Here is a 63072-nt window from a genome sequence, read left to right on the forward strand (position 1 = left end):
AATCTTAAACCTTGGCAAACCCAAAGCATTTGGTACCTGACAAGCAATTTGTTAACAAGTCAGCTCGACCTTGCTTCCATGGCCTTGATTTAAATTTTAAAGTAGTTGTTGGAGTGTTATGAGAGGTTAAACTTGAGCATAAAAAACATTGCACTAATTCATAACTCAAACTATTGGTGATCTAACAATAAAACAACCATTAAAACTGGTGGGGCATTTATAAATTAGAAAATTTCAGCTCAACTGAAACTTTGCAACAAAATAATGGATGCGGTAAATATTTTATATCAGATGATTAGAAACCTAGAGTTTCTGAAAATATTGAATATTAACATCTGCAACCGTTATAAGATGCCGTTGCAGATGGCATAACGTTTCATAAAACAGGAATTCTGGAGCATTTTCGTTATTACGTGCAACTCAAGTAGCCTGTGGTTGCCAAAATAACAGCCATAGAATTTTCCAATTGTGGATACCAAATATCCCAAGCCTTTTTGAACATGTGGTAGCGGAAATGACAAGCCGCCGGATATACCCATTGATGGACCGCTTTCTAAAAGCGGTGGTCGAAGCCACGAATGTGTTGCCGGAAAAAGGCCGCTGCTTCACGACATTTATTTGCTTCTGAAAAAATATAACTTCTATTAAACTACGTATGTCTATAGAAAGGTAAATAGTGCTGCAAACTGAATAACTTTCTTTGTGGTTCACAATTTTGAAGGTTTTATTTGAACAAACTACATGTCCGTGCCTGAGCTCTTGTATGGTATAAGTTTCTAATTTTGTTGGCTGCATTCATATGTGAACTGTTGTTGTACCAAAATAAATAAATAAATAAATAAAAGACCGCTTTCTAAAAGCGGTCATCGAGACAAACGAGGGAGTCATCGACTTAGGTGTTTGGTGGTCTCCTCCAAAAAGAAGATTCCCTAGGCTAGATGTTGAAATGTTCAAACTTTTGTGGATACATCATAAGCCCACTAGTTATTAGTGGGGTGGCCTCCGGGGTGATATGAGAAGATAATTCAAAGAACCAAGTAGAATGCATCATTTGACATAAAAAAAAAAAGGATGGATGGTCCATACGTGGCAATATAAAATGGAAAAGAAAAATGTAAGAGATCATTGGGTCTTGTCATCGCTGAATTCACTGGTCCTATATGCTACTCGGTCTGATCGAATGAATCATGACGAGCGTTGCAAATGTCACATGGAATCATTGAATAAAACGGCGGCAGCATTTGATGGAATATATATTATAGAGATCCAAATCAGGCATCTGAATCTATAATTTTGGTTGAAGAAGATTTTTATAATTACAACTTGGAGATCCAAGTGGTTTGAGGTCTTCAAACCCGCTATCCACATTAATATGGCTAGTCCAATACCTTATTTTTATTTAGCACAAAATCATGCCAAATTTAGTTCATTAGTCCATTGTACACAAAATTTCTTGGTCAAAAATACTGTCATATGGTAATCCATCAAATAAATAAACTCATCATAATACATGCACTTAAAAAAAATTCATAGAGAATAAATATATAGATACATCAATAACTACAATTAGCAGGTGGATATGCAAGAGGATTCTTACCGAAACCACTTGGATGCTTAGGCAATGCATAGATTGGGATTTTCACATTATAATTTTTATATTATAGGTAGTTAAAAGAGAGATCATATCTAATAGCTTAGATCATCAGTGCTCGTGGTTCCAGTTGTTCAGTTAGAATGAGCTTATTTCTACATGTATTTTCCGTTCCTGCATCGAACTTTTTGCGAGAAAATGAAATCACGTTTGAAATTCCTTGACCATTAGAGGTTTGGTATTGTCCTCCCTGGTCTTAGTCTACTCACGTGGGTAGCCATATAGTGGTAACAAAACCTCGTAAAATTATAAATAATCCCAATAGAAAATATATGTAATAGATAAATAAGATATTAATTTAAAGTAATAATTATTTTACTTATAAATTAATGTTATATTTATTTATTACATATCCACCGAACACGTGGCAGGCTATGATTGCATTAGCTAAGAAGTGCGCTGTTCCATTCCAACAGGAATCCCAGAATATCCCATATTTCACGTGTTTCAGATATGAGCGGGTGGCACTCCCGTTATTATTTGCAATGTTAGGGGTTATTTACTAAAGACGGCACCAGCGAGTCAAAGTATTTTATATAAGGCGCTCCCACCCTCGTCTTCAACCACTCCACATCCAGAGACGAGAATGGGCCACGGAAGCTCGCGACCGGACTCCGGCGAGCCCTCCCCGGACGCCGACACCGCCGAGGCTCCCGTGCCGTCCCGCTTCGCCCGGTTCCGCCGCCGGCTCCGGTTTCACCGCTCGGGCTCCGACCAGCTCCCGTTCAAGAACCTCGCTGCCGAGGATTTCGCCGGAATCGCGCGCATCGAGATTATCGGCGTAAGATTCCTCCTTCCCCCCTCCCCCGTTTCTATGTTTCATTTATTTTTTTGTTTTCATGTCCAAGAAACGGTGAAGGTGGTGAGAACTGGAACTTCGTTTCTTTGTAACTCCCTGGTTGTCGCAATGGCAGGCGGAGATGAAGTTTAAGGACCGGTGGCTCGCCTGCTTGTCTTTTGGGGAGCGGACGTATCGGACGGACAAATCGGATCAGTTGAGTATGGAATTTCGTCTTTCTTGCTTTCTTGAATTGGATGATTGAACATGGGAATTTGATTGTTCTTGGTTTCTTGATTTCGTTCTATGCTTCATCTGTGCTGTTCTTGAGTCATTGGAATGTGGAATTTGATCGCTTTTGCTTTATGTATGCCGTTCTTGGATCATTTGGACATAGAATTTTGTAATTCTTGCTTTATTGGTTTCTTTCAACTTCCTCATTTGTGCTGTTCTTGAATCATTTGAATTTGGAAACTTGATCGCTTTCACTTCCTTGATTTGGTTCACATTTTTTTTTCCTGTTAAGTCCTGTTTTTTTGTAATCTACTTCCTGCTGGACATCCGATGTTGTGTTCTTGATGACGAGATACTGAGATACTAGGAAGGAGGACATTAGCTGCGTTTTCTTTTATTATCTGTGTTCTTGACTGTAGATCGAACTCAATCTTGAAGTTTATGCTTGATATCTGGCCGATGATATTAGAACTTAAAATTACATTTAGATGCTATTAAATATCTGAGAATGCGTAATATTACTGTCCTCTAAATTTAGATGAATATATACTCACTGAAGGCAAGCTACCTGTGTAGGCATTGTTCTACATACAATGGTGCTAAAAGGGACTGCACATTGCCCTTATAAAGGGCCACGTGTAATATAATCTTCTTTCGATCTTTTGTGCTACATAAATCTGTCAGGTTCTGTCTTTGAACCTGAGAAATAGACTCATTAATCTCTACCTAAACAGCCTATTGGATGTCGCCCAATTTTTCTCATGGAAAACAATGCTTTCACTAAGATTTCATCTCTTATTATTTATATTTGGTTGTAAAAAGTTGAAGCAGAGATTTGATGCTCTGACTTTTTAAAAGATATTATAGGTCTGTCCTAAAGGTATGTTATACCGTACCGAATTGGGCAATTACATTGTAATCATTTCTCCATATGGTATACCAATTAATGCGCAAAACACTGCCATCTTTCCTACTAAGGCGACTTGCAGTACAGCTAAGATGAATTTATCTGTCAATCTTTATATAGCTATATGAATTTTCAAATTTATAATGATATATGGACTTCCTCTAATGTGTTCATTACAAGAATTCAAGACCTTATCCTACCTGATTTATCCCGGTTGTCTTCAATCGGACTAGAGAAAGATTGGGCCCTTGGACATATCCATGATGTTAGGTCTCTCCAAACCGGGCTGTCCAAATTTTTCCCAATTTGCCCTGACAGGGACGAATTCATGTTCGTTGCATCTCGATGTTTCCCTGAGCACAACTTTTTTAAAATTTATTTTTGTTTTTTCTTCTTTCTTCTTGTTTATAGTGATCATTTGAAACCGATTCAGGACCAGCTCCGATATTAGATGGACTTGGCCAAAGATGGAGATGGGTCCCGGTACCAGGGTTTAAACCCTTGAACTCCATTAGCTAGTTACCTCCATGAGAATGGTATTGAAAATAAAGCTTAAAAGTTTTTGTGGTATAAGGTTGACTAAAGCATCTAATAAAGTAGACAGAAATAACACCAAAGATAAAATTTAGATAAAACCTTCATGTTGAAAATTTGGTCAACTTATTTCATGATATATATTGAAGCAGAACAATAAGTAAATATGAAAATATCCTTACTTTTCCTTATTTTGCATTGGTAGTCCAACAAGCTCCTGAAAGTTTGTGAAGAAGGAAAAATGTCATTATCATGTTTATGTAAACTTTGTTCTAATAAATACTACTTATGAAGGCAATTTCTTCTTTGCGAAACTGATAAGATCTATGAAGATTTTCATCTCAAATGCCTCAATGCTTGATGAATGCATGATGGGCCTCTTTTTTTTTAGAGGAAATGAGCTGGAGCCCAAAAGTTCCATTAAGAGAATCAAGGATTACATCCTCACAAAGAGAAGAACAAGAAAAAAAGCAGAGAAAGGAAACGAAAGAGAAGAGAAAGGAGAGAGGAGAGTGACAAAATACAATCTCTCAAAGAGAAAAAGAAAAGAAAACTAGGGAGGTGCATAACCAAACATAGGCCCGAAAAGAAGACGTAGGCCAGCTTGTATGATGGGCCTTTAAATTGATTTACTTGTTTGGTATTGCAACATCATTTCTAGAGGGTCAATGGCTACTAGGTAATCCATTATAAAATCTGCTCTATTCTTTCATGGTGCCATCTTGGCTTCCACTCTTGAACCCAGGAAAATGAAAATGATGATGATCTGAGTAGTTTCCTCCAAATGTAATTTGGAAATGGAAGATATAGCCAAATAGTTACCCTCTATAACACCCCTCGACTTGAAATGAGTCTATGTAAAAAGGAAGGTGAGTTTTGGCAAAGGATCATCCAAGAGGCACGCAATACAATCCAAAAGCTAAATAATACATGATTGAAAATAGAATTAACTAAATTATATTTTTGGATAAAGCAATGCCTTCTTCTATAGAAGTGTGCAAGTCCGAGAGCACTAAAAAGAGAAATAACCCACATAGTTGAGTATATGTTCTAGCAAAATGCCATTTTTTATTCTTGTTCTAGACTTGTGGACATGGTTATGTTGTCTGAAGCTTAGGTAATACTTTTCAGTGTTTCTATATTTAAAGAAACGAATGTTTGTAATTATCACCGATTCTTGCTTAATTTTTTTTTTATTTTTTTTATGTAATATTATTTGTCTTATCATGAGGCTTTCTTCCTTGGCATCCTTATTGTTGACATTTGTTAGATATTTCACTACTACCACGTAAGGAATTTTCCTTCTCTACTTTCTTTTTTCTTTCTTTTAAGTTACTTCTAACAATTTCCTTTGATCCATATAATGTGATTGTACGTGAGCAATGCTGCAGTACTGAGAAGCCTGTTTGGAGATCAGTGAGTATACTGATGCATTATTGAATTACTAAATTTTCTTCATTCGTTTCTAGCATGAGTGTGATATTTCAATTTATATTTTCTAAATAAATGTCAAATACGGTTAACACACTTACATGCTGAAGTACCTTTTGACTTATTGATGAAATAATTTGTTGACTCTTAATTATGCTTTGTAATTTTCAATATTATCTTCTAAAACATGTCTTATGCTTTGAATACCTTGATTTTATGCCATGATGCATAGTTCTTGTTGGATAAATGTAAGAAGTTATAAGGCTCAAGCATGAGAACTTAGTTTTGCACGTGCAAAGTTGAAAGCTCATGAAAACACTCCATCATTTTTAGTCAAGACAACAGGACTATACCTTGAAAGACTTTGCAAAGCCAATTCATTTTCATCTAAATATTATGTCTTTGCATTGCATCAATCTTTTCAAGAATCAAGAACCTAACATATATATATATATATAAATACTCCTTTTGATCCCTCGGTAATAACTTATCAATCTTTTCAATTGATTTCCATACTAAATGATCCTGCTCCTTTTTCAGTAAGAAATGTCTCAGTAAGAATATACTTTGCCCTAGAGAGCTTTAAGGCTTGTAGCTTTTTCGAAATTTCGTAAAGATGTAGGTATTGAAGCAACTTTGCAAAATATTATTTTGCTAATATTTTTAAATTAGTTGCGAAGTTAGAATGAGAAACATATATTTTGAAAGATATTAACAAATGATTTCTTTTTATCATTTTCTTTTTAATATTTAAACAGTAAATATTTAAAGGTATACATATATAATTTAGTTAAATTTATATGTTATCCTATGTAACCCTATCTCTCTCTTTTTTGTTTTTGTCGAGTCAGATACTTGGATGCCTATTCTGATTCTTGTATCCATATCCAAGCAACACTAGCTCTAGAGACAAATGAAGAAAACACGTGTCTGATAACAAAGTGAACCTAATGATAAACCTTAGACCACCACTGATGACAGCCAATCTTAGCTGTTCTTGCTAAATCAAAGCGTTAATCTTGTAATATTGAGGTTACTGGTGTCTCTTCCAAGTCACTCAATTTTTGTCCAAACTATAGTAGGGATGACAATGGGTTAGGTAGGCAAATACCCGTACTTGCCTCGTTCTCACCTCGGGGCGGGGCAAGGCAGGGCGGGTTCGATGGATTAGGTTGGGTAAAGGCACAAAAAATATTTTTTTGGATACAAATCAAGCAAAAAAAGAATATAAAAATAAATATTGGTACTTCATATAATATTAAACAAAATAAGAATTGTAGACTAAGAAAAGAACTAAGCATCATAGCATGTAACCTTTCACATGTTCAATCTTTCTAACAAGTGGAGCAACTAGGGTAAAGGGTGGAGAGGGGATTTGTAAAGAGTTATATGTATCTGGACCGGGTTTGTTTTACCATTACCTACACCCACCCTGGATCCGCTGTGGGTTGGGTAAAACCCGCCCCGTTAGGGTTGGGTCGAATTGAGTACCCGATGGGGCGGAGTAAATTACCACCCAAATGACAAATGTTATCAGATCGGTCCTTATAAAATGAATCTGCATTTTTTCTTGTGTGGTGATTGATTTTGCTATGTGCTACATTTCATGAATTCTATTGGACATATACAAGATTTTGCTAAGCTTGGCAGTGAGGAATTAAAATGTCTTTGGTTTTGGAGATGTAATGGTATGAGAGCTCTTTTCAAGTGCTTACACCTGCAAGAAGATCAATGTCTTATTAACATGATGTAGGACAACCTAGAGGGCTTAGAATCTTTATGTTATCTTAAGATGTTACAACGCAAAACATGTAAATGAAAACAAACTGAAAGTAAATGATCTTATTTCAATCTAGTGCTCTGTGACTTAAAATTAATGAAGCTTAGATCAGATTTAGATTATTTAAGCAAATGAATCACTTTTCTACTGATAGAAAGCTGAAGTAGGCACATTATTCAAGAAACTATCTACAAAATGAGGTTGCTTGTCCCCTTATGGTCACCTTCAAGTATTGAGAGGCTCTTCAAGTTTAATTCCACTCAGCAATTTGGTTCAAAGATGTCTCTTGATCAGCTGCTAGGAAGCCTTTGGTAGTTTAGGGGATATGATCCAAAGGGTGTGCAAGAACTTAGAGTATAATATATCACAACTCTATGATTTAGGGTTAGGATCAGTTTTTCACTTTCAGAGGAATGAAAGCAAGGTTCGCCGTACTGTTATATATCGTCGTGTACTAGGTACACTGAACTGACCCCTATATCGAAAATACGACATTGTACCAGTAGGATATATGTATGAGGTCTAGTAACACAACGACGAACCTTGGATGAAAGGGTCTGTTTTGATGTTGAGGCAGAAGAAGAGGGTAAAGGAATGGATAAGGTTTACAGCAGATGGCTAACTATAAGGTTTTAAGCAAAGTCCGCCGAACCGGTATCTGGACCCATATCAGTTGGCAGGCAGGTTGGTACGGTACTGGTTCAGTACCGTATCGACACACGGTAAGCTTGGGCGTGCCAGTTCGGAACTAGCACGCTTTTTTTTGAGTTTTTTAAGTTTAATTAATTGACAATCAATCTTTTTCAATTTTTTCAATGATTTTAAGTCTAATTTGATATTTTTTTATGTTTTTTGATGCTTCTATAATCTCGGTTTAACCTATATAATGCATCTTGTTTTTTTAAAGTGATACAAAATATAAAATAATTAGTGAGATGTTGCATGCTACAAGAAGCAATATGAAATATCCTAAACTCAACTAGTGAGGTGAAAATTATAAAATAATACAATCAATTACATATATTTAAAGTATAACATATATACTGATATTTAAAATCTCGTCGAATGGCGATACTTCTCGTAGATTTCCGGATCAACAGTTAGGAGGCACATCGGCCCGCCCTTCTAATCAAACAATGCTATAGTCTTGTATGTTCATCCTATAAGGAACGCATTCTGGGTTATAAGCACTTTCGGATTTCTTGCTGAAGCTCTGGATCTAAGAGGTATCCTCTGACTGATAAAATGGCTCTGAAGGGGCCCATTCGAATAAGCCGGCAGCAAAATTCTGACTTGTAAGATGCCTCAGGCTGAGTAGGATAGTAGCCACTGAAAGATGGCTCGGACGCACCATATCCATATCCATATCCGTATAGGTCATAGGTTGCCTGTGGTTGCAGATAATAGAATCCAATATACGATTCGGAACCTGATACGTCTATGGATCCTATTCCACATGCGAGGTCATCTGCAGCTGTATCGTGTCCTCTTAAATAATATCGGAAAGCCCGTCTTCTATATGCAATCAGATCCTAGCGGGCTTTAGTAGATCGTATATCATGGTCCTTATGCTGTGTAGCATGCATAAACTGAGACTCACCGGTGAATCGAAGACCACCATACGACTGCTTCATAAATGGTGGTCTCATGTTCTCCACTCTCCCTCTGACCAGTAGATCCATGTCCACCAGAATTGTTGCTCCTGGTCTCTGAATCTGAGTGAACTAGCTCCTCCATACTCTCCATGGGGGCTGTAGAAGCCTTTTGTTTTTTTTTGGTATGCTGGGTAGATGTTTTCTTACGCATTGTGCCCCTCGCTGCCTGCTTATCCTTCGTGCCACTCTCTGTCTGCTTACTCTTTATGTCTCTCTGTTTGGCTATGTTGGAAGGACGGATGTCACCCTTCCAACCGAGTCGTTCGGATTGCGTAGTGGCCTCGTCTAAGCATCTTTCGATCATATCTCTTAAAAGATATCTCAGACAAGAAGTCATGTAGTGACCGACTCTTCTGTTCGAAATATATTATATGACATCCATCCTCCAACATAGCCAGGCAGAGAGGGGCACGAAGGGTAAGCAGACAGCTATTCAGCAAACCCAAAAAGAAAACAAAAGGCATCTGCAGCCTCCATGGAGAGTGCGGAGGAGGAACTAGTTCACTCAGATTTAGAGACTGGGAATAACAGTTCTGGTGGCCGTGGATTTGCTGGCTAGAGAAAAAAATGGAGGACATGAGACCATCATTTATGAGACAACCGTGGGATGGTCTTCAATTCATCGGTGAGTCTCAGTTTATGCATGCTACACAGAATAGGGACCACGGTGCATGATCTGGTAGAGCCCACAAGGATCCGATTGCATATAAGAGACGGGCTCCTCGAGGTCATTTAAGAGGAACGATGCAGTTGCAGATGATTTCGCACGTGGAGTAAGATTCATAGACGTATTAGATTCCAAGTTGTATACTAGATTCTATGACTCGCAACCACAAATAGCCTATGACCCATACGGATACGGATATAGATATGGTGTCTGAGGCAACTTTTAGTGGCTACTACTCTACGCAGCTCGGAGCATCTTACGGATCAGATTTTGCTGCCGACTTATTCGGATAGGCCCTTTTAGAACCGTTGTATCAGCCAGATGACATCTCTCAGAGCCAGAGCTTCAACAAGAGATTTGAGAGTGCTTATAACTCAGAGCGTATTCCTTATAGGATGAACATACAAGACTATAACGCCACTTGGTTAGAGAAGTGGGCTGATGTGCCTTCTGACTATGTTAATGATCTGGATATCTATGAGAGATATTGCCACTCGACAAAATTTTGCATATCGGTATGTATGTTGTACTTTAAATATATGTATTTGATTGTATTATTTTATAATTTTTACCTCACTAGTTGATTTTAGAATATTTCATGTTGCTTCTTATAGCATGCAACATCTTATTAATCATTTTATATTTTGTATCACATTAAAACAACAAGCTGTATCATTTAGGTTAAAACAGGATCATAGAAACATCAAAAGACATCAAAAAAAATCAAATTAGACTTAAAATTATTGAAAAAGTTGAGAAAGATTGATTACCAATTAATTAAACTTAAAAAACTCAAAAAAATTCGGTGTGCCGGTTACAAACTGGGACGCCCAAGCGTACTATGTGTTGGTGCGGTACTGGTTCGGTACCGTACCGACCCATCCGCCGATCGGTATGGATCTCGTTACCAGTTCAACGGATCTTGGTTGGAATATAATAATGAATAAATGTAAAGGGCAAATTGCTTGGTGGGTCCTATGAATTGAGAATCCCATTATTAATCCCAAGTAGGACATAATACATGTACCAAAATTCAAGAGGCTTAGACATTTATAAACCATATTATTTAGAACACTTCATCTTGCCACAAGAGATTCCATGTCATGGCTACTCAATGCATACGGAAAAGACCTTGTAATCTTATAAATTTTTTTTTTTAGCAATTTAATATTGTAGATCATGGTTAACATCGTGGCTGTGGTTGTGGCCGTGCACTAATAAAATTTAAACTCTAACCCTTCAATATTACTTGGACATTTTGGGTTTTTCTTAATGTGTCAACCACTTGGGACTAAGGTTTGCCGTATCGGTGTGTACCACCCCATACCAGGCGTATCATATAATATCACTATTGAATCGAGACTCGGTACAGAGGGAGCATATTGAGTCTTGGTACGTCGAATAGACCCCGTACCAGGTGTACCAACATGGTATCAGCACATTACTGGTACATAATCCATTACCATGATTGCAAACTTGGGACACTTTATACTATCCTAATGCCATCATCATCACCTATCTACTTTTGAAATTTCTATGTGAAAGCCATCAAGTGCAATATAAAAGTTAACAACCATTTTATCAAATTTTATAAACTTAAGGAGCATTGTTCTAGCTCATTATTCACTATGTGCACATGTACAAGATACAAGGATGTCCCCGTGTATGATTTTTAGAAAATTCTAACTAAACGCAAAACATGAAAACATTCACACATTAAGTCATTAGTTTTGTTATTTGAGAGACTTTCGCATCTAGTGTACATAGATATCTGAAAAAAATAAAGCTGCTAACCTTTTGTAACTTTTGTTGTAGGAAAAGAAAGTTATATTGGAAAGAAATGGACCTCATATTGCACGCATATCTGTATTTGAGGTATGCTATCATCTTGGAATGGTTAAGGATATTATTCGCTCTACTGCACCTTGACTATCGACAGGCATATTAATTTGGGAGTTTGTTTGGTACTCTGAAAGCAACTGTTGATTGGATTTTTAATGAATGCCTTTGCTGTTCTATACTTAATGCCACTCTAATACTTGTTTACAGCTAACCAATAAAAGTGTGTGAAATGTTTTCATTTGTAATTTTCAACCATCATCTATGCAGTTAGTAACATTTTGAGTCTTTCTTATGAGTGCATTTCTCATTTCCTCCTTTATTTTATAAATTTGTAACTTTTTTGGTTACATAATATATTTGATTAGTTCAGCTCATTTCTTGGTTCTAATAATTAAATAACTGATTTGGCTGCATATAAAAAGCTCATTTCATATTAAAATGTGTTGTTGAAAATAAAGAAACTTATATGTATGTTCACAACAGTAATGTGAAATTTTCAGAGTATTGTATACATGTCATGAATCTTTCCTGTTTTAATATTATCTTTATTTTGTAGACAAACAGATTATCTAGGAACAATCTGGTTGGATATTGTGAAATTGATCTCTGGAAAGTCCTCAGTGAGGTAATATCACTTGATTGTTTTATAATGCATTTTCTAATTCTCTTTTCCCATTGCTTCTTTATCTCTAGATATCATGTTTGCTTAAATGATTGTCTTTCTTTCTTCTTCTCTAATGCCTTCGTCTGCATTTCCTTGGTCCAACATATGAAGTGTCATGATACCTACTACTTTATCTTCCTTAGATTTCATTGCTTTCTTCTCAGTTTTATACTTGCAGTGAAAGTGGGTGGAATTTACCCATACGGAATGATTCACTTTTTGTAATGAATTTTTATTCCAATATTAGCTCTGTTATCTATGTAGGTTTGGTGAGTTCAAGGGAAATAATCATGTCATCTTGATCATTTGTCATGTCAAGACTTTCGACAATGGTAGTTGTAATGGCAAGCATTAAGCACCCTGTTTAGAAAATAAGGCAAAATAGAAAATAATAACAAATACTGTTCTTCATACTTCACTGCTAACAAGTGGCTTTGATTTCTGAGACCTTTTTTTTCAACTTATTTAGCACCATAATTTAACAATAGCCTTGTTATTAGATGCTAAACTGGTGTCCCCATTGTACAAAAAACATAGATATATATACACTCTTTCTCACAACTTCCATCAATATTATGTTAGGCCTATCCAATTCCAAGCCCCTCTCCTTACAAGAGCATGTTTAGATCTTTCCTGTACTGTGCTGTATCATTTTTTATTAGAGAAGGAGAAGTATAGAATATAAAACTACAAGTTATTTTAATTGTTGAGAAAAGGATAATACCAAATTTTGAAATATAAAGACAATTTCTCTGTGGTGATGAGTTCATCAATTGTACAAATAGTTGAACAAAATGTCACTCTGTGTGCATTTCATGAATTGTACAGATAGTTGAACAAAATGTCGCTATATGTGCATCTACTTTGCAACTCTTTGGGATCGTGCCGAATTGTTTTTGGTTTCATTCTTAACTATTCCTTCATTCATTGTAGGTCCTGTTTATTGACCAATTCTCATTGTTATATATTTTTGGGTATTTTTCTTCTTGGTTCTTGCAGGATTCAGAGGATAACCTTGAAGGACTTAGCCTATTAGATCCATCATCTTCCAACACAATAGTGGGTAGCATTTCTATTTCATGTTATGTCGAGGTACATACTTAACAAATCATGTTTCCTCGTTGTTCTTGGTGCTGAATGCAAACTTCTTCCAAAATTATGTAACGGTTCTAACTTATCATGCTATTGACTTTATGGCAGGATCCAATTGAAACAGAAAAAGCCTTTGCACGTCGTGTCTTAGCTGTAGTGGTATCTCCTCCTGTACTCCATGTTTAAGTGGTTTCATGGCTTTTACTTTATTTGAAATTATATGATTTTTGGGCGTCGTCACTAGGACATTTCAAGTTATGACCCAGGATCTCCCCCAAAAAGAGTAGCCATAAGGTTATTAATTAGCGTCCTTGGCCCTGATTAAGTATCCAAGGCCTCCCTAATGTGCACTTGATATAGGACTAGACATATATCTGCGCGGGCCCTCACAAGCTCTAGGCTGTTTAATCTCTGATGTTTGTGCTAGGGCAAGGATCTAATCTCAAACACCATACCGATTCATGGTCATCCCTGAAAGAGCTTGTGCTGTAGTGACCACTAGCCACATTATCCATGGTTCAGTCAGCTATACTACCATACCATTTGTAACAATTAACAACCCAGGACCTTACCTAAAAAGACTAGCTAGAAGGTTATTAATCAAATCCGTGGCCCTATTTAAGTACCCAGTAACCCAAGACCTCCCCAAGCACACCCAATATGGAACTAAACACACAACTATGGGGTCCTCACAGTTTCTCTCTTAGAAATTCTGTTAGCAACTTCTAGGTGATGGATAATTTTGGTAACAACTAGTATACACATCAGCAAGCTGGATTAACATTATGTTCTTGCTCCCCGCCCTAAAGAGTGGAGACATGTACCCAGGGTCTGCTGAACCGACCTGAACCGGTCGGTTCAGCCCGAACCGGACCGGTACCGACTGGAACCGGTCCGGTTCCAGTGTGGAAATCGGTTCCGACCCAATATGGGTCGGAACCGATGGTTTCGATCACGTACCGGTGCGAACCGAGGCGGTTCGCACCGGTACATGCCCATACCGGTGCGAACCGCTCGGTTCTCACCGGTACGTGATCGAACCGATGCGAACCGAGCCGGTTCGCACCGGTTCGGTGCTGGCAATGAGGTGCCAGCGCTGTGGCACTATGATAGTGCCACAGCACTGGTTCAAAGTGCCTCTGAGGCACTTTGAAAGTGCCACACTGTGGCACTTTCAAAGTGCCACAGTGTGCGGCACTTTGAGTTTTCAAAGTGCCGTTTTGTGCGGCACTTTGAAAACTCGAGGTTTAAATTTCTGTTTAGAAGGGTAATGCGGCCGAAAGTGCCGCTTTGTGCGGCACTTCGCGCGGCACTTCGAAAGTGCCGCGCTGTGGCTCACAGTGGCACTTTTCAAAGTGCCACAGTGACCCAACGGTTGGCTATAAAAGCCAACCGAATGCTGAAGGCTGAAGCCACAAGTGCATGAGCTTAAGAGTTAAGACTAAGTGAAGGAAAGGCAAAGAGAAAGGAGGAGGAAAAGAAGAGAAAGGAAAAGACAAAGGCATGAAAAAAAATTAGAAAGGTCGGAGAGCATCGTTTTTCTTGAAGGAAAATCCAGCAAAAACAAAATAAGGTAAAATTCCCCTACATTGTTTTTTTAATATTTCATTTAAATTGCTTAAAAAAATTAAGTCAAAAATTGCCAAAAATTAGGAAATGATTCAATGATTCCATTTCGTTTTGAAATTTTTATATGTTGTTGATATATAATTTAATTTAATTGCCAAAAATTAGGAAATGATTCAATGATTCAATGACATTAACTGTTTTTTACAGAATTTATATAATTTATAATTTAATTAATAAATTTAAAAATTAATTTTTAATTACAAAAAAATAAAAATTGAAAAAAATTAATGTGGTCGTAGGAATGGAGCCATCAAGGAGAGGGCAACCCCAAGAGCGTAATATTGGCTGGGAGCATGGGAAGATGCTCGGTGAACGTCACCAGTTTCAGTGCAATTATTGCCACAAGTGCTTCAAAGGAGGAGGAGTAACCAGATTAAAGCAGCACTTAGCCGGTAATTCTCGTGAGATATCTGCATGCTCGGAGTGCCCACCGACGACCCGTCAGCTGATGAGGAAAAACCTCGCTGAGATCAAAGCAGCCAAGGAGAGGGCTGCCAAGCAGAAAGCGGAGGTGGAACGCCAAGCTGCAGAAGCACCTTCCTATCATTTGATGGAGTCACAGGAGGCCGAGGGTCCAGATGAGGAGGAGGCACAGATCCAGGCTGCCATGCGGGCGAGTCTGGATGATCGATGGCAGCAGGAGGAGGTGGCGAGGCATCGGGCTCGATTTGGGCCCTCGTTTTTTGAGTCGGGCGCCGGTTCTGGTGGAAGCAGACAAGATCCAGAGTTTCAAAGGACAACATCAGTCAGGGAGGGCGAGGGCAGAGGACGTAGCCGGATTGCATCTATCCTGGGTGGTTTTGGTAGCCGAAAGAAGTCTTTCGGAGGGATTCCACCAGGTGCGTCAATCCATGATGTAGATCCGCATGCCTTCCCCAGAAGAGATTCGAAGCAGCAAAGAGTAGACACAATGTGGAAGAAGGAGAAGAAGAAGGATATGTGGCGAGCTATTGGATCCTGGTTCCACTTCAGCCACATTCCAGCAAATGCTGCAGACAATACATACTACAAGTCTGCCATTTCTGCCATACAGACTGCCGGTCCCGGTGTTGATCCTCCAGGTCCGAGGGACATCTACGGTGAGCTTCTTGACAACAATAAGGAAGAGCTAGAGAATTGGATTGGTTCATATAAAAGCAAGTGGCCCACATATGGGCTCACTCTGATGTGTGATGGTTGGACCGGTCCGACAAAGCGGGCCATCATCAACTTTCTGACATACTGTGATACGAAGACCTTCTTCCACAAGTCAGTTGATGCTTCGGATAAGGTGCACAACGCCTCATACATCCTCAGACTTATGGAGGAGGTGATTGATCAGATTGGAGAGGAGAATATCGTGCAGGTCGTCACTGATAACGGACCGCAATATAAGTTGGCCGGGCAGGTCTTGATGGAGCGGCGACCACAAATTTTCTGGACCCCATGTGCTGCACATTGCATCGACCTCATCCTGATGGATATTGGAAAGATCCGTAGGGTGCAACATACGGTGGAGATAGCCCAACGCATCACCAGGTATATTTATAGCCATACTTGGGTTCTTTCATTAATGAGAAGGTATGCAGGGGGAGAAATTCTTAGACCAGGAGTCACACGGTTTGCTACGAATTACATTGCACTTGATAGCCTTATCGAGAAGAAAGGAGCCCTACGTCAGATGTTTGTTAGTCCCGAGTGGCAGGAAAGTAGATATGCCCAGGCCGGCACTGAAGGAAGCAGGATGGAAGACTTGGTAAGCAGGCAGTCATTCTGGCAGCGGGCCAATGCGATAGTCAAGGCTATCAAACCATTATATGAAGTGCTGCGGGCCGTGGATAGCGAGAGGTATCCCCAGATGGGCTTTTTGTATCACATGATGGAGAAGGCAAAGGCTCAGATCATGGAGGCAGATGTAGCCCATGTCCAGGAGTACATCGACATCATTGAGCGGCGGTGGGGAGCCCAAATGGGTAGGGATTTGCATCTAGCAGGTAAGCGATAATATTGATAATTATACTGATTGATATATTTGTATAGTTATACTAAGATGGTGTCATCTATGTGCAGCATACTATCTGAATCCCCGGTTTCAGTACGAGAGTGGAATTGGTATGGATGATGAACTTCTTCATGCTTTGCGTAATGTTATTTATAAGATGGAGCCTGATCCAGAAGTCGCCGCGTTATGTATAGAAGAGGTAACTATGATTTAGTAACATATGTAAATATATCAGATCTTATATTATTGACATACTACAACAAGCTTCTTTCCACAGACCAAATTATTTAGAGAGGGTAGCCACAGCTTTGGACAACGACCAGCTGTCGTGAGCAAGACAACTATGAATCCAGGTACAATACAAATCTGCAAGACATTTTTGCATCTGAATTATCTTCAACTATGAGGCCATCATATATATAAAATGTAATTATCTTCAATATTTTTGCAGCTGAATGGTGGATTCATTTTGGCGGATCCGCAAAAAATCTTAAGCGGATAGCTATCCGGATTCTCTCCCAAACGGTCTCCTCGACTGGCTGTGAGCGCAACTGGTCCACCTTCGGCCTCATCCACAGCAAACAAAGGAACCGTTTGACACAAAAGCGCCTCAACGACTTAGTTTATGTGCACTACAATCTACGGTTGAGGCTAAAATGCATTCAAGAGGAAGTGGAGCTCAAGTATGCAGATCCCATCTATAGAACTTTTACAGATGATGATGATAATCCTATGCTCGACTGGCTTGCGGCCCAGCAGCAGGAGCCCGAGCTTGATGAGCCGGGATCACCTCCACGACCAGCCAGTATCATAGCCACCGAGGCTATGGTCGATCCACAGCAATGGGCTGAGCGCAACATTCCACGCACTCCTACAGCTGATATGACGTGGCTAGAGGGGAGCCAGTCACCGCATGACTGGTCCGATGCTCCGGTTCAGAGAGATGATCCTCTCATGCGAGGACGAGGACGAGGACGCTCTACTACCCAGTCGACTCGATCAGGAGGGCGTCAATCCCAACAAACAAGAAAAGGAAAGGAAAGGGCTCCAATGGAGAGTGTCGAGGAGGAGACTTGGACCAGCAGCGATGAAGATTCTGGTGGTGATGGATCTACTAGCCATGGAGGAAGTGGAGGACAGTATGGTACTAGTTATGAGACACAGCCGGAGGGAGGTTTTCGATACACCGGTGAGTCTCAGTTTACACATGCTACACAAGATACGGACCACGGTAGGCCGTCTGATATAGGCCGGTCAGATACCATTGCATATCGAAGAAGAGCTCCTCGAGGTCGTTCAAGAGGCCAGGATGCCGCTGCAGATGACCTTCCATATGGAGTCGAATCCATTGATGTATCAAGTTCCGAGTCTTCCTATTATCCGCGGCCTCAGCCAGCCTATGGATATGGTGCATCAGAGTCATCTTCCGGTAGCTACTATCCTGCGCAGCCCGGAGGATCTTACGGATCGGATTTTAGTGCCGGCATATTCGGATGGGCCCCTTATCAAGACACCTCTCAGAGCCAGAGCTTCAGCGAGAGATCCGAGAGTTCTTATGATCCAACGCGCATTCCTCGAGGATTGAGCATACAAGACTACAATGCTGCTTGGTTAGAGGGATGGGTTGATCTGCCTCCATATTATGCTGATGATCCAGATATTGACGAGAAGCATCGCCATTCGACCCGATTTTAGATATTCGAGAGTGATTTAAACGTATGTAATTGATTGCATCTTAATTTGAAAATTTTTTATGTTCTTCATCTCATTATTTGAATCATTTGGAAGTAAAAACATCCAAAAAACTCCAAAAAAAAAAAAAAGACGATGGGTCGCTAAATGTACCCTATCGGTACGGCCTCGGTTCGGCTCGGTTCGGCAACGGTACCGTACCGATACCGGAGCCGACCGGTACGTCGGTACCATCGGTACCGCGAACCTTGCATGTACCTAAAATATTAAGAGATACATGGTATCTTTCAACAGCCATATCACTGAAGTGATTTTTAACTTCTTGTTTCTCATGCTTCACTGGCATCAATGCTATTCAAACTAAAAATGTGTCATCTCACTTCATGCATGTGATCGGATAATTTTAATGGTTGAATGGAGCATCAAGCTAGTTGTTCCTATTGGTGAAATGACCCAATATTTTTGGTTGCTTTAGGTCAGTATGCATGGGGATCTATTATTATTTTTTTTCCACTTCACTGATTGCCTTAAATTTTTTACATAAGATTGAGAAATGACCAAAATAATTCTTTTGTGGGTACTAGGGTTATTTCACCAAGAGGAAATTGTTAGATATTTTTTCTGAAGAATTATAACTATATGCTGTATATTTTCATGTTTCATAGATGAGATTCTTACTTTTTTCGCAGCATCGTTTCACATTAGTCATGATATGTATTCATGTTCTTCCTCATCACTAGGGTATTACCCTTGGGTTCATAGAAAGTAAAGAAGAATGGTTTGGTGCAAGGATTGTTAACAAAAAGCCAGTTCTATGACAAAAAGATCTGTGAGAGTAGGTTGATTCCAGGGTAAAACGAAGCCTGAACTGGAGTCCGGGATAGAAGAGTTGAACTGTAGGGTGTTTTCAATGCTTAAATAGGTCGAAACCCAAAACCAAATGTCCAACAAAAATTTGTTACGGACTGTGACTTTATGATTTTGCATGAGGTAATAGAACCAACCAAGGCATTTATCCATTTTTGCAAATGTTGCACTATTCTATGACACATGGATTTTGATGACAGGACTACAATGAAGATGGCAAGCTCTCATATTCCGAGTTCACTGAATTGATCAGTGCATTTGGCAATGAAGTGGCAGCATCCAAGGTCTAGGCCTAGGCATCTTTATTTTCTTGTAGTTTCTCATACACATGCCATTGTCTCTTCTTTTTTATAGAATTTAAATAAATAGTAATATCTATTCTTTTTTTTTCAATTAATTAGAAAGAAGAGCTATTCAAGCAAGCAGACAAGAATGGTGATGGTGTTGTTGACATGGACGAGTTAGCAATTCTTCTATCTATTCAACAAGAAAAGTAATGATTTCGAGTTTAAACTGACATCCATGTGACATTTTTTTTCCTTGCTTTCAAAAGTGATATCTTTTTCCCGAAGCTTCACTTGTGGTGGATTGAATAGTTGAAATTATCAATGTCTTATATTATCATAATTCTTCTATTGCTTTCTGGATGACTTAACATAATTTATGATTATTGCAGAGAATCACTTATCAGCAACTGCCCCGTCTGTGGCGAGAACCTTGGGAAGTATGACAAGATGAATGATATGCTACATATGACATTGTGTTTTGATGAGGGAACTGGAAATCAGTCTATGACAGGAGGATTTCTAACAGATAAGCAGGCTTCATATGGGTGAGATATTTATATTGCTCTTGCACATAATGATTCTCTTTTCAATCTTACCCTTGTTAGGAAATGATCAGTGACTTCAGTCTATATGCAAATGAATTGCCTGTGTCCTTAGTAACTTAGAAGAAGCAATATTGTATCGTTTTCCTGTTTCCAGGTGGATGTTTAAACTTAGCGAATGGGCCCATTTTGCATCTTATGGCATTGGCCTGAAGTCTGGATCAAGTGCCTCGCATATTTTGGTATGCACTGCTTCATTTCTATATATGTTTGATTTGTGATAATCACTATTGTGATGGAAAAACATTTAAGTACAGAGGCTGGGCAGTTCTCTGATGTACTTTTGTGCTAAATAGAACCTAATTCTCTAATTCATCCATATCTCACCTGACTGCCTGATCCTATACTTTCTCAAATTCTACCCAGTTCACTAGCATTATAGGGTTTGTTCATATTTTTCTTTTACCTTTTTCTTTGATTGGATATTCTATTCAATGTTTTTTCCTTTCAATCGGACCTGATATGCGGAGAGGGAAGAGTACAACTTTAAAGGTCGACACAAGTGGCTTCATTTTTTCTTTCATTGAAATTTGATTTGCTGACTCAATTGGAAAAATCCTCTAAAAGTTTTGAACTTCAGTCATTGCCAGTAAGGTCGTGGTTCATCTCTTTGGTTCTTGGTCTAGGTCGATATGCCTTATCATATTCCTTTTGATTATATTCCTTTAAAGTTTGTATTATTTGGCTACATATTCATCCATCATGTCTTCTCTTTGTCCTTTGCACTTTTTTTATACCTATATTTGCCTCTCAATGTGGTGCCTTAATATTTATCATTAATGCAATGTTTTAATTCTATTTGTGATCAATGACAACCTAAAGATATTTCTTCCATGTTTTGGACTATATCTATCTGGATTTAGATTTTCAGGTCTCAAGATGTCAGCAGAGTTGTATTTGAACCTCTCAATCTGCTAGCTTTCTGTTCTGTTAGCATATGGGTGAAGTTTTCGTAGTTCTTGTATGCTTGTCACCTCATTTTATAATTTCTTTTCTAGAGCTTGACATCAGCCCTCCTCAAATGTTAAAACATATACTTAAATTCTCTACCTACTTCATTTTCTAAACAAATCATGCATCTCCTACTTCTTCTGTAGTTCTGATGGATTAGCAAGTTATGAACTTTTTGTGCTCTGTAATTTTCAAAAGAAGGGAATCACATCAAATCATATTTTGGTACCATATATTTTCTTCTTTTTCTTTTGTTACACTGTACCTTTTCTTCTTCACCTTTTTTTTTCTCATTATCTTTGCCTTGGAAATCTGTTTTGTTTCTCTGAGGTCTTCAGAATCAGTTGTGATTTTTCTGATGTGTCTGTAAGGCTTCGGTAATGTTACGGGTCCAAGCTTGAAATGAGTGCAAGGTAATTTTTTATCCATTATAGACGTACCACAACCAGGAATATTCCTGGTTTAAGATCAGTGGCTTATTTTAGGACTGGTAATAGGTTGTAAAAATGGCACGATTTAGTTATATTACTCTATTGTAACTTTTGTATTTCCCTCAAGAAAATAGAAATAGAAATTTTAATTTGTTGCAAATAATTGAAATAAAAAAAATACAATAAAGGTAATGTTCGTAATATGTCAACTTTGGTCACCTGTGGGGTCAGGATCATATATATAGTTGTGGGTGACCAATTCCTGTTATATGGCTTATTTTTTGGTGAGGATCATATTCATCTTTGCACACCCAACCCACACCCTTTCATCCTCTCCTCCACCCAAGGTAAGCCGAATGGGTATCGGTAGGCGTATCGGTCGGCGCGCGCGCGGCGCTTTGTGGACAACGCCATAGCACGCTGCGGCATTAAAAATTGCACAAAGTGCCCTAAGGCATAACGGTGCGAACCAGTCCGGTTCTCACCAGTACGGTTCTCACCAGTACAAGGTGGTACCATGCTTGTACCAGTACGAACCTCCGGTTCGCACCAGTATGTCCTTCGTACCACTTGGTTCCGGCCCTATAAGGGCCGGAACCGTTTTCTATTGCTGTACCGGACCGGTCCGATACAGGCCGGTTCAGCATACCATGCTTCCATCTTTTATAATTTCTTGGTTCAAAGTACTGAGGGCCGGAACCGTTTTCTACTGCTATACCGGACCGGTCCGATACAGGCCGGTTCAGCATACCATGCCTCCACCTTTTATAATTTCTTGGTTTAAAATACTGGGTGACTATTTTTGGAAATTCTGACTCCTCTTTTCTTCTTATGTTTCCTGTGGCTATCTTTTAGCTATTCCGAACATGATATAGTTGCTGCCTAGGTTGCTGGTAATTAATTTTTGGTTTTTATATTTTAGCTAACATATTTGTACACTGTGATACCAAGTTTTACCAACCTTGTCTTCCCTCTTTCTTTTCTGGTTTTCAACAAATGTTCTGGAGCTTGTGATTGTTCGTAATGTCTTCTGTCATAATGAACTATGATATAAGCTAGCTTTTATCTTATCAATTCTTAATTTTCATGTTACTGTCGCACATGGTCTGCCGTATCAGTCCGTACCGGCTGGTACGGGCCGGTACGTACCGGTCCGACCTGGGACCGGTACCAAATCAGCGTGGAATCCGGTACCGGTAGTTTATTGTTGAAGAATCGGTACGGAACCGGTACGGGACCGATTCGGACCGGTACGAGACCGGTACGCCATCGGTACGCCACCGGTTTGGACCGATACGCCACCGGTACGAACCGGTACGGGACCGGTTTCGTACCGGTCCGGGCTGCCACCGATACGCCGATCGGTACCGGTACGGCGGATCTTGCTGTCGCATGTTTACCTGTTTTTTCATTGATATCGTGGAGTTTGAAATAGTTTATTGTAGATTTGTAGTTATATCATATTTTTGGTTGTGATTTAAGCCAGCTCTGATATTCTCATTTTTATCATTTTATGTTATTTTCGATTGTTTACATGGTTTCTGGTAGTTATAATGCAGCTTGAGCTTGTTCCTTGAAATTGTAATCATATATTTGTGTGAATTAAGCCAACTCCTTTCTCCTCCTATATCATGTTATCAATTTATCGTATTTGTGCTGCCGCACATGTTGTGGGTCCCATACTATGGGTCTCAAAACCCAATATAAGTTTTGTCGCAGGAAAGTTAGATGTTAGTTAATTTTAGAAAATTTAATTTTTGTGTACTTTTTTTGAAGAACTTTTGATTTTATTAGGAAGGTTAGTATTTAGGATCGTAGTCTGCCATACTGCCCCGTACTGCCTGATACAGGGCGTGCCATACCATACCGAGAGAAACTCGGTACGAAACTCAACTTTGTGTCAGTACAAGCCTCGTACCATCCCGTACCAAGCCATACCACCTTGTACCTTGGCATACTGATATGTACAGAGGCATACCGAGGTGCGTACCGATCCGTACTGAAGCGTACCAGCCTATATCGGGCGTACTGAGATAAAAATTAAAAAATATGGTTAAAGAGTTATTTCACTATAAAGTATATACTGCATCATACCAAAAAAAAGGTAAGGTATCGATATGGTACCTGGTACCGAGATTGTGGGGCTTGGTTAGGATTCTTCGAATTAAAATAGGACTTGAAATTTCATATTGGAAAGTTGAAGAGAGTTCTCTTGCACTACTTATAATATTTCCATTGCGGCTCCTCTTGTAATCATACTTGAGAAGTTGAGATACTTGAGATCCTTGAGTTATTGATTAATGAGAGTCCTTTGTTGGTTTTATCCTTCTCTCCATTCTCTCTCCTCCATTTTGGTGGATTTTAAGGATTTACGAATAAGCATGTGGGAGATGTATCCTTGGAGTGGTCGACAAAGATGGTGTTTTCGGCCTTAGAAGAGAGTGATCCATCTTTGCTCCTCTTCCAACTACCATTAGCCCCTTTGTGGTATGTGCCATAGTAGGATTTCTACCTCGCCACAATTGGTTGCGCCGACATACCTTTCCTCTTTCAAGTTTTCAGTCCAAGTTCAACACTTTTCGGCATCAATTGGTATCAGAGGTTTCAAGATGCCGCCCACCGCTGCAATGTCGAAGAGTGTTGAACATGAGCAAGATTTGTGAGACTTCAAATTAGATGAATTGCGCTATCAGCTTAAACAACTTTGACAAGAAAATCAATAGCTTTGTTTAGAAAATCAATAGCTTTGTCAATGATGAGCAACATTAATACCAGCATTGCCAAGGTTCCAATCACTACTCTAATAGAGAGCCCTTTAATAATGAAAACGAGTGTTCCAATAAAGAAATGGAGGATGTCAATCTGTTACATAATAGAAAAGTATCTTCATCGAGTGAAAAAGATACTCAGCACCAAGGTCCGCCGTCCGATCGTTCTGACATACCGGTGGGCACTGGTACCGGTTTGGTACCGGATCGGACCGGTACAGACCGATGCCGTATCAATACCACTGGTTTGGCTTGGTTCACGCATCCAAAAGCCCCAAAAAAATTTGGAACCGGTATTGGCCGGTACCGATTTTTAACACCGAATTGGACCGGTCAGAGCCGGTATCAGTTCGGTATGGGCTAAACCAGCCGGTACGGGCTGATTCAGCATTCAATGCTCAGCACTAATGTGAACGAAGACCACATTGCAACCTTTGTGACTTCGGTATCAAAAGAGATATCCTCGACTTTGAGTTGCCAGCAACCTGACGAGTTCATTGATTGACTCCACACCGTTGAATGTGTCTTCAAGTTTAACAAAAATTTCCGACGATCGACATATAAATTGAGTCGGCATCAAGTTTAAGAAATTTTGTGAAAAAATTTGAAGCGACGATGTGAGCATGAAGGATGTGGCATGATCTGAACATGGGATAAGATGCATCACGAACTCAAATGTAAGTTCTTTCCGAAGATTATCGCTAAAATAAATTTCTTAAACTTCACAATGTTCGGCAAGGGAACTTGACCGTAAAAGAGTATACAATGGAATTCGAGCAACTTCTCATGGCATGCAACATCAAGGAGCCAGAAGAGCAAACTATAGCATTAAATCTTGGAGGATTGAAGCCTGAAATTGAGTAGGTCTTGCAACTCAACCCTCTTGGATGTTGAACGACGTGAAACAATTAGCAACAAAAGTTGAGAAGCAGCAACTAAGAACAAGTAAATTCATGCTTTCCAAGATATATAGATGGAGCATCCAATCGGGGAAGTTCGGTATTGAAAACGTCGGCACCCTCCAAGTTCAACATGTCCTTAGCATCAATTGGTATCATAGGAAATGCCTAACACCGTTATTAAGGATTCAATTGATCATGCTTCATTAGGGGAGCAGATTATGCTTGGTGCTCTAAAGGATGCGAATGATTCTTCTTTGCCTACAGTCTCTTCACCAAGTGATATAAAAGAATTAGGAGATTTAGCTTCATAAGAAGAAAAGATACCAAGTACAAAGAAGAAAAAAAATGATTTAGATTCTGCAACAAAGGACAAACCAAGTATTATGAAGGACTTAGGTGATCTAGCTTCTTTAGACAAGGCCAAACAACATTCAGATATATCGAAGGCTACTTTGGCTGGTTTGGAAGAATAGAAGCCTCAACAAACAATTGGAAATGGTTCAGGCGTTCAACAGTTGAAATTAGAGAGAAAACAGAGAGTAGTAGAAAAGAATCCCTTAGCAATGATGAGAAGAATTGTGACTCAACTACAACAAATGATGATCATAACATAGGCAGGTTAAAATGTGCTGCAATTACAGTACTCTTAGCTACTGCTGTGAAAACTAAGCTTCTTGCCAAACAAAAAGAAGACCGAGATTCAAAGGCAAGTCCTCTCCAACTAGGGGAGTATGATGCTGGAGCGCCTAGGATGCAGATGCGGCTGCACAAGTCGCAGGTCCCTTATGCAGCCGCATAGGTCACGGGTCCCTTATGCAGCCGCACAAGTTGCTGGAGCGCCTAGATTTTGTTTTGTTGGGAAAGTTTGATGTTAGTTAATTTCAAGGAGTTTAATTTTTGTGTACTTTCTTTTTGACGACTTTTGATGTTATTAGAAAAGTTAGTAGTTATAGTTCTTCGAGTTATAATAGAATTTGGAATTCCATATTGAAAAGTTGAAAAGAGTTTTCTTGTACTACTTATAGATACTCCCATTGGGGCTCCTCATGTAATCATACTTAAGATCAAGGTTCGACATCTCAGTACTGGCTTCTGTACTGGTGCCACACTAGCACTATGTCGATACGGTATGGTATAGAGTTTTTTTGGCGTACCAAGTGTCGGTGCGCCATCCGTACCGGGTACCGGTATTGAACTGGTATGGTACAGTATATTCTGTATCGTCCGGTTCAGGCTGGTACGGCGAACCATGCTTAAGATACTTGAGATCCTTGAGTTATAGATTAGTAAGAGTTTCTCTTGTGGGTTTTATCCTTCTCTCTATTTTCTCTCTCTCCTTTTGGTGGATTTCTAGGGTTTGCGAGTGAGCATGAGAGATTTTTGGTGTAACATTTAGGAGCTCGAAGAGCGAACTATAACATGATATCTTTTAGGATTGAAGCCTGAAAAGAATCCCTTAGCAATGACGAGAAGTATTGTGACTCAACTGCAATAAATGATGATCATAACATAGGCAGGTTCGGACGTGCTACAGTTACTGTACTCAGTTGTTTCTATAAAATCTAAGCTTCTTGTAAAACAAAAAGAAGACCTAGACTCGAAGACAAATCTTCTCCAGCTCGGGGAGTATGATGTCAGAGTGCCTAGGACGCACATGCCACATGGGTCGTGGGTCCCATGTGTATGGATCTCGGAACCCAACATGAGTTTTGTTTTGTTATGAAAGTTTGATGTTAGTTAATTTTAGGGAGTTTGGTTTTTGTAAACTTTCTTTTTCAGAACTTTTGACGTTATTAGGAAAGTTAGTAGTTATGATTCTTCGAGTGAGAATAGCACTTGGAATCCCAAATTAGAAAGTTGAGGAAAAGATTCCTCTTGTACTACTTATAAATACCCATTTGGACTTTTATTGTAATTATACTTGAGATAATTGAGATCCTTTAGTTATAGATTCGTGAGAGTTCTCTTGTGGGTTTTTTCCTTCTTTCTATTATCTCTCTCCTCCATTTTGTGGATTCCTAGGGGTTGCGAGTGAGCGTGTGAGAGCTGTATCCTTTGAGTGGCTGGCCAAGATGGTGTTTTCGGCCTTGAAAGAGAGTGATCCATTACTGCTCTTCTTCCAACTAAAGAAAATCACCTATAATCCGTGCATTATTGGTATAGGAAAACTGAGAAAAAGAAAAAAATTATTACTAAGAGAAATCACCAGCCGTCCGCCCTTGTGTCGTACGTGCTGTAGTAGGGTTTCTACCTCTCCTCCTTCAAGTTTCCAAGTTCAACACCTCTCCGGCATCACTTTCTCTTGTCTTATGTTATTCTGTATCTGCAATGGCTCATGTCAGCTCAAGTGCAATTAATTGATCTTGTGTTTGTACATTCATAATATGAAGTGCTAATAATTGCCTATGTTCATATAGCATTAGTCAAACCATATGCGAATTGTGGACAATCATTTTTTCTTGTTTGATTTTTTTTATAGTAATTTACCTGTAGATTGCTTTCTGATTTTGACCTTTTTCATTGTATGTTATATTTTAAATTGCACATGTTATATTGACTACTGTGACAAGCTATCAAAGCATACATTGGTCTAGTTGCGATGTTTTCAGTATATTATCTTATCATATCCTGTTGGTGTCTAGCATATGTTGTCAAAAGCTAGGGTTGGGTTACCTTGAGGTTGCAGCTTTGCATTGGTAGGGGTTGAGCCTATTTTGTGTTGAAGTTTTTGATTGGTAGGGGTTGACCTTATTTGGTGTTTGCAGTTTTTTCACACGTTAAAATGCCATTCATTACGTAGGATTACCATTGAGGTTGGGTCATTCAGATTTTCTCATGGTTAGAACTTGGAAGCATTAATTCAAATGCATTGTATGCTACCAGGTTTTCGATCGAAGAACAAAGAGGCTAGTAGAAGAAACCATAGATAGAAGAATAATTCTCTCAATGAGAGCCATATATCAATCAAAAGTTGGACTCACACTAATTGATAAAGGTACGTATGTTACATTCAACACTATGTATTTTCTATCACAACAGTATGTTGCCATCAGGGCATTGATATGCTATGAGAAAAGAAAAACCTGATTACTGAAACAAGTATGCTCGTTTTACTTTTCATGGGTGACCATCTCTTCGATCTGTAAATTGTAGCTAAAGTAATATTATATACTCGCATGATTTTGGTTTATGTTTCATTCATTTCACGATTGATACAAACATAATGTGACACCTCTATGCAAGGTGAACTTTTCCATGTTTGCACTTATCAAACAATGAACAATTGTCTGATTTTCTAGTTAAGTTTGTTTAAAATTATTTGCATATTGCGTATGGACCATGCTGAGAAACTTGTGATTTATGTGATCTGGTACTAGATAGTAGTTTGTGACCATGTATCTCTTATTTTTTTGAGATGTATGTTATACTTTCTTTGTGTATAGGGACCAGGGATCTTTTGCGAAGCATCTCTGAGAAGCAAGGGACGTGGATGAACTCTCCTGAATCTGCTAAAGATATACCCAAGTTCATCAAGTCTTTTGAGGCATGGACTTCTTTTTTTTGTTGCCTTCTTTGTGTTAGTTACATAGAAGCATATTCAAATAAAAAAGCAACCAAGAGTGGAGGGTAGGTTTAACCCAGCTGTAACATAAGCTGCTCAAACCATACAATATAGTCAAAATGAGGAAGATTAGAAACTTGCAGGATGCTAGGGTGTGCAAGTAATATGCACAGAGAAAAGAACAATGAATTTATATCTTACAAGCTTCTTTACAAGGCCACTAAAGATTTTTGTCCATGTCTTCATGCCCTTTGCACATTATGAAGCACTGACAAATATGATCATAACGCCTTGCTCTCTCTTTGATTTGCAGATTGTTAAATTCTTTCTTTCCAAATTGCTCATGATTTTGTTCCACCAAATTACTATTCCTTCTTAGCCTAGCCACTTGAGTTTCTTTCAGTCAAAAAGTCCTAAATCAGAAAAGGTGCTGACCAAGCTACATTAAAGCAAGCCAAAGAATGGTCCCAAGTTCCTTTCTTTATGTGACAGACTCTGCAAATATGAGCAACCATTTCCTGTTTAGGATGCAAATAGGACTTCTTCCTTGCAGATTGAAGGAGCGAAACCAAGTGTTCTCATAGTGATCGGATGATTTATTATCAAATTGTCAATATGATAATTCTATCATTGTCTTGAAGAATTCACTTTTAGAAACTCTTTTGTAGGTTTTGAATAATGTGTAAAAGGGATAATTTTGTTAGAACCACAAGTCATGTTTAAAAAATGATGATAATAATAGTTAGTTATGATGACATCTAGACCAAGGTCCGCCGAACCGGTACCGGGGTCCGTATTGGTCGGCAGACGGGTTGGTACGGTACCGATTGGCGGATGGGTCAGTACGGTACCTGTTCGGTACCATACCGACACGATATGGTAGGGCGTGCCGGTTTCATACTAGCTGACCCTTTTTTTTGGAGTTTTTCAAGTTGATTTAATTGGTAATCAATCTTTTTGAACTTTTTCAATGATTTTAAATTTAATTTGATGTTTTTTGATATTTTTTGATGTTTCTATGATTTTGGTTTAATCTAAATGATGCATCTTATGATTTTAAAATGATACAAATTATAAAATGATTAGTGAGATGTTGCATGCTACGAGAAGCAATATGAAATATCCTCAAATCAAGTAGTGAGGTAAAAAATATAAAATAATACAATCAATTACATATATTTAAAGTACAACATATATACCAATATCTAAAATCTCGTCGAGTGGCGATGTCTCTCACAGATATCCAAATCATCAGTATAGTTAGAAGGCACATCAGTCCAATCCTCTAATCAAGTGATGTTGTAGTCTCGTATATTCATACCATAAGGAATGCGCTCCGAGTTATAAGCACTCTCGGATCTCTTGCTGAAGCTCTAGCTCTGAGAGGTGTCCTCTGGATGATAAACTGGCTGATAAAATGGCTGTAAAGGAGCTCATCTGAATAAGACGACATCAAAAGGCGAAAAGCTTTCTGCTGCTTAGAAATGATTTTGGCCGTGAGGGAAAAGAAGAAAGGCAGAAAGCTCTCCGCCGCTTAGAAATGATATTGGGAAGGCCTTCTCAGGCCTTCCCAACATTTTATTAGCAAACAAAGAAAAGGAGAGGTCCCGGTTCAAAATTGGGTCAACTCAGTGCGAACCAGACGAACCGTCGGGTTCGGCCTGTACCGAGCCGACCTAGTGGGAAATCGGGTTGGTTTGGCCATTGGAGTTGGTTTCAGCTCCAAACTATCCGAAATGGGTTCCGAACCGGCCGAAAAAGATCTAAACCGGACCATACCAGCCGGAACTATTTGAAATCGGCCGGTTCAGACGGTTCGCATCGAGTCGACCCGATTCTGAACTGGGCCCTCTCCCATTTTTTTTGTTTGCTAAAATGATGTTGGAAAAGCCCGAGAAGGCCTTTCCAACATCATTTCTAATCAACAGAGAGCTTTCCGTCTTTCGCCCTTCTCCTCAGCGAAAATTATTTCTAAGCGGCAGAGAGCTTTCCGCCTTTTGCTTCCGGCTTATTCGTATGGGCCCCTTCACAATTATTTTATCAGCTAGTTCATCAGCCAGAGGACAACTCTTAGAGCCAGAATTTTAGTGAGAGATTCGAGAGTATTTATAACCCGGAGCGCATTTCTTATGTAATGAACATACAAGACTACAACGCCGCTTGTTTAGAGGGGCAGGCTGATGTGCCTTCTGACTATACTTATAATCCGGATATTTATGAGAGATATTGCCACTCAACGAGATTTTAGATATCGGTATATATATTGTACTTTAAATATATATATATAATTGATTGTATTATTTTATATTTTTATCTCACTACTTGATTTGAGAATATTTTATGTTGCTTCTTATAGCATGCAACATCTTACTAATCATTTTATATTTTGTATCACTTTAAAACAATAAGATGCATCATTTAGGTTAAAACAGGATCATAGAAACATCAAAAAATGTCAAAAAATATCAAAATAGACTTAAAATCATTGGAAAAAAGAGTGATTACAAATTAAATCAACTTGAAAACTCCACAAAAAAAATGTGATTTTTAAGTGAAATCCAAAATTTTTGAAGGCCGCGGCCGGACCCCTATGTTGTTCAAAACAGAAAACCGGCTACGGCCTCCGCCGGCGTCCCGACCTCTCCCCTTCTCTCTCTCTCGCTCGCTTCTTTTTCCTTCTCCGGCTCTAGCAACAGGTCTCGTTTTCGTTGTCAGAATCGTATCAGTGAGCCACCGGTACGACTCGGATTGGCCGAAACTGTCCGATTCGGGACGGTTACGCTGACCTTGGATCATGGATTTTATTGCTTTTAGGATATTTGGTATAACATCAAAAGTTGCTTTGCTTATTGGAAGTACTTCATAAAAGTCATGACTTGGTTACTATCCATTATTGATTAGACTTTTTAACCCTCTAAGAAGGCATTTTGATTAAGGTTTGGACCCTCAAAGAAATATCCCAATTTGTCATATCTAGATTTCAAGGACACTATAAAGATATTGTGTAACAACCTAGGTCCTCACCCAAAAAGGCTAGCCAGAAGATTATTAATTCGGATCCTTGGCCCTATTTAAGTACCCAAGGCCTCTCCAACACATGATGTGGGACTAAGCACATGCCTGCATAGGCCACATACTGGTTAAGCCTTGGCGTCCTTGCTAGGGGAAGGATCCAAGTTTCACAAACACTATAATCAGCTCATGGTTGAAAGTGCTGCAGTGTCCCATAGCAACATGGGGCATGGGCTGGCTCGGCTCACTACCATTGTAAAGACCCAGGGCCTCACCCAAAAAAGCTTGCCAAAAGGTTATTATTTTGTTCTTGACCTGTTTAAGTACCTAAAACCTATCCAAACCATGCCCACTTGTGGGACTAAACACACTCCCACAAGGATCCTTATATGTTGTTTATTAAATCGCTCCAGATTTCATTTCTTTTGAAAATGTATTATAGGTTGTAATCTGTATGCTCTCTCTGCATAGTGTTTAAGTACTCATTATGGACTGTTTTCCCCCATGAAAGATTTTAATATTTTTGATGTACTAGCATTTAAGATGTAACTTAACAAGAAGGACCTATAAGAATAATCTAACATGACTATCTGAGTTCCATTTCAATTGATATTAGTGTATTCAACAAACGGTTTGTCAATTTTTGGCTTTAATCATGAGATTCTTACAATTCATTACCAATTTGATACCTCCTTTTGAATATATCTGATAATGCCTATCATAGAATTCTTTGTTATAGTGTCTAGTTGTATTGATGCAGGATCAAGTTAATATGGATGAGGTTAAGCATCCAATTGAATATTTCAAGGTAATTCTCTAATCTTAGTTGGCATAAAATTTCTCTTTTTAATTCCTTTCCTTTATTTATTTAGTTGTTATGGGGGTGAGAGATAGGAGGAGAGGGATCACATGAGGCTTTTGATGGAAGTTATATTAGGCTTGATAAATAAAGTTTTTTTTTGTCATAATTACTAATACATTATTAGTTTCTGTCATTGTATGTAGTCCTGGTACCGGGCCCCATACCTGTGCCACCCTATTACTGTGTCAGTGCGCTCGGTACGGAGGGTGATTCGGCGTACCGAGTATCGATACGCCCTCCGTACCATCTATCGGTACCGAACTGGTACGATATGGTACACTCCACACCGTCTGGTTTGGTACGGTATAGCGTTCCATAATTTCTGATAAAATTGGTGAAATGTAGATATTGATATGAAGATTTTTCAATTTTTCAACTATTTCTCTAGCTACTTTTCTTTTGCCAAATTGCTTCAGGCAACTGCTTCCTGCATGATGTATATTTTTTTTATTTACACAATAGATTGTGGTATCAACATGGTATGTCGTACCGTACCGTACCGGTACCGTATCGACCCTCAGTATGCCAAAAAAATTTTGTACCATACCGTACCAATATTATGCTAGTTTGGCACCGGTACGGGGTCCGGTACCAATACGGCGAACCTTGGGTATCACAAATCTGTCCCTAGAATTAACATTTGAATAGATATATGATACACAAATAGTTAGGGTATGATCCTATCAAATTTACCCACAAGATAGGATTTTGTTATTTAAGTAGGTCCAGGACTTGCAATAGACTCAAGAATCTTAGGGAACTTCCAAAGATTTTATACAAATGCTTGCTAAGATTAATCGTAAGCAAAAGAACTGCCTATGAATCATTAGATACAATGTTATCAAATTTTCTCACTTTATGATACAATTTCACAAAATAAGTTTAACAAAGTCAATATGAGCGCTTTCCACAAGGTGCGTCACTCTTAGTATTGTTTTTGGTGATTAATGGCTTGTTGGTGAGTGTTGTCCACAAGGTCACAATTGCCATCAAAATAAATTTTCAATAAGATGTTGGTATCTAGTAAGTAATCAGCTATCTTGAAGAGTATTGTAGGCAATTCTGGATTTGATTATTTCCTGATATTTAAAATGTTGATACTAATAGTAGTTTGTGAATATTGGACAAATAGTTTTATTTTTGAGAAGAAAATACCTGATAAATACTTATGCTTTCCTAATTACTTGATGAAAGTATAAAATATCATGTGATAGTGTGATTATTGACCTTGTCGATTCAAGCCTGATCAACTTCTTATGATTAAAAATCTGAAACATTTCAGATATTGATATCCATTTTAACATTTAACAGTCTAATTAACTAAACCATTTTTGAAAACATGGAACAAGTAAAGCTGCCTTTTGCACCATATATTCATTGCTATCAATGTTAGCTGTTATCCCATTCACAAATATTAATTTCATACTTTCACCTTCTCTCTTTCTGTACTTATTTGTTTCTCACCTTCCAGACTTGGCCACAAAGAGAATGATATATCTATAATGGAATAATTACAAAATTTTGTAAATTGTTATTTGTACTATCATATGATATTTTATAAATTACAAAATTATCTTTTGTCTGCAGACATTTAATGAATTTTTCATCAGAGAGTTGAAGCCTGGTGCACGACCAATTGCATATGTGGAACGTGATGATATTGCTATTTGTGCTGCTGATAGCCGTTTAATGGCATTTACTTCAGTAGATGATAGCTTAAGGTTTTGGATTAAGGTAAAAAATCTTCCTCTTCCTTTAAATTGTTCTAGACTCTAGAGGGGCATATTCAAGATAAAGTAATTTATTTTGCTACATAATTTCAAATAGATTTTTTATGGAATTACTTTGGGAAAACAACTTTATTATCTGTCTTGATAACTCCAGAAATATTATAATTTGTTTGAAAAGAACATGGATCATCTGGATGGGAATGTTTGAAAGAAATTATGGAATAAAGGCTTACTTTATCTATTCAGATGTTGATGAAGGCTTGAAACGATTTTAAAAGAAAATAAAAGAAAGAAACAAAAATTGTTTTGAAGAGACAGACCTTGAGGAAAACCTTAGATAATGTTGCTGTTTGAACCATCAATATACCTCGAAGTCACACCTAGGGTCAAAGGAGTCACACCATTGAAGCATAAAGTTGCACCATGGTGGAGTTAGAGGAGAAAGCCCTTGATTCATCATAAGGACTAAAATCTGTATTACACATTTACACTAGATTATGCTCATATTGGTTCATAGGAGGTTCAAGTAGCCCTTTTCCCAAAGAAAGAGAAAAGCGCAGTAATAAGATAAATAAAAAGGAAAAGAATGTAGAAACTTTGAATTGCTATGGAATGTGACTCCTATTTCAGCAATGTTGGAGGGAGTTCCGGTCCTATTTTGATTTCAGAGGGAACCCAAAACCCAACCCCTACTTTCTCCTAGTATTCAAATTTCATTCAAATTCCGATTCTGATTCCTGTCACGAACCAAACACGTCAGAAGATATGGTCATTCCAATTCCCATTCCAATCCATTTTGATTCTGATTCCGATTTCGGTTGCAAACCAAACGTGCCCTTAATTCTAATTGATTTTAGGACTTATACTAACTTGTAGTTTTAGTAGATTTTATGATACTAAGTCAACTTACTCTTAGACATGAATTATACTCAAAATATAACTCCAAGATTAACCATAAAATGTGTGAATAACTAATGTGAAGATTGTGAAAGCGAAAAGAAGAAAAGATAAAAATAGTCCCATATAACTCAACTATATCAAATGAAACCCAAATTTAGGGAAAGATTATACTTGCATTAGACTTATTCACAGGTTGGGTGGCTAGCTCAAGCCACTCAAGGCCGAAACCTTAAACGGGCGAGGATTGGAAAATAAGCATGTTTATTAAGTGGGCCGAGCTTGGGCGTAGGGATCAAAGCTTGGCTCGAGCCTAGCCTAAAATTTTTTGGGTGGGCTTGAACCAAGGTTTTTGGCCTGGCGAGCTAGGTCAGGCCGGCTTGGAAAATAAGCTTGTTTCTTAAACAGGCTAGGCTCGGGCTGGGAGATCAAAGCCCAGCCTAGCACTAGCTCGGCCTGAAATTTTTAAATAGTAGGTTTTTGCTTGGTCCAAGCCCAGCTTGGCCTAAAATTTTTTAATTCTAGGTTTTCTCGATGGAGCCATAGGTTTTGTTAATATATAAACTAAATGGAAGAAGATTTAAAATCTTAGAGTACCTGATACTGAGTTTTGAAACTACTATTAAAAATATTTACTTGTTCATATTTATTTTTTTTCCATATTTTTTAGCATTTTTTATAAATTGAAAAATTGTTCCGGAAGCCCGAAGCTTAAGGGAGGGCTAGGCTTGGGCCTGAAAAGTAGGTCTGAGCGCCGCGCCAAGCTTGGCCCGAGCCTAAACAAATTGTGTTAATATTTGTGCAAAGACCAGCCCTAACCTAGCCCAGCCTGACCCATGAGGAGGTTTAACCTGCTTCAGTTGATTTGTAAATAATCTGAGAAATGTTGTTTCAAATATATATCAGTTAAGAGAATATTGTCACTTAAATGGTTTTGTAATTGTTGAATACTTTTTTTATAAAATTTCCAGGGTCGTAAGTTTTCTATTCAAGGTCTCTTGGGGATGGGTACCTACTCTAATGCCTTTGACAAAGGATGTCTGGTGATATTTCGACTAGCACCTCAGGTGCAAATCTGATCTTAGTTGTTTCTTGCACAATCATTATTGGACTTAATTATTAAATGTTTTTACAAATACATAAATTTTGGTCTTCTCTCTTCACATGGTTGCAGGATTACCATCGTTTTCATGTTCCAGTCTCTGGGACTATTGAAAGTTTTGTGGATATTCCAGGATGTTTGTACACAGTATGTGCAAATGATATCTGTTTCTGACCAAATATTTTTCATTTTTCCTGAGAAATTTTACTCTACTCTTTTTAAATAACCAATTGACAAATTCATGGTCCTTGATTTCTTATTTTGCTTTGCTAGGTGAATCCAATTGCCATAAATAGTAAATACTGTAATGTCTTCACCGAGAATAAACGAGTTGTATCTCTCATTTCAACTTCAGAGTTTGGAAAGGTTTGTTGTTTATGTTATGCCACATACCTGCACCACTTTATTGTTCGCGCATCCATATTACCAGATAGGCATATAACTTTAACAATGATGGTAACCCGACCACCTTCAAGCTTGTATAAGCAACAAGAAAACAGGAATTTTTCTAACAAAAACTTGTGGAATATGCCTAGTCAATCATTAGCATTTCTAATTTTTAGTGGATGCCATTATCTCGATGTCTCTGGGTTCAGTAGCATATGCCTCTTTTGATTGGTTTTGACCACTGATGTATATGGTTCCATTTCTCTACCACTCAAGCCATATAGATATGTGGTTCAAATCCATTTCTTAGCATTGAAGTTAACAAAAGAAAAAATTGTAACTTTGTAGTTCTTGTATGTATGTAAATATAATTAAAACTAACATGAGTTTTATTCTAAATATGATCTCCTTTTGCTATGCCGATATCCTCCATCAGATTATTAACAATTTTGCATCTCATCCGTTCCTAAATGTTCCTAATAGACTTTTGCTGAAATTAAATAGATTAATTACTAGTATCTAGTCAATTTTGGACATACAAAGCGTTCAATGTGAGAACCTTTGCAGGCATGTTTAGTCATACCTCGGTTGCATATTAGAGAGATCTTGGATACTTATACAGGGATAAGAAATCCTAATAATAACTTTTAGCTAGTTTTTTAGGTAAGGTCTTGGTTTTCAAAATGGCATCAGAGTAGACCTGGCCTATGACCCATGTTGACTAGGGTACACTGTAGCACAATCCCTCTGTGGCTAACCATGGGCTGGTCGTGGTATTTGTAATAGGATTTGATTAGATTTGGATCCTTAGGATGGAAAGGATGCTAGGGATTACAATGAGGGAAGTATGTGACAACCCATGTAGGCATGTGTTTGGTCCCCTATCATTTGTACACTACAGAGATCTTGGATACTTATATAAAATTAAGGAATCCAAATAATATCTTCTTGCTAGCTTTTTTTGCCTTGATTCCTTCTTAATGATACCTAATTTGCTGAAATTAAATAGATTAACTTCTAGTATCCAGTCAATTTTTAATATACAAAGCATTTGATCAACTGACCCATTTATATATGTTGATGTTTGTATCCATCTGAACACTTATTATAATTGTTACAAGTGGTTGCCTAGAGAACTGGGTGACAGACATGCCTCCAAACACCTTGGAAACCCTAGCCTAGGCTGTCATGCATTTTTTTTCCTTTTTGAGAACTAGAATGTAAGGAAGCCCAGCCAAAATCAAGGAGGGGGGGATCGAACCCAGGTTGCTACTATTTAACACCTAGTAATTTTACCAACTCAGCCAATTGCTAATCTCAACCATCATATATTCTTATGTATCCATCTGTATACACATATCTACACACATAAATATTACATATAAAATATATGAAAGGTGTTTTCTTGTAATTTCTAGTTATCAATAATAGATATATACTAATAAGAGAGTAAGATACATTAGATAATACCCAGAGGTGAACCAAAGTTCTGTTTTACCCAAGGTTCGTCGTACTAGTACCGATAGGCGTACCGGTCATCTACCGGACCGGTATGGACCGGTTTAAACCGGTATTGAATCGGCCAGCTCTTCTCCGCCAGAGCCGGAGAAGAAGAGAAGGAGAGAGCGAGCGGGTGAGAGAGGGAGGGAGGAGAGGAGAGGCCGCCCGTGGAGGGCCGCGAGGGGCGGAGCCCGCGGGGGTGCGGCTGAGGCCACTGTCGCGCCCCCTGTTTCGAAACGCGGCTGCGGCCTTGCATTCCGCCACACGTCCGCGGGCTCCCCCGCCCCCTGCGGGCTCCGCCGCCCCCCCTCAGCGTCTGCCGGCCCCTTGCGGCCCTCCGCGGATGGCAGAGGCCTCTCCTCCCTTCCTCTCTTCTCCGCTCTCTCTCTCTCTCTCTCCTTATCTTCTTTTTCTCCAGCTCCAACTGGGTTCGGCCTTGTACCGGTTTTCACGGCTCTACCATACCGGTTACAGGCCGAACCGGTCCGATACAGCCCGAACCGGCCGGTACGGGCCCGTTCGGCAAACCTTGGTTTTACCTACAAATCAGAATCATCACCTAGAAGAAATTGCATGAATCCGACCAATATCAGGTACATGAAGAAAGGTTTCAACACGTCCAAATCCAATGTTGAACTTATACTAAGTGGAAAATTCTAGGTTGCATGGGGCATCATCTGACTAGGGCACTTGGCTCATAGCTTAACACCATAATTAAGATTCTCATCTTAAATATCTAAGCTGCAAGCTTTACTTGTAATTGAGCTTTAGTTGCATATCATGTGTCATATCATGCTTTACTCTTTCATGTTACTTGTTACAGGTAGCATTTGTTGCAATCGGAGCAACGATGGTAGGAAGCATTACCTTTTTAAAAAAGGAGGGTGACTATGTTCATAAAGGAGATGAGGTGCTTTTCTGCCCCTTTAATTTAACCACTATTTTGCATTGCCCTTATCATGAACTAAGTGCTGCTAATGGGCTTCTTTTTTTTTTCACTTTGTCAGTTCGGGTATTTTTCATTTGGAGGAAGCACTGTAATATGTGTCTTTGAGAAGGTTTGTCTTGCCAAAGATCTTCATTTTCTTCAAAAATTTATGAGTACATTAAAGCCACTTTTGCAGAATTTGAGCTCCATATCCATGCAACCTATCATATTACCAATAGAAGATCTTCTAAGTCATTGTGATTGTAAAATGTAAGGAGAAATGGTAAAAGAAAGATCTTATAACAGGGCTTGACAACTAAATGTTTGGGAAAATCGGCTTCACCTGGGGAATTGTTGCCGTACAATGCCCATCAGCAAGAGCTGTTTTTGTTGTAGCTTCATGCCATAAACGTAACCAAGCATTGTCCACTTTTTTTACCTACTTAGTTCCATGCCACATGTTACTATATAAGGTTGCATCCTTTTTGGTAGCTAAAGGTTGCAGCCAAGGTTCTTAAGCCTGGAGATCTCGGTCGTCTCGGTGTGTGGCTGATACCAAGATGGACTGAGATCTCGTCTTATCTTGCCTAAGATGGAAACTCGCACCAAGAAAGGGAAGGGTCAATATATTCTGGAGTCTCATTAGAAACTGAGATGATGAAATCTTGGAAGATAGTAAATTGCCAATATATTACTTTTATTAGATTTTGATTTGAATATATAGTGACTAAAAAATTAGTTTAATATGGTGAATGACTGATCTTGGCTGTATTTGGATATCATTATCAGCTGATAATTTAGGATATGTCGGTTTACATCGGCCAAAATAATATGGGCTGAGATATCAGTTATTTCATATAGGTAAGTACCCCCCATACTAGTACAAACAAATATCCAGGTGAGATGCAAGCCTTGGTAGTTGGTAGTATCCTTACTCCAAGCAATTAGTGTAAGACATGCAGGCTTCCTTACATCTCATTTGATCAAATCATTGTTACCCATAATCTTCCCCTTGAAATATCATACACCTTTCTAATGGTTCCCACCCACTCTACTAACAAAGTCTTGCTATCGGAAGCTGTCAAAAGAAACCTTTGTTTAATCAGAGTTATTATTTTTTTTTGTCAATATAAAATCCATATTTACATCAATAGTTCCTTTCATTGCATTGCATTGTCGCAGTTCAGATCATGATGCATTCCAGGCTCTGATTTGCTTCCTTGATCTCCTACTAGATTTTGCTCTTCCAGCTGTCCTTGTTGCATGTCTACTGACTCAATGTTGTCTTCTATCACATAATATTGTATTGATTCAATTTCTAATCTTTATCTTGTGTGCTTCTTGACAATTATTTCTTCTGGATACTCATCTTGCATACTTACTAAGATTTTGTACAATCCTATAAAAGTATCCCTTAAATAACACTAGTATGTGGTGATTGTCCAAAAAAAAAGCCCCTAATTTTATTCATCCAGTTTACTTTCACTAAATATGCAATCTTTTGTCTTCCCAATTTAGGCTTACACTTTCTTTCTCAGCAATACATATTGTTTTAGATCAGTTGAATCCTTGTTTAGATTGATTCTCATCTACCCAATGTTACATTTATTGCCTAGGCATATAGTCATTTTTTTTCTAGTAAGCCACCATCTCTCATTGTGATCCCTGTTCGTTGGCCTCCAACAACTCATTATGCAGCTCCCAACATTGGACATTTCTTTTTTTCTTATTGCCATGCCAGTACTACCCAATTGATAGTTTGCAATTTTCTTTCTTTTTTTTATCTGGACTACACCTAATAGTGTAGTCAATGTAATTTTCTTTTTCGTTTATTGGCTTTACATCTATGATATTCCTTGGCCCTAACACCTGATCTTTTTAAACCCTTCCACTATTCACCGATTCTTGTTATCTTAATGCATGTATGTCCTAAGTTTTTCTTTCCATGTGAAATATTTATTTAGTGGAGACCTTATTTTAATATTTTGGAAAGTCATCATTTATTCTTAATTTAACTACTATCTTTTTTTTGCCAAAACCAAATAAATATTATTCTTTATGAATCTAATGTAATATATACCTGTAGTCTCACGACCAACCCTATAGAAAGCTGGTACATCCTTAACGAACTTCTAATGGATTCCCCTGAGCTCCATCTATAAATATGACTACTCTAAGAAACCACCAGATAAGCTGGGGGGGGGGGGGGTGCGATGCCTGATCTACAAAATTTTTCTCTCTCTTAAATCTCTCTTATTTTTCTAAGATCTCTGCTTGACTTAAGTATCAAATAAATATGACTGCTCTAAGGAACCACCAGATAAGCTGGGGGGGGGGGGGGGGGGGGGGGGGGGGCCATGCCTGATCTACAAAATTTTTCTCTCTCTTAAATCTCTCTTATTTTTCTAAGATCTCTGCTTGACTTAAGTATCAAAGGGTCCCACGTCGGACATTGTCTAGCACGCAGACTTTCTTCCAGTTTCAGGTCGGACCCAGTGCTGAACGGCCTTTCTTCATTATCTCGCAGATCTGCATCGTGTTTACACCGACCTTCCCAACTTGGACCATGGAATTTCCAATCTCTCCACCCACCTTTTCATCTCTTCACTTAAATCAGCTCAAATTTCAATGGGCAATAGGACCCACCATTTGTTTTATCATCTTTCTCATCCTTTTTTCTAACCAAACATGGTAATCTGACATGGGATTTATTTTTCCTTGCCAGATTACCCCCAACCAACCCTAAAAGTCAATAAACCTTAAATTTGTCTGCCAGTTAAGTCACAGTTCTGCCGCCATTTGTCCTTTCTTCATTGAAGAGAACTCTTATGGCAATGTAGTTCTCTCAATTCTTAGTAGAACCCATCTACAGTATTAGGTTAAGGCTTTGAGTACTGACACATACCAGCCAGTATTTGTGTGTAGTCCAACCTGATACATTACCAGTACAAGCTCAGTACATCCCCGTAGCGGCACATGGCATAGGTGTACCATACCAATATACCATGCCCATAAGGTACCAACATGGCCCCACACTAGCACTTGGAACCTTGATCTAGACTTCAAACTTGATCAAAGTTCAGAATCTGTTCATGGTCAAAGATTGTTAGACGACAAATCACAGTGGCGAGTTTATATCTCTTCCTGGATTGTTTTTGGACTAGAAAAGGTAATCAGGTAAGGCAAGAAACATCAGCTCAAGTGTATTGCCCTTGCTGAAACATCATACCTTTGAATCTGCTTGAAGTACTAGACCTTAATGTTTCCCTAGCATGTTCTACTCATAAACAAAGTAGCACTGCTGCTACTTCATGTTTAGCTTTAATATTTAAAATACTTTTTTGAACAAAATTGTGGGGATAGCACCACATATTTAATTTAAGGAATGAAATGGAGATCTCAAGCGAAGAATCTGAGAAGCAATTGAGGGCCTAATGAAGCCCCAAGCACCTCTAGAATCATAATTCAATCTGTGATAAAGAATATAGTTCTCAATTAATAGTGGCACATGCTTATTAAACAAAAGATGATGTACTTTTTGATGCTATTAAATGTTGTTTGTGTCAAACTCATGGCCCCTGTGCACTTTTTGCAGGATGCAATACAGATAGATGAAGATCTTCTAGCCAACAGTGAAAGATCACTCGAAACTCTAGTTTCTGTGGGCATGACTTTGGGTGTCTCCAGAAGGAAACAAGCCACAGAAGAAATGCCGAGGTTGGAGAACTGCACATTAGGAGCATAATGGAGGGTAGTGCCTCTAGGATGAAAAATACAGAATGACTTTTAAGGAACATCAAAGAATGGAGAAATGTAGTTCTTGTGTCCACATCTTAAGCAATTTCCTTTTGTATGTACTGTATTGTGTGCTCTAAAACTAGAAGACGGTTCACAGTTCAGATTCTGTTCAGATTATCTTATGACTGTTGCTTATGTTCACTAACGAGTTCCATGTTATGTAAGCTAATGATTGAAAAGAATATGATGATTTTGTCAGTTTTTTTTAAATTCCTTGATGGAGTGCAGAAAAGGAAGTGGACTTGGTACTGACTAAGCTATGGTGCAATTGATGTCTTTTATTTTCCTTACTTTTGGTGCAAAGATGCAACAAATTTTTATTCCTTTCAGTTGATTCTTGCAGTGGATAAGCTTAGTACCTACTGCAGTAGATAACGGGATATTATCTCTGAAGACATCACATGATATGCATGCTGGGAGAACTAGGTATTTAATTAGAGGATCACCTTTGCATGATCCCTGGATCCTCTATAGATTAATATTCGTTACATCAGAATGCTAAATGACGCTCCCATTGTGCACAAATTGAATTACACAATAGTTGGTTGAATGCAGATTTTCAGTGTTAGAATTTTGGGCACTGGAACCATGGTGATCTCATAGTTCCTGACTGTAATTGTCATGCCTGCATCTCGATTTCTGCATCATCTAAGGAGAGACCTATGAGACGCCCTCTAGCCACTAGGTCTCTATGGGGCTTGCCATCTAGTATTTGTCATGGAACGGCTAAAGGATTTGTTGCTCACGTTTTTTTTTTTCTTTTTTGACCACATGTATTTTATTATTATTATTTTTTAATCGAGACCAGATGTATTTTATCTTATACGCCGCCCTACCCCACCTAGACTGAAGCCTGGCCCCAAGGCAGACCGGGCTGCTACTCAAACCACACCTCTTACCTTACCTAGTTTATCCTCTGTCGAGTGATCAATAAAGATTAATTAGCCTATCCATTTGGAATTTGAACCATAAAGCTCTCTTCATCAACGTACAGGACCGTTAATTGCCCTTGCATCACGAGACAGCATACCCTGCCAGCTAAGTTGATTAACGGCATTCGAATCATTTAGCATCTAGTTCGGTGGGATACCGTGTCAAAATTCTAAAACTTTCAGCACGTCCACATTGTGCTGGTACCTTTCCCCGTGTTACTTACGACTAGAGTGCAAGAAACTTTCGCAAAATTGACCTGTTCACTGGAAGATCTTCCAGAACTCAAATTCTCATTTTTCTGTTGTCATTTAAAAGAATCACCTAACCTATGATTTCGAACATCTTAGACAAAATAGAGCACATGCTTGTCCACAAACCCTTGGAAGAGGACAGAGGTTACAAAAAGATCCATATAAAATGCATCACTCTGCATTTCCCCAAAATGGTGGAGAGCGCACAACGGGCGCTGCCAGGCAAGGCTTCCATTCTTCCCGTCGTACAGACTCCAGTTTCCCGTGTTTCCCACTTGGAAAGTAGTATTGGCAAGAACCAGGCATAATACACATTGTTTACAAACAACAGTTAGATGATAGACAATAAAAGGTACAAGGATTTGTATGACGTTACTATATATGCCTCTTGAGAACTTGGTACAGAAAGAGGCATCTTGAAGAAGTTAAGGACTTGCAAGGTGGCTGCTGCCGTGGTTGCAATAGTCTGATGGTAACATTCCCTCCTGTACTCGGGATAATTTCTGCTGCCCGAATAACATGCTCTAGTTGGGTTAACAGCCCCTATCTTACTTTTATGGCGAGGACTTCCAATCAAACTGAAGATTATTGAAGTTGTTGGCTGCTCCAAGACCACCCAACAGCCGGTTTCCCAAATTCTGCTGCTGCTGATGGCTCATGGTTGCTGGATCCCGAGAGATATGATTCATTCCAATCCTCCCATTCATGGTCATAGCATTATTGGACATTGCTGCTCTTATCCCACTAGCTGTTGCTGATGGACCAAGCCCACCCATGCCACCAAACCCGATACCACCGATGGACAAACTGTTAGATATAGCATTCCCAACTATACAATTCCCACCACTCAAAACTGGGTTCATTCCATTGATACCCTTCATATCATTCCCTGAGGTACTCATACCATTTAGCTGCGAGGACATCAACATCTCTTGTAAAATTTGCTGCACAGAACTCTGTGATTCATTTGGATCAACTTCATGAGGCTGTGCCGTCACCTGTTGCATTGCAGACACATTCGCGGCTGAACTCGTGGAGCTTAGGTGGGTCATGTTATGAGAAGTTGCAGGGTTGGTATTAGATGTGGACAGCGTTGGGGAAGGGAAGGGGGAAGATGGATTGGGTTGAGGAAGTGAATTTGACGAGCTGGCAGATGGAATCTGAACAGTGCTCCCAACACTGTAGGCGTTGTTTACAGTGCTCATCTGGTTTTCTTGCCTGGAATTCATTGAATTTTGATGCAGGAGCCCCACAATTGTAGTTGCAGACGTGGATGTAGATGATGCAGCATTGAGGCAGTTATTTGCATTAACACCACCATTGCTAGCAGAAGCAAGTTGCACTCTAGCGGCATGAGCAGCGCTCTGATCATCGTGGTTCAAATTTTGGGTAATGGACTGCTGCTCCTCAGGTTGTTGGGCTTGCTGAGCTTGAAGTCCCGACGACAGAGACTTCCTTCGAGGAAAGTTGATCAAACTATCTGAACCAAAGCAAGGACAGAATGATATGTTCAACAAGAGGGTAATTAAATGCATTCAGGATTGTATGGAAAGACTAATTTTGATAAAAACAAAATTAATTTTGGCAAAGTGTAGCTATATTCCACAATGCATGGCATTGCAAAATGATAGTAACATGGCTATGCCCTATACACTTTTACATCCACATCTCTCAAAGTCCTACGATTCCATGGACATGGTGGTAAATCTGCAGCTCTTAGGGAATAATGTAATCCACATGATCCAAAGCTACATGCGATTACCAGTCTACAATTAATATACAAACTTATTAACTAACCTAAATGTGCATGGATCAGATTCCAATCAATTAATTAATTTCACACTAATAAATATTCTGAAAATAATATTGGAAGTAAATCAACATCAGCCATATATGAAAAGGTGCAATGTTGCTGAGGAGCTATAACATAGAGATGGAGAACAGAGAGATCTTACCCATAGGTCCAGTCCCTGTTTCTCTGCTATAGTCAATCAGATCCTTCATACTATTTACCACCTCTGATATCTGCAATTTTAGATTATTGCAACCAGAAGATTGTAATCAGTTATGGATCAAGGAACAGTGTGGTGAAGTCTTTATCACTTATGTTGCTTTACATAATGTAAAAACTAGGTATAGGAAACAAGCAGAGCATATTTACATATTTTATGATTAAAATATTTACATAAAAAATTTTACATAATGCAAAAAACTTATGTAGTAGTAGAAAATCATACTTGTATTTCATGATTAAAACATGAATAAAGTCAAAAATATTGCTCTTCCCACTGATTCAAATAATAGCAGTAAGAGAGCAGCTACCTGAAGGCAGCGAACATATCTTTTGGTATATCCTAAATCATTCACCAATGGCACTTCCAAAGCTTTAGCTAACTGACGAGCAGATGCCACAAACCTATAATGACATGCATCTTAATTAGAATCCATTTAAAGATCATCAGTGGGAGAAAATCAATCAACACGAACTCAGTGCATGATACATGTTTAATGAAAGTAATTCTGCATTAAGTAGCCACATGCAAAATTTTTAAAGGCTCAAGGAACACCAAGGTAACAAGGTCTAAATGGAACCTGACTCTGTGTGTCTGTGTGTATGCACATTTATATTGTCGACCTGTGTGTTGCATATTTACATGTCTTATGCACCTATGTCCAAGTGCCATATCAATGTCTGTCTACAGGTGTCAGGTGTCAGGTGCAGGTACTTTGGGCAAAATCGAAGGCTCTGGGTAACATGGTATGTATGGCAATAAAAATAACAGGGACACCGCAGACAGGAAAACATATTTAAACACCTAAATGATTTTGGCCATACACACATATGACACAGAAACACACAATCACCATAGCAAACTAAACTTGCAATCATGCAGGGGTCACGTACACAACACAAATAGTCACAACTGCGCCTTTTTTGCACCTTGGTGCCTCAGGGAGGAGCACATAAAGCCTGCTTTTTGAGCGCCTTGATGAAATCATTGTTGCCTTGACACAGGCAACACAGAATAAGGTTGTGCCTAGGTCGCTTTGCATCTCAACGCACCTTTAACAACGGTCACTGAACATAAACAGTGAGGGGAAAAAGCAGAACAAGTTCTGGAGGAAGGCCATATCGAAAAGATGCATGGGAAGATCACATTAACCAAGTCAAAAGTGCTTTTAATATGAAATTATCTAGCATGTGTCAATTTGAAGGCAACGAAATTTATTTGTTCAAAATAATGGCATGCCATGGACCAGTCATCTTGTATGAGTTGTGCAATATTGTCAGAAAATGGAAGTAATCTTACCTATTTGATTGGAAGTGACAATATGATTTTTTTTCTTCATTTATGCAACCATATACAATGGACAAAAGATCACATGTCTAGCAGCAGATTCATTCCCAATAACTTATTCATCTCAGCGCAATGCATAAACAAACCATTATCTGAAAATTTATTTAGAATGCGCACGTGCATACTTCTATCTCAATATATAGATCCAAAAACAGATAGTTCGACAAATTTTAATTTACAGTCCATATTTTCTTTCATAATTTTATATTCATATACACAGGCTGAAACTAGAAGAGTGCTCTGGCAGAAAACAAAAATGGGTTTTATTAATAAATACATCAAAGTTTGGTTAAATTAGCAATACTAAAATTTGCAGCATCCATATTCATAAATCATAACAAGTTTACATCTGTTCTAATTTTAAAACCTAACTCCTGCATACATGCATCATTCATGACACTCCAGATTGACACAATGCCTGTCCCTAGACCACCATGAATACTCCCCATCTTAAAATGAATGTATCCTATTTAGTTTACTTATAGTCCCTGAAACTGTGCATTTATAAAATCACACGAACAATAAAAAAATCTTTAAATAAAATGGGCCACACTATCTCTCACATGCAAAAATAATTATCAAAAAAAAGAAAAGAAATCAAAGGCTATGAAAATAGATTATATCGATAAATGTTGTCCCTACTTCCCAACATCAATACCTGCTGAGGTTAGAAAGGTGCCTTAGCATATAAAAAGCAAAGAAGGTTTTATCATCAATTGCTTGCCTAGATAACAAGGGTCACTTCAACTGCGTGTATGCTTCTGTTAATGATAAACTAGCTTACTCATCCATGTGCACCACATGTTCAAATTAATTGCACTAGTTTTTGATGCATGCCATGCACATGAAAAACATCCGCATCCCAATTTCAATTATTTGCTCCACTCAGATACTTGGCTTTCCTTGTTTCCTCCATTACTTTCCATGCATGCCTTCTGTCTTACATGCAATTATGAGATGGTTGAACATCCAACAAAGTTTGGCAGTCGGGTCACTTGGAGTTCTCTTGATTTATAGAAGATAGTAGCAGATTAGCTGGTGCAGTTTAATGATACTCATAAAAATGAAAACAATAAATATCAAAATAGAAATGCAATTATTAGATGAAGCAATTTTTTTGAAATCCAATCCACAATTTCATTACTTGATATAGCCTTCACCATGAAATATAGGTGACAAAAAATCTACAAAATTGCTGAAAATATTAACAGTGGCAGGACAGGGAAGTCTTCTTAATTGTAGTACAACATGCTGGAGCCCTGACATAAGTAACACTCCAAAAGATAATTAAGAAATTGCTGAAACTTAAATAACAGCCAGCTGTTAATATCATAAAAGTGGGCTAAAACAGTATGAAGAATTTAATGCATGAATAATGACAAAAGGATAAAAAACCTAATCACAAAACTGGTTCAGCGCCAACTGCCAAGGTAGTCTAATTGCCAATGCAAAGCCAGGTGGCAGAACTAGACAGCCACCTAGGGATGGAAGCTCTCTCCAAGCCTTAATTATGCACGCTTTTGATGATATACATGAATAAGTATGTGCACATATTACATATGCACTCTTTTATCATCATATATGACATCACAAAACCTCTTTTTCATACTTAAAAAGTCGAAAGATCAAATTCCATGAGAAAAAGGAAAGCAGCAGCATTGCTGCCATGTAATAACCAGCAAGCTGTAAGGTCATAGACAAGCACTAACACCCAGCAAGGACTGAAAGAAGAAAGAAGATGAGGAGAGGCAAGGCAGACAAGTAGCAGCAAACAGACTGCAGGGCCGCAGCAAACATCCATCAAGGAGGAGGAGGGTGAGGCAAGAAGAATAGAGGCTAGAAAGAAGGATGGAAGGGAAAAACAGAAAAAAAAACATGGAAATACATCCAGATGAAGAAGCAATACTGGAAGAAAAGGCAGCACAATCAAAGGAAGGACGAGAAGAAGATGAAGACTGGTTTAAAGAAGAAAGTATGAAACAGAGAAAGGAAGAACAAAGTGGAAAACAGACACATGCTCAACACCAGTGTTAGCAGTTATTGTCAGCACCACCACCTAGGCTATCATGGTCGCTTGACCCAACAATAATCATTTGTCAGCCTATCAGCTGCTGCTGGATTGGTGCTAGTCTCAGCTACCTTCCCAAATTAACTATATGGGGTTCAAATAAAGAAAGAAAAGGGAAATAGAACCCTTAAAAGTAGGGCTTACACGGGGTTGGTCCTACGTGGCCTTGCCCAATTTGGTGCCTAAGCAGCCGCCTGGGCACCTAGGCAACTGCCTCTAGAAGACTAGAACAATATTCAATGCAGAACAAAGATCCCAGCCATGTACATTGTCACCCTTAACTTATCTGCAGTTAAAAATAAATGAACCAATTGAAGCTACAATGCTTTCCCCAAGCCTCAAAAGCTTTCCTGGATAGTTAAAGTTGCTAAGCATTTCATACTAATAAAAATGGCAAAGCTCTGTAAATACAAATTCACGCGCACACAAACACACAAGGACGTACACAAGGCCAGTACACACGCATGTAAAAAGAACTGCAATAAGTGTCAAAACAGGTCAGAATTTATAAGCGGTTCCTCATTGGTTTCAATGATTTCAGATCCATGATCAGATGTTCAGTAGCTCTATTATAAATTTATACCAATATTCTCCCAAGCATCTCTTTTCTTAAACTTAAGCAATATTATAGGGTGGAGTTATTAATTTAACAACTAGAATGTTTATATTTGCAATGTTTTTTCTTGAATAAGTCTAAGTAGCCTAGACCCAAATTACCATACATTTGATGGTGTGATCTAAAACCGAAAATTTGGTTTATACAATCAGCATGAAAAATGCAAAAATAAGGTGGAGAGGTTAACGTATGTGAAATTTCCACTAAAACATAATACTGGGTATACATTTTTATAAATAAATTATTAATGGATAACTTATCAAGTATATTTTATTATGATCAGCTCATATTCAGGATTAAAGTTGATTGCTTTCTAAGAGTCATGTTATTAGATAACCAGAAACTGTTTATAGCCCTAACTGCAAATGCACATCTCTCTTAACAATGGTCAAGTGATCCTTTTTCATTTAATGTGTGTTCAAGAATAGTCAAAGTAGTAAAATTCATTTGGCAGTAGATATGAAGCAATAAATATTAAATATTAAATACTAAATGGATGGGTGAATTTGACATGAAACAAAAGCAATGGACTTACGAATTACAACTGTTTTGCAAATCCTGGGTAGATAAGCCTGATGATGTATTTTGAACAGCAGCCTGATATTTCTGTACCACAGCACCAAGTTGACCTACCTGCATAGCAAAAACATAAACCATCCATGAACCAGAGCTACAAGAGCATGTTCACAAGTAAGAACTAAAAATAGGGCAGGAGATTGCAAACTGATATCCAGAATAAAAGATTACTTGGTACCTGAGGTATTATCAGTCTTCGAGGAATAAGCTCCTCATGATGCCTCGCACAGAACTCCCAAGAAGCAATCTAGGAGATGAGCATTGAAAAAAAGGTAAATTGACTGAATAGAATCACAGTATAGAGCTAAGAAAGAAAGCATCTAGCATGCAACAGAACATTTATTTCGATGTTTCACCTTTAGATCTGGATTGAAGACAATCCTTAGTTGACCATCACGTATCACACGTAACTGCTCAAAGACACTCTCCTGGATTGCCTTAGCATAATCCAGCACAATCTGACCTGACGCATTCTGATACTCACGAGGCATATCAACATATAGAAGTTCCTCCAAAGTACCGCTAGCATATTTGATTTGGCATAGCCTTGGCAAAACTTCAACAGTAGTTTCTGGAAAGCAAATATTGTGAAGAACTAAAACACAGTCATTCCAAGATGGAGTTCCAGGGACAAAAACAACTATTCTAATCAATACATTTGTCATTATAGCAAAATAAGGATACAGATACACGTATACATACATACATATACATATACATATATATGTATATATACACACACACACACACACACACATATACATATACATATACATACATGTACATATACATATACATATACATATACACACATACACATATATATATATATATATGTATATATATCTATGTGTGTGTGTGTGTGTATGTACATATATGTATATGTTTGTGAGTATGTATACGCACATGGATGTCTTTATATGTTTTTATATATGCATTATATGTACGTATGTCATGTATATATACATATATACATAAATACCTATAGGCATATACACATGTATATATACGTATGTGTATAGTAATGTATACTTATGTCCATAGTATGCCGTACCAATTCGGTACTAGTACCCGATACGGATGATGTACCGACACTCAGTACGCCAAAAAAATGGCATACTGTACCCGTACCGACACTATGCTAGTGTGGCACCGGTATGGAATCCAGTACCGAAATGGCAAACCTTGCTTATGTCTATACATAGACGCATGCATATCCATATACATACGTATAGGGTATTTCCGCTTCTACTCTCCTCCTTTGGACTCCTTAATGATATCATAAAATTTGTAGAAGGAAAACAAAATAAAACTCTTTAAAGTGCATGAAATGACCTATCCAACCCATTGTACATACAAATTACATCCAAATGGCAAGACCTTGGCTTGTTGCCAGACAGTGTCCTCACCTTATCTAAGGTTGCCTGTACACTTATTAGCCATGGAGAGAAGGAAAAGAAATTGGTTCAAGATTTTCTTTTTGACATAAAAAGCTATTTCTTGATTCACTCCCTACCTTTCTCTTTTAGAAACAAGAAAATAAAAATAAAATGAGAGCATATGCCTATAATTTACAGCAGTTAGAATTATTAACACATAATGCCCATCATTAATTATTACCTACTCTTAGTGATGTGCACTGCACATGCTTATTGATATTCCACTAGAAATGACAGACAAGAATGCAGCAAAGCTTCTGATAGCCCATGCTTCTTGTATATAGACACCCATCATTTCACTAAATGTAATTTTTAAACTCTTATAGATAATTCTCTAAGATAATATTCAAAGAGGAAAAGTAGAAATGGATCTATAAAATCATATCAAAAAGAAAAAAAGCAAAACTGATGAGCAAACATTTTTTTCTGATTGATGAGATCATGGAGAGAATCTCAGGTGCAATGGCAATACCTATCCTCTCTCTAAGCACAGATCTTCTATTTTCCGCTAATATTTAACAACAAAATCCAAACCTGCTTTTCACTCCCACCTCTCTCCTCTCTATCAAGCCCCTCCCCAGCATCTCTCTCTAAATCTCTCCTCATCTTTCTGCCCTCTATAATTAAATCCCAATTGTTTGAGAAGCTCAGGAACCCAAACCCCCTTATCACCACCATGGTGCCACCATAACCACCATGACCCACACCTACATCTTCCACAACTTGGTCTACTTGCTCACCAAAGCCATCCCATCAAATCCTCCAACAAGTTCCTTTCACCACAATAGTGAAGCAGCAGACCAACAGATATGAGAGTAGAGAATAAAGGTGAAGCCAGCATTGGACTCCAAAAAGGACTACATGATACAATGCCAAGCAAGGTTTGCCGTATCAGTCAGTACTGGTGTGAACCAACCGTACCATGCAGAATTGGTATGCTTATGGGTGGCATACTGATACTCGGTATGCTGATTCGGCTTCCATACCGGGCATACTGATATTATAATAAGATGGTTCCAATACGAGATTCAATACCGAGGCGACAAACTTTTAAGCCAAGCATCCCTCTCCCCAAAAGACGAAAAAATAAACCATATGCGCATGCACGAAAAAAGCAAAAGAAAGGAAGTATTAACGTGCATGGATAGCTGTCTAGGAAATAAATGGAAGTATTGAGTTTGCTTTTGAAGCTGGGAAAAATGAAAGGCCACTGGAGTGGGGACATGCAAGGAATTAAATGAGTTGCTTACCCATTTTTGAGCCCAAGAAGAATTGCTCTTTTATAGAGTAGCAAAAGATATACACCGCAAAAAGAAATGCAATCTACAAATAATGATAATTACGATAAATGGTAATTCTTTATTAGGAGAGTACATACCAAAACCACGCCCAGGCTTACGGTTGCATATTTCACAATGCCACACATCCTGTAAAATTGCAGATAAAATTCAAGAGCATGTAAATGAAAATCTGTGTTGATTGCAATCAAACTGAGCTGGAATACTACATACATGTCGATGACATTATCAACACCAACTACAATCTCCAGTAAATGGACAGCGAAAAAGTGGAACCACCCAACATAACATACAAACCAAGTGCCATGTAATAACAAGGTTACATTGATCACTAAACATACCTGAGGGAAAACACCAGTAGTTTGACGACTACTTCCATAAAGAGAAACACACCACCTCTTCTTTGCATTGGGAGCAAAATACTCCGCAGCAAATTTTCTCCAAAACTCAATATTGTTATCCTGCGCTTAGCATAGGGAATCAAGAGGCTTGTTAATAAAAGGAACATCCCAACTTAACTACATCCTGATATAATGAGATCTGAATCAAGAGTAACAGAAGATCACCTCTGGCCTATGTTGCTGGTGATACATATAATGAGTCAATCGCCGAGCACACATTCCGGGCTCATACATAGCCTGTTTCACTTGGGGTCTTACAGGAAGACCTTGTTGATGAAGCTGCTGTTGCAGCTGGCTCCTTTGCTGAGGTAGGTTCTTGAGTAACTGCTGCTGCTGCTGCTGCTGATGCTGCTGCTGATGCTGATGCTGCTGAAGTTGCAACATCCGCTGCTGCTGCAATAGACTCATCTGTGCAGCTGCAGCCTGGGAAGACTGCCTCAATTGCAAATATTGCTGCTGCTGCTGCTGCTGATGCTGCTGTTGCTGCTGGTGGTGGTGGTGCAGAAACACTGATGCATCTGAATGTTGGGATTCCATCTTAACAGGCCCCAAGTTTCTCGAAGGCAGCAGCTGTTGTGGCTCCATTTTCACTGCACCGATGCTGCGCATTGTTTGTAACTGCTGTGTTGGACCATTCTGATCTGCCGAACCCATCTGTGGCTCCAACTTAACAGGTCCCACGTTGCCTACATTACCCAATCCTCCTCGAAGTTGTTGTTGCTGCTGCTGGTTGTGAGGAACAGAGAACTGCTGCTGAAAGTTCTGCACTGCCTCAAGCTGCTGAGGCTGTGGGTGGTCCGATCCAGGCTGGTTTCCAGTAGGATTCTGGAGGTGCTGCCCCTGTGTTGGGCCGGATGAAGAGTTGAAGGAGAGCGGATCATGCACCGCAGAGCCCAACATTTCAACAGCACCTCCAAGACCACCTCGCTGTTGGAGATTTGCTAGAGGTGTACCAAGCCCACCACCAGACCCAGGCCCTCCGTTTCCAAACGAGCGGTTAAGGAGGGAGGAGACATTGGAGATATTTCCCAGCAAACTGTTATTGTTGAGCTGAGTGCGAGGTGAGACCAGGGACGAGAATGGCGACTGAGGTGGGAGAGCACCAGCCTGGGGTACTCCAAGTAAGCCGGAATTCGACCGGAGGAGGGAAGGGGAGACAGATTGAGCCCCACCAATGGGAGTCGGAGGCCCCGAAGGAACCATCTTTCGAGAGGAGCAAAGGGAATGGAAAGCTTACAGACCAGAAGAAGATCAGATTTCTAGTTAAAGCAACATACTTTCCAAGATCTGGAACCCCAGATCCATGGTTCCATACTAGTTTGGCTCGCCACTGGAAAGATGGAATCTTTATGTTCAAAAATACAGGAACACAAGGAACTTCGAGTGATGGAAACAAAATCCAAGCAAGCGGCTCTGCTTCCCAGCATCCTATTCAATCTCTTCGCTCAATTTCCCCACAAAAAGTCAGTATCTTGATCTCAGATATCTCAACCCAAGTCCCTACTCCCCGCGTTTAGCAAGATTATCCAACAAAAACCTACAGAAAGCAAGAAAAAAATCGGATCTTTTTCCGGAAACAGAAAGCAAACAAGCAGGACAGCTCAAAATCCGATCTCCCCACCCCCCCTAAACCCCAAAACAACCGCTTTCCTCTCCCCTCACAGCCATCTTTTCCACTTTGCGCGCTGAAATCTGAAGTAAAATCCCTCCACCGATTCGGAGAAGCATCACTCAAATGGAGAAAAAACCCAACTAAATATAGATAAAAATCCTCCCCGAGTCCAACACCACCACCAGCTCACCCCGATCTTGCAAAATCCGACAGAACTCCAAGTAATCTAAATGCATGAAGATTCACAAATAACGGGACTAAAGCAAAACAACAACAAAAAAAAGTCCCACAAAATCTAAAAAGAAACAACCCTTGAACTCACCAGAGATCCTCAACGCCTGTTCTTTGTTAGATTATTCTAGTGCTTGCGAATTCTAGGGTTAGGGTTTCTTCGTCTTTGTTGATTATAGCTCGATTTCGTCTCCGAGCGACTGCCGTTTCTTCCTCCCTTCCAACTCCAGGCTTATTTTTTCCTTCTTTAAATTTATATATAAATAATTATTCTTCTCTGGCTTCCTTTCTTCACTCTCCAGAAGAGAGAGAAGGGGAGATGAGAGAGAGTGAGAGAGCCCTCCGTCCTTGCGGACATCAAAATTCCATTAGATTTGATTAAACTCTCTCTCTCCCTCTCATTCCTCCTCTGCTTACGCCCCACCCCGCACCCCCCCGCTCCTAGTCTATTTTCTTCGTAGATATTTAATATACCCGCAATCATGTCACCATCCATCATGCATGGTCATGCATGACACCATCCAACCATCCATCTACATGCCCACTGCCGCGGAGACGGATAACATATTTCCGCATAGAAATATATATGCGGAGTTTTAACCGAGAAAAACTGACTTTTCCGGGCCCGATCTTTCTACCAGCCAGGTTCATTGCGAATTCGCCACGTAATCCGTAATCCGTAATCCGTATCAGTTGGACGGCTGATCGGACGCCCGCATAGAATAATTGTGGACGCGTATGTAGAGTAGCTGTTTTGCGCCATGGAGGGATTATAAGACGGGGGAGGCGGGGTTGGACTCGAGAGGTACAAATGGGCCAGCGCGAATCTCGAGGCGAGGATTGGTGGGTCCGCCCGGTGGATCGAGCAACAGCCGTTTTGTGATCTGTGCTGATGGAACGAAGAGTTCGATTAATCTGGGAATTCATCCAATAAAATCAAAAAAAATAATAGCTCGAAGTGATAAGAACAACTTTCGATCATCAGTCCACAAGATAATACGACTAAAAGATACGACCAGAACCGACCAGATTTGGGCGCTATGCGGCGGCTGGTCTGAAACCGAAACCGCCATGGATGGTCTGTCATGTTTAGCTTTGGGCTGCTTTGCGGCCCTCTGGCGTCTCGGCCAGTGGGAAGGCAAATTCGGCGTCGGTTATCTCACCGGGCGGTGCTCAGATGCTTGGCGTCTCGTTTCATGAGAGTAGAAGCGATGTTATGAGCTGACTCCTGGTAGCAGCCAGGTGTGCGTTACACGAGAAGCCTTTTAGGTAATTAGATTTGTTCTAGAAGAATTAATTGTTCATGAAACGGAAAAAGTGGGCCTCGTGCTCCAGGGTTGACCGAAACCGGAAGGCCAGCCGTCTATCGAACCCAGTCCTTTTGTGTGCGAGGAGAATAAGTTGCATTTTCTTGTTTAATATTTTCTAGAGTTTTTTCATATCTATATCTGTACAAAAATGTAAGGCAATGTAAAAAAAATTTTTTAATAAAATATGCACATTACGATCAGTTCATCGCTGTTCTTAAGGAGATAAACAGAAACTAATAATTAAATAAGGTTAATTTTGTCGATACTCCATCTTATATAATTGAAACATTCCCGCAAGGACTTTATTCTCACTAATGCAAAGTGCATGATTGAGCTAGTATGATTTGATATTTTTTTGCTTAAGCATCAGCTTTAAAACTTCAATTTAGTAGTCGGCATTGTTTGTTTTTTTTTTTGATGTGATACGAGGGTTTGGATGGCAGGTTCCTTATAAACATTGAGTTTTTGCTAGAGTTGAGGCATGTATACGTTCCTTTTTGGTGGTCGATCAATAGCTTGGCTTGACATTCAAAATATTCATAGATCTATTAATTTCTTATAAACTCAAGTAACATTCAAGCTATTTATGTGCTTCTTAACTCTCTCTCTCTCTCTCTCTCTCTCTCTCTCTCTCTCGCTCCCGTTTTAATGTTTTAATTCGAATTTTGTTATGGGCATGCGTTGCTCAAACACTTGGTTCCATCTTTAATGAAGAATTAATTTACAATTAGAGATGCAAAGTGATGAATGAAAGCATGCAATGGTCCATCTAGTTATCCTCTAACTTTGTTTTGTTTTGTTAATGTCTTGAATGCTATAGTTGCTCAAGAAATGAAATGTGCCGAAGCCTTTGTCAATTATAAGGTATCACTTTTTAAAAATAAATAAGCAAATAAAGAGACTAGCACAAATATTGGACAAAATTGTCAAATTTTAAGTGATTGCCAAAACTTGTTAAATTATAAGATACAAACATTCGCTGCAAACCACCCCAAAGATGCAGAAAGCCCAATGCCTTAAGCGTCATCTAAGATGGTATTGAGACCGTGGTCAACTGGGTGAAATAGTTGACTTAATGGTATCCCACAGTTTCCTCCATGAGGCTCATCATACCACGACTCGACCATTTCACTACACACTGGTCAAGCATATCAGTGGCAACGGTCACCAAAACTTTTAGGTAGAGAGAAAATATCTTAATTTAATGATAAAAGTAGAGCAACTTAACAATCACATGCCCATATATCCCTTGTGATCTAAGCAAAGTGCTGTAAGATGACCATTTAAGAGTCTAGAAGGCACCTTTTCATATAATCCACATGTCAAAAATTCAAAACGAGCGTGTATTAATTTTAGAGTGATTTTAATTATATAATAAATGAGAATGAATATATGTCATGTATTTTTATATGAAAGTTGGTGATTACTTGTATCCTGCATGGACCTGATTGGTCAAATGTATCTTTTATATGTTGCATGAATTTTCGAGTGTGACGTAAGATTAACATGTTGAGTGGGCCAAGGATGGAGCAGTGAGAGATTAAGAATGCTCGGTTTCATGATGAAATCTTAGCCTCTCACTTATATAAAAATCTCGTAAAATATTTCCTACACATTCAATCATATCTATCAATTTTTAAAATATTTTAGAAATATATTTATTCCTAATTAAAAGCATGCAAGACTATATGGATCACGAACACTAAAAGATTCTAAATTGTAAATTGCAGCTATGTATGGTTCCACACACATGCATAACACATACCAAAATAGATTATATGCAAATCTATTGCCCTTGATGAATAATGGGATAGAAATGCAAACGCTTACCTAGACTTGCGACAATTTGGTACTGCATTAATCTTTTGAAATCAATAGAAAATGGTGTGAACCCTATGCCCCTATAAGTATTAGCGTTGGACATTTGCAATTCATCATTAATCTTTTGAAACCAATGTTACCTAAAACACTCATAAATTTCTCCTAATAGGTCTCAAACCTAAGCCAATGGGAACTAGAAATGGTCCACTCTAGCTTTTGAAACATTAGACTCTGACTTGCCATGGCTGTCAGCAGCCAGACCCGACCAATTCGTTCACCAAACCCAACTAGCAATTCTTCTTATTTTCAAGAGCGATATTCGAGCCATCCCAACCCAAGTTTTAATGATCTTATAATTTTTTAATCAGATGGTCAAAAACTTGAACCGGTCGGTTCTAATGATCTCATAATTTTTTAATCAGATGGTCAAAAATTTGTACCGACCGGTTCAAGCCCGCCTCGTTTATATATGTCTTAACGCAAACCAGCTTTTTGGCCGCCTAAAAATAAGAACCCTTTCACAAATCGACACGTGTCCCCGACAATGGCAATCATGAGACGCCCCTCAAACTTTTAGTATGACAAAACTACCCTCGTCCAGAGACCATAGGGTGTCCTACCTTCTTTATAATGCAGTAATTTCTGACCGTCGGATTTACGATCGAACGGTTGTAGATGCAGGGTCTATTAAGGCGATAAGGCAGAGACTGGGGTAGACTCATTCCACGAACCCCCTGTTAGCCTAATAAAACTTACGCTCCGCCCATCTTTCCAAACTCTTGGTAGGTAAGCTCACCGGAATTAAGTACATCCCAAAAAGGCAAGGGCAATTTCGAGAAAGCGTGATCTAAAAGCTTTATTTTGTTTAAAAAAAAAGGACACGAGGTCCGCGTCCAGCTCGAGCACGAGAAACGGTGTCCACATGATGACCATGCCATGATCGCATACGGCATGCATGCGGCCATGATCATCATCATCATCATCATCAATGCGGCATGATATGGTATCCGAGTCCATTAGACTAGGGGAAGCGCCGGTCATCGCCCCGGTGGGTGTCGTCACCGCAATATCGCCGTCAAGGTCCGCCCTTTCCGTAACGGAGTTCGTTACTCCGTAGCCATCGGGCCGTTTACGGCTGTCGACGTTGGTCGCGACCTAGCGTGCGAGTCCCGCACACGCGGCGCGTCCGTTCCCACGCAGCTTAAGGGGATGATTATAGAAAAAAGCGAGCGGCAACTACTGAGATGACGTCCGAACCGATTCCGTAACAAACTTTTTTGTCTGCATTGGAGTTGCCTGAACAGCGGCGCATGCTTCTAGAAGGACGAACGCATGGCATTATCGCAACCGTTGATTCCCTCGGATTGTTGGATTTTAATTTAGGGCCCAACTATTTCACCAAAACAAATGCTGGGCCGAGGTTTGCACAGAGCTGAAATTGAAATATTGAACAAATACTAATATATTTATATTTATATTTATTTTATTTAACAAATATAGATATGGATACGAATATTAGTCAGATGTAAAAAATTATATCTATATTTGTTTTAAACGAGCAGGAATATAAATCCAATAGCAAAAATATGGATACAAATATGAATATAAATCGAACAATTAAATTTTATAATGATAAAATTAAAGATATTACTAAGTAGATTATTGATTAAGTTAATAGTATATTAATGTCATCATTTATTTTTTAAAAAAATCATGATTGTCATATAAAATTAAATAAAATAAATCGGATATTCAGATATAGATTGGATAGTTCTCGATCTATATACATATCCATTTTTGTCTGACGGATATTGATACAGATATGGATATTAGTAGGATGTTCAAATTTCCATATATTCGGATAAATTTCGATACGAAACAGATTTGGATGGATATTATCCTATCCACCTTCATCCTTACGTTTGTATAATTTATGAAGTTGGCCTTCATAAGGAAAAGGAAAAAAAAAAACATGCACTTGTTGTATAAAGTACCAGTCTCCTCGTGACAAGTGGTGATTAAGCTTTGCTAATAACAAGATTAGGTCATGTTTGTTGTTATCAAAAAGATTAAGCCCTATTTCTTTTTGTTTATGGAAGGAAAGATGTGATCAAGCATCACTATATTTCCTTCTCCTATTATGTGCACCTAATGAATGGCCTGATTCAGGCATGACATTCGCAAATGGAGCAAGAAACTAAGCAAGGTACAGATTAGTGATTGATAGTACGCTAATAAAGTGAAAAAAAAACATGCCAACTGATATGCTTAAGGTTATGCATTCATACATTGGCGTATCCCTCAATACCCGCACAAGTTTTGCATATAGTCAATTAAGCACTGCCTGAAAATTTTTGGGTCTATGAATGTTCATAAGCTTTCACATACTTGCTTACTGAGGAGTAGCTTTTAAGTAGTAAATATTTTTTGTTGTAGGAAGTAGTGTGCCAGTTTTCGTCACATAATCCCCTTGTGTAATATAGCAAGAACTTTTCCTGTAATCAAATTGGCACCCAGCATTACACCTGGAATATATATGCCAAAGAGTCAAATGCTACTAGCACCTGAAAATGTGAGATGAGTTGGATTGTGCTTCTCAAAAAGATGAACTAGTCTAACTTAATGAAAATCTTATGCATAACTATACATTTTTATCTTTCTTTCATTATATTATTATTTTTCTTTATGGATAGAAGGAATTACCTAGAAGTGTTTGTTTTCTTGCAGATGGAGTGTTTATGAAGGAATTAGCAAATGAATAGTTCAATAGAAGAAGGATAATATGCATGGCCATATAAATATGATTTTTTAGATTAGTTCCAAATTTATTTTTGTATGTTTGTATTTTCATATTTATCTGATAATTTTTGCATGGTTCTCCATTTTGTATGCATTAGTCTTTCTACTAAGTTTTATTAACCGAACTCTAGTTAGGGTTAAGAAGAACAATGCTCTTAGCTTAACAATAAATGAGGCTTAGGATTCAACCTCGCATCACCTTGTTCTCGCAAGGAACTTTGTTGTTAGGAACCTAATAATAGAGGGACACATGTTAAAAGGATCGATATTGTGCGAGAGTGATAGATAAAAATATTAAAAATATGTAAAATTAACATCATTGGTAGAATATAAATAGAACACTCCATTATTACCTAGTTAACTTAATCTGAGGAATGTATAAGCAATAACTAACTAAATTTCATTAGGGGTGAAAGTGGAAGGAATAGTATTTGTCGAGATCTATTTTTATATCCGAATCTATCTGAATATGGATAGAAATTTAAGTATGCGATTAATATCCATATCCATATCTATATTCGTTAAAAAAAATGGATATGGATAGACAACTATCTGAACCATATCTGAATATTCAATTCTATTTGTTATTCTATTTAATTTTATATAGCACTCATGAATTTTTAAGAAAAATATATGACTACATTAACATGCCATTAACTTTTTTTACTATCCATTTGTTAATATCTTTGATTCTATCGATATGGATATACTGATCATATCGGATCTTGTTTTAGCCCTAGATTTCATGGATTGAAATATAGATGTAAAAGAAAAAGGATTAATGTACAAATATAAATTATGTTAAGGACTGCTTTGTAAAAAATCCAACAAATACGCTTTTTATTTTTTTTGTCGCTGTGTGTGAATTTGTATCTTATAACGGACTTATGATGCATGGAGTTATGTGGTGATATGGCATTTCTTTTTTCTTTTTCCGTGAGGAGTGGAACTAGTGGAACATTGTTGAATACTGGGCCTCCATGGACATCATTAGAAAGACGACCTTGACAGCTCGCCAGACGTTATCATAGTATGGTGTACTTTGTTATGAGAAACCTTTTAATTATGGATCCTAATGGGCTTCTAGAATTCTATCAAGCAAGCAACGCTTGCTTCCTCCCTTACTAATCTGCTCTTCTAATTCAAGGCACTGATTAGACCAATTCTATTGATAGTTCCACCAACTTTTTACAATTCTATTAGGAAAAGTTGAATTTCTTTCTTCTTTTTTTTTT

At 38.6% G+C, this 63072-nt stretch overlaps 3 protein-coding genes across 8 annotated transcripts; 2 read left to right on the forward strand and 1 right to left on the reverse strand.

Moving 5' to 3' along the window:
* The first annotated feature begins 2203 nt into the window (after positions 1–2203).
* Positions 2204–43379, forward strand: LOC103720515 (phosphatidylserine decarboxylase proenzyme 2-like). Of its 3 annotated transcripts, XM_008810250.3 has the most exons (21): positions 2206–2432; positions 2566–2645; positions 5496–5520; positions 11453–11512; positions 12036–12104; positions 13143–13235; positions 13344–13394; positions 19605–19688; positions 19806–19897; positions 20081–20236; positions 20391–20475; positions 28229–28340; positions 28789–28889; positions 32680–32727; positions 34369–34515; positions 36380–36475; positions 36583–36657; positions 36784–36876; positions 39221–39307; positions 39405–39455; positions 42921–43379. In XM_008810250.3, the coding sequence occupies exons 1-21, from the start codon at positions 2238–2240 to the stop codon at positions 43068–43070; spliced, it is 1950 nt and encodes a 649-aa protein (XP_008808472.1). In that variant the 5' UTR covers positions 2206–2237; the 3' UTR covers positions 43071–43379. The 3 variants fall into 3 exon arrangements, with proteins under 3 accessions (XP_008808475.1, XP_008808472.1, XP_026665581.1); XM_026809780.2 differs by lacking the exon at positions 32680–32727; XM_008810253.3 differs by lacking the exons at positions 36380–36475; positions 36583–36657; positions 36784–36876 and having other exon boundaries at positions 2204–2432.
* On the forward strand, positions 14818–18608 carry LOC120113033. Its single transcript, XM_039133530.1, has 4 exons — positions 14818–16837; positions 16914–17044; positions 17123–17198; positions 17297–18608. Exons 1-4 carry the CDS (start codon positions 15106–15108, stop codon positions 18538–18540), a joined length of 3183 nt encoding a protein of 1060 aa, XP_038989458.1. The 5' UTR covers positions 14818–15105; the 3' UTR covers positions 18541–18608.
* Positions 43380–44336: 957 nt separating the features above from the next.
* LOC103720514 (transcriptional corepressor SEUSS-like) lies at positions 44337–56339 on the reverse strand. 4 transcript variants are annotated; one of them, XM_026809776.2, is made up of 10 exons: positions 55999–56339; positions 54230–55601; positions 54005–54124; positions 53744–53792; positions 51283–51521; positions 51105–51173; positions 50886–50983; positions 46630–46723; positions 46263–46332; positions 44337–45787 (listed from the first exon to the last, which is right to left on the reverse strand). In XM_026809776.2, exons 2-10 carry the CDS (start codon positions 55265–55267, stop codon positions 44862–44864), a joined length of 2703 nt encoding a protein of 900 aa, XP_026665577.2. In that variant the 5' UTR covers positions 55268–55601; positions 55999–56339; the 3' UTR covers positions 44337–44861. The 4 variants fall into 4 exon arrangements, with proteins under 4 accessions (XP_026665577.2, XP_026665579.2, XP_026665578.2 ...); XM_026809778.2 differs by having other exon boundaries at positions 54230–55872; XM_026809777.2 differs by having other exon boundaries at positions 54230–55902.
* Positions 56340–63072: the final 6733 nt, after the last annotated feature.

The sequence above is a fragment of the Phoenix dactylifera genome, chromosome 14, assembly GCF_009389715.1.
Source record: "Phoenix dactylifera cultivar Barhee BC4 chromosome 14, palm_55x_up_171113_PBpolish2nd_filt_p, whole genome shotgun sequence".
Lineage (NCBI taxonomy): Eukaryota > Viridiplantae > Streptophyta > Magnoliopsida > Arecales > Arecaceae > Phoenix > Phoenix dactylifera.

What these genes read in the sequence shown, in the direction of transcription:
- LOC120113033 (XM_039133530.1), top strand. Translation starts at nt 15,106, where the DNA reads ATGGAGCCATCAAGGAGAGGGCAACCCCAAGAGCGTAATATTGGCTGG. An exon ending in CCGCGTTATGTATAGAAGAG is followed by an intron (nt 17,045 to 17,122) that starts GTAACTATGATT and finishes TTCTTTCCACAG; the next exon opens with ACCAAATTATTTAGAGAGGG. An exon ending in CAAGACAACTATGAATCCAG is followed by an intron (nt 17,199 to 17,296) that starts GTACAATACAAA and finishes ATATTTTTGCAG; the next exon opens with CTGAATGGTGGATTCATTTT.
- LOC103720514 (XM_026809776.2), bottom strand. Translation starts at nt 55,267, where the DNA reads ATGGTTCCTTCGGGGCCTCCGACTCCCATTGGTGGGGCTCAATCTGTC. An exon ending in ACCAGCAACATAGGCCAGAG is followed by an intron (nt 54,125 to 54,229) that starts GTGATCTTCTGT and finishes TGCTAAGCGCAG; the next exon opens with GATAACAATATTGAGTTTTG. An exon ending in AACAGGGACTGGACCTATGG is followed by an intron (nt 45,788 to 46,262) that starts GTAAGATCTCTC and finishes GCTTTGGTTCAG; the next exon opens with ATAGTTTGATCAACTTTCCT.
- LOC103720515 (XM_008810250.3), top strand. Translation starts at nt 2,238, where the DNA reads ATGGGCCACGGAAGCTCGCGACCGGACTCCGGCGAGCCCTCCCCGGAC. An exon ending in CTATCTATTCAACAAGAAAA is followed by an intron (nt 19,898 to 20,080) that starts GTAATGATTTCG and finishes TGATTATTGCAG; the next exon opens with AGAATCACTTATCAGCAACT. An exon ending in CAACTTCAGAGTTTGGAAAG is followed by an intron (nt 36,877 to 39,220) that starts GTTTGTTGTTTA and finishes TACTTGTTACAG; the next exon opens with GTAGCATTTGTTGCAATCGG.